The sequence below is a fragment of the Osmia lignaria genome, unplaced genomic scaffold (assembly GCF_051020975.1).
Source record: "Osmia lignaria lignaria isolate PbOS001 unplaced genomic scaffold, iyOsmLign1 scaffold0002, whole genome shotgun sequence".
NCBI lineage: Eukaryota > Metazoa > Arthropoda > Insecta > Hymenoptera > Megachilidae > Osmia > Osmia lignaria.
The window spans coordinates 7,009,427-7,081,515 of NW_027478159.1; positions in this window are offsets into that span (position 1 = coordinate 7,009,427).

The window sequence follows — 72,089 nt, forward strand, 5'->3', positions numbered from 1 at the left end:
AGCTTAGCTGTGCAGAAGAAGAACAACAAGAAGAAGAAATATCTCGAAATATGTCCGTCAGGCCCCTTCCCTTGAGATAAATCTGCAAATATCTCGGAAACGAAGCGAGCTATGGCAAAATGTTAAGAGACCTTTTTTGTAGAGAATTATGTTTCCTACTTTTTATGTTCTATGATATTTTTTGATCAGACCCGTAGTTCTCGAGATATATCAAGATATTTAAAAGTTCCGAAGCCGCACCAACATAATAGAGATACAGAAACACCGTGGCCCCTTTCTTTGAGATATCTCTGCACTATTGCGAGCTGCAAATGCCACTTCCAGCTTAGCTGTGCAGAAGAAGAACAACAAGAAGAAGAAATATCTCGAAATATGTCCGTCAGGCCCCTTCCCTTGACATAAATCTGCAAATATCTCGGAAACGAAGCGAGCTATGGCAAAATGTTAAGAGACCTTATTTGTAGAGAATTAAGTTTCCTACTTTTTATGTTCTATGATATTTTTTGATCAGATGCGTAGTTCTCGAGATATATCAAGATATTTAAAAGTTCCGAAACCGCACCAACATAATAGAGATACAGAAACACCGTGGCCCCTTTCTTTGAGATATCTCTGCACTATTGCGAGCTGCAAATGCCACTTCCAGCTTAGCTGTGCAGAAGAAGAACAACAAGAAGAAGAAATATCTCGAAATATGTCCGTCAGGCCCCTTCCCTTGACATAAATCTGCAAATATCTCGGAAACGAAGCGAGCTATGGCAAAATGTTAAGAGACCTTATTTGTAGAGAATTAAGTTTCCTACTTTTTACGTTCTATGATATTTTTTGATCAGATGCGTAGTTCTCGAGATATATCAAGATATTTAAAAGTTCCGAAGCCGCACCAACATAATAGAGATACAGAAACACCGTGGCCCCTTTCTTTGAGATAACTCTGCACTATTGCGAGCTGTAAATGCCACTTCCAGCTTAGCGGTGCAGAAGAAGAACAACAAGAAGAAGAAATATCTCGAAATATGTCCGTCAGGCCCCTTCCCTTGAGATATATCTGCAAATATCTCGGAAACGAAGCGAGCTATGGCAAAATGTTTAGAGACCTTTTTTATAGAGAATTATGTTTCCTACAATTTATGTTCTATGATATTTTTTGATCAGAAGCGTAGTTTTCGAGATATATCGAGATATTTAAAAGTTCCGAAGCCGCACCAACATAATAGAGATACAGAAACACCGTGGCCCCTTTCTTTGAGATAACTCTGCACTAGTGCGAGCCGCCAATGCCACTTCCAGCTTAGCTGTGCAGAAGAAGAACAACAAGAAGAAGAAATATCTCGAAATATGTCCGTCAGGCCCCTTCCCTTGACATAAATCTGCAAATATCTCGGAAACGAAGCTAGCTATGGCAAAATGTTAAGAGACCTTATTTGTAGAGAATTAAGTTTCCTACTTTTTACGTTCTATGATATTTTTTGATCAGCTGCGTAGTTCTCGAGATATATCAAGATATTTAAAAGTTCCGAAACCGCACCAACATAATAGAGATACAGAAACACCGTGGCCCCTTTCTTTGAGATATCTCTGCACTATTGCGAGCTGCAAATGCCACTTCCAGCTTAGCTGTGCAGAAGAAGAACAACAAGAAGAAGAAATATCTCGAAATATGTCCGTCAGGCCCCTTCCCTTGACATAAATCTGCAAATATCTCGGAAACGAAGCGAGCTATGGCAAAATGTTAAGAGACCTTATTTGTAGAGAATTAAGTTTCCTACTTTTTACGTTCTATGATATTTTTTGATCAGATGCGTAGTTCTCGAGATATATCAAGATATTTAAAAGTTCCGAAGCCGCACCAACATAATAGAGATACAGAAACACCGTGGCCCCTTTCTTTGAGATAACTCTGCACTATTGCGAGCTGTAAATGCCACTTCCAGCTTAGCGGTGCAGAAGAAGCACAACAAGAAGAAGAAATATCTCGAAATATGTCCGTCAGGCCCCTTCCCTTGAGATATATCTGCAAATATCTCGGAAACCAAGCGAGCTATGGCAAAATGTTTAGAGACCTTATTTGTAGAGAATTAAGTTTCCTACTTTTTACGTTCTATGATATTTTTTGATCAGATGCGTAGTTCTCGAGATATATCAAGATATTTAAAAGTTCCGAAGCCGCACCAACATAATAGAGATACAGAAACACCGTGGCCCCTTTCTTTGAGATAACTCTGCACTATTGCGAGCTGTAAATGCCACTTCCAGCTTAGCTGTGCAGAAGGAGAACAACAAGAAGAAGAAATATCTCGAAATATGTCCGTCAGGCCCCTTCCCTTGAGATAAATCTGCAAATATCTCGGAAACGAAGAGAGCTATGGCAAAATGTTCAGAGACCTTTTTTGTAGAGAATTAAGTTTCCTACTTTTCATGTTCTATGATATTTTTTGATCAGATGCGTAGTTCTGGAGATATAGCAAGATATTTAAAAGTTCCGAAGCCGCACCAACATAATAGAGATACAGAAACACCGTGGCCCCTTTCTTTGAGATAACTCTGCACTCGTGCGAGCCGCAAATGCCACTTCCAGCTTAGCTGTGCAGAAGAAGAACAACAAGAAGAAGAAATATCTCGAAATATGTCCGTCAGGCCCCTTCCCTTGAGATAAATCTGCAAATATCTCGGAAACGAAGCGAGCTATGGCAAAATGTTAAGAGACCTTTTTTGTAGAGAATTATGTTTCCTACTTTTTATGTTCTATGATATTTTTTGATCAGACCCGTAGTTCTCGAGATATATCAAGATATTTAAAAGTTCCGAAGCCGCACCAACATAATAGAGATACAGAAACACCGTGGCCCCTTTCTTTGAGATATCTCTGCACTATTGCGAGCTGCAAATGCCACTTCCAGCTTAGCTGTGCAGAAGAAGAACAACAAGAAGAAGAAATATCTCGAAATATGTCCGTCAGGCCCCTTCCCTTGACATAAATCTGCAAATATCTCGGAAACGAAGCGAGCTATGGCAAAATGTTAAGAGACCTTATTTGTAGAGAATTAAGTTTCCTACTTTTTACGTTCTATGATATTTTTTCATCAGATGCGTAGTTCTCGAGATATATCAAGATATTTAAAAGTTCCGAAACCGCTCCAACATAATAGAGATACAGAAACACCGTGGCCCCTTTCTTTGAGATATCTCTGCACTATTGCGAGCTGCAAATGCCACTTCCAGCTTAGCTGTGCAGAAGAAGAACAACAAGAAGAAGAAATATCTCGAAATATGTCCGTCAGGCCCCTTCCCTTGACATAAATCTGCAAATATCTCGGAAACGAAGCTCGCTATGGCAAAATGTTAAGAGACCTTATTTGTAGAGAATTAAGTTTCCTACTTTTTACGTTCTATGATATTTTTTGATCAGCTGCGTAGTTCTCGAGATATATCAAGATATTTAAAAGTTCCGAAACCGCACCAACATAATAGAGATACAGAAACACCGTGGCCCCTTTCTTTGAGATATCTCTGCACTATTGCGAGCTGCAAATGCCACTTCTAGCTTAGCTGTGCAGAAGAAGAACAACAAGAAGAAGAAATATCTCGAAATATGTCCGTCAGGCCCCTTCCCTTGACATAAATCTGCAAATATCTCGGAAACGAAGCGAGCTATGGCAAAATGTTAAGAGACCTTATTTGTAGAGAATTAAGTTTCCTACTTTTTAGGTTCTATGATATTTTTTGATCAGATGCGTAGTTCTCGAGATATATCAAGATATTTAAAAGTTCCGAAGCCGCACCAACATAATAGAGATACAGAAACACCGTGGCCCCTTTCTTTGAGATAACTCTGCACTATTGCGAGCTGTAAATGCCACTTCCAGCTTAGCGGTGCAGAAGAAGAACAACAAGAAGAAGAAATATCTCGAAATATGTCCGTCAGGCCCCTTCCCTTGAGATATATCTGCAAATATCTCGGAAACGAAGCGAGCTATGGCAAAATGTTAAGAGACCTTTTTTGTAGAGAATTAAGTTTCCTACTTTTTATGTTCTATGATATTTTTTGATCAGATGCGTAGTTCTCGAGATATATCAATATATTTAAAAGTTCCGAAGCCGCACCAACATAATAGGGATACAGAAACACCGTGGCCCCTTTCTTTGAGATAACTCTGCACTAGTGCGAGCCGCAAATGCCACTTCCAGCTTAGCTGTGCAGAAGAAGAACAACAAGAAGAAGAAATATCTCGAAATATGTCCGTCAGGCCCCTTCCCTTGAGATAAATCTGCAAATATCTCGGAAACGAAGCGAGCTATGGCAAAATGTTAAGAGACCTTTTTTGTAGAGAATTAAGTTTCCTACTTTTTATGTTCTATGATATTTTTTGATCAGATGCGTAGTTCTCGAGATATATCAAGATATTTAAAAGTTCCGAAGCCGCACCAACATAATAGAGATACAGAAACACCGTGGCCCCTTTCTTTGAGATAACTCTGCACTATTGCGAGCTGGAAATGCCACTTCCAGTTTAGCTGTGCAGAAGAAGAACAACAAGAAGAAGAAATATCTCGAAATATGTCCGTTAGGCCCCTTCCCTTGAGATAAATCTGCAAATATCTCGGAAACGAAGCGAGCTATGGCAAAATGTTAAGAGACCTTTTTTGTAGAGAATTAAGTTTCCTACTTTTTATGTTCTATGATATTTTTTGATCAGAAGCGTAGTTTTCGAGATATATCGAGATATTTAAAAGTTCCGAATCCGCACCAACATAATAGAGATACAGAAACACCGTGGCCCCTTTCTTTGAGATAACTCTGCACTAGTGCGAGCCGCAAATGCCACTTCCAGCTTAGCTGTGCAGAAGAACAACAAGAAGAAGAAATATCTCGAAATATGTCCGTCAGGCCCCTTCCCTTGAGATAAATCTGCAAATATCTCGGAAACGAAGCGAGCTATTGCAAAATGTTAAGAGACCTTTTTTGTAGAGAATTAAGTTTCCTACTTTTTATGTTCTATGATATTTTTTGATCGGATGCGTAGTTCTCGAGATATATCAAGATATTTAAAAGTTCCGAAGCCGCACCAACATAATAGAGATACAGAAACACCGTGGCCCCTTTCTTTGAGATAACTCTGCACTATTGCGAGCTGTAAATGCCACTTCCAGCTTAGCTGTGCAGAAGAAGAACAACAAGAAGAAGAAATATCTCGAAATATGTCCGTCAGGCCCCTTCCCTTGAGACATATCTGCAAATATCTCGGAAACGAAGCGAGCTATGGCAAAATGTTAAGAGACCTTTTTTGTCGAGAATTACGTTTCCTACAATTTATGTTCTATGATATTTTTTGATCAGAAGCGTAGTTTTCGAGATATATCGAGATATTTAAAAGTTCCGAAGCTGCACCAACATAATAGAGATACAGAAACACCGTGGCCCCTTTCTTTGAGATAACTCTGCACTCGTGCGAGCCGCAAATGCCACTTCCAGCTTAGCTGTGCAGAAGAAGAACAACAAGAAGAAGAAATATCTCGAAATATGTCCGTCAGGCCCCTTCCCTTGAGATAAATCTGCAAATATCTCGGAAACGAAGCGAGCTATGGCAAAATGTTAAGAGACCTTTTTTGTAGAGAATTATGTTTCCTACTTTTTATGTTCTATGATATTTTTTGATCAGACCCGTAGTTCTCGAGATATATCAAGATATTTAAAAGTTCCGAAGCCGCACCAACATAATAGAGATACAGAAACACCGTGGCCCCTTTCTTTGAGACATCTCTGCACTATTGCGAGCTGCAAATGCCACTTCCAGCTTAGCTGTGCAGAAGAAGAACAACAAGAAGAAGAAATATCTCGAAATATGTCCGTCAGGCCCCTTCCCTTGACATAAATCTGCAAATATCTCGGAAACGAAGCGAGCTATGGCAAAATGTTAAGAGACCTTATTTGTAGAGAATTAAGTTTCCTACTTTTTACGTTCTATGATATTTTTTGATCAGATGCGTAGTTCTCGAGATATATCAAGATATTTAAAAGTTCCGAAGCCGCACCAACGTAATAGAGATACAGAAACACCGTGGCCCCTTTCTTTGAGACAACTCTGCACTATTGCAAGCTGTAAATGCCACTTCCAGCTTAGCGGTGCAGAAGAAGAACAACAAGAAGAAGAAATATCTCGAAATATGTCCGTCAGGCCCCTTCCCTTGAGATAAATATGCAAATATCTCGGAAACGAAGCGAGCTATGGCAAAATGTTAAGAGACCTTTTTTGTAGAGAATTAAGTTTCCTACTTTTTATGTTCTATGATATTTTTTGATCAGATGCGTAGTTCTCGAGATATATCAAGATATTTAAAAGTTCCGAAGCCGCACCAACATAATAGAGATACAGAAACACCGTGGCCCCTTTCTTTGAGATAACTCTGCACTATTGCGAGCTGCAAATGCCACTTGCAGCTTAGCTGTGCAGAGGAAGAACAACAAGAAGAAGAAATATCTCGAAATATGTCCGTCAGGCCAGTTCCTTTGAGCTGAATCTGCAAATATCTCGGAAACGAAGCGAGCTATGGCAAAATGTTAAGAGACGTTTTTTGTAGAGAATTATGTTTCCTACAATTTATGTTCTATGACATTTTTTGATCAGAAGCGTAGTTTTCGAGATATATCGAGATATTTAAAAGTTCCGAAGCCGCACCAACATAATAAAGATACAGAAACACCGTGGCCCCTTTCTTTGAGATAACTGTGCACTAGTGCGAGCCGCAAATGCCACTTCCAGCTTAGCTGTGCAGAAGAAGAACAACAAGAAGAAGAAATATCTCGAAATATGTCCGTCAGGCCCCTTCCCTTGAGATAAATCTGCAAATATCTCGGAAACGAAGCGAGCTATGGCAAAATGTTAAGAGACCGTTTTTGTAGAGAATTAAGTTTCCTACTTTTTATGTTCTATGTTATTTTTTGATCAGACGCGTAGTTCTCGAGATATATCAAGATATTTAAAAGTTCCGAAGCCGCACCAACATAATAGAGATACAGAAACACCGTGGCCCCTTTCTTTGAGATAACTCTGCACTATTGCGAGCTGCAAATGCCACTTCCAGCTTAGCTGTGCAGAAGAAGAACAACAAGAAGAAGAAATATCTCGAAATATGTCCGTCAGGCCCCTTCCCTTGAGATAAATCTGCAAATATCTCGGAAACGAAGAGAGCTATGGCAAAATGTTAAGAGACCTTTTTTGTAGAGAATTAAGTTTCCTACTTTTCATGTTCTATGATATTTTTTGATCAGATGCGTAGTTCTCGAGATATATCAAGATATTTTAAAGTTCCGAAGCCGCACCAACATAATAGAGATACAGAAACACCGTGGCCCCTTTCTTTGAGATAACTCTGCACTATTGCGAGCTGTAAATGCCACTTACAGCTTAGCTGTGCAGAAGGAGAACAACAAGAAGAAGAAATATCTCGAAATATGTCCGTCAGGCCCCTTCCCTTGAGATAAATCTGCAAATATCTCGGAAACGAAGAGAGCTATGGCAAAATGTTCAGAGACCTTTTTTGTAGAGAATTAAGTTTCCTACTTTTCATGTTCTATGATATTTTTTGATCAGATGCGTAGTTCTCGAGATATATCAAGATATTTAAAAGTTCCGAAGCCGCACCAACATAATAGAGATACAGAAACACCGTGGCCCCTTTCTTTGAGATAACTCTGCACTCGTGCGAGCCGCAAATGCCACTTCCAGCTTAGCTGTGCAGAAGAAGAACAACAAGAAGAAGAAATATCTCGAAATATGTCCGTCAGGCCCCTTCCCTTGAGATAAATCTGCAAATATCTCGGAAACGAAGCGAGCTATGGCAAAATGTTAAGAGACCTTTTTTGTAGAGAATTATGTTTCCTACTTTTTATGTTCTATGATATTTTTTGATCAGACCCGTAGTTCTCGAGATATATCAAGATATTTAAAAGTTCCGAAGCCGCACCAACATAATAGAGATACAGAAACACCGTGGCCCCTTTCTTTGAGATATCTCTGCACTACTGCGAGCTGCAAATGCCACTTCCAGCTTAGCTGTGCAGAAGAAGAACAACAAGAAGAAGAAATATCTCGAAATATGTCCGTCAGGCCCCTTCCCTTGACATACATCTGCAAATATCTCGGAAACGAAGCGAGCTATGGCAAAATGTTAAGAGACCTTATTTGTAGAGAATTAAGTTTCCTACTTTTTACGTTCTATGATATTTTTTGATCAGATGCGTAGTTCTCGAGATATATCAAGATATTTAAAAGTTCCGAAACCGCACCAACATAATAGAGATACAGAAACACCGTGGCCCCTTTCTTTGAGATATCTCTGCACTATTGCGAGCTGCAAATGCCACTTCCAGCTTAGCTGTGCAGAAGAAGAACAACAAGAAGAAGAAATATCTCGAAATATGTCCGTCAGGCCCCTTCCCTTGACATAAATCTGCAAATATCTCGGAAACGAAGCGAGCTATGGCAAAATGTTAAGAGACCTTATTTGTAGAGAATTAAGTTTCCTACTTTTTACGTTCTATGATATTTTTTGATCAGATGCGTAGTTCTCGAGATATATCAAGATATTTAAAAGTTCCGAAGCCGCACCAACATAATAGAGATACAGAAACACCGTGGCCCCTTTCTTTGAGAAAACTCTGCACTATTGCGAGCTGTAAATGCCACTTCCAGCTTAGCGGTGCAGAAGAAGAACAACAAGAAGAAGAAATATCTCGAAATATGTCCGTCAGGCCCCTTCCCTTGAGATATATCTGCAAATATCTCGGAAACGAAGCGAGCTATGGCAAAATGTTTAGAGACCTTTTTTATAGAGAATTATGTTTCCTACAATTTATGTTCTATGATATTTTTTGATCAGAAGCGTAGTTTTCGAGATATATCGAGATATTTAAAAGTTCCGAAGCCGCACCAACATAATAGAGATACAGAAACACCGTGGCCCCTTTCTTTGAGATAACTCTGCACTCGTGCGAGCCGCAAATGCCACTTCCAGCTTAGCTGTGCAGAAGAAGAACAACAAGAAGAAGAAATATCTCGAAATATGTCCGTCAGGCCCCTTCCCTTGAGATAAATCTGCAAATATCTCGGAAACGAAGCGAGCTATGGCAAAATGTTAAGAGACCTTTTTTGTAGAGAATTATGTTTCCTACTTTTTATGTTCTATGATATTTTTTGATCAGACCCGTAGTTCTCGAGATATATCAAGATATTTAAAAGTTCCGAAGCCGCACCAACATAATAGAGATACAGAAACACCGTGGCCCCTTTCTTTGAGACATCTCTGCACTATTGCGAGCTGCAAATGCCACTTCCAGCTTAGCTGTGCAGAAGAAGAACAACAAGAAGAAGAAATATCTCGAAATATGTCCGTCAGGCCCCTTCCCTTGACATAAATCTGCAAATATCTCGGAAACGAAGCGAGCTATGGCAAAATGTTAAGAGACCTTATTTGTAGAGAATTAAGTTTCCTACCTTTTACGTTCTATGATATTTTTTGATCAGATGCGTAGTTCTCGAGATATATCAAGATATTTAAAAGTTCCGAAGCCGCACCAACATAATAGAGATACAGAAACACCGTGGCCCCTTTCTTTGAGATAACTCTGCACTATAGCAAGCTGTAAATGCCACTTCCAGCTTAGCGGTGCAGAAGAAGAACAACAAGAAGAAGAAATATCTCGAAATATGTCCGTCAGGCCCCTTCCCTTGAGATAAATATGCAAATATCTCGGAAACGAAGCGAGCTATGGCAAAATGTTAAGAGACCTTTTTTGTAGAGAATTAAGTTTCCTACTTTTTATGTTCTATGATATTTTTTGATCAGATGCGTAGTTCTCGAGATATATCAAGATATTTAAAAGTTCCGAAGCCGCACCAACATAATAGAGATACAGAAACACCGTGGCCCCTTTCTTTGAGATAACTCTGCACTATTGCGAGCTGCAAATGCCACTTCCAGCTTAGCTGTGCAGAGGAAGAACAACAAGAAGAAGAAATATCTCGAAATATGTCCGTCAGGCCAGTTCCTTTGAGCTGAATCTGCAAATATCTCGGAAACGAAGCGAGCTATGGCAAAATGTTAAGAGACGTTTTTTGTAGAGAATTATGTTTCCTACAATTTATGTTCTATGACATTTTTTGATCAGAAGCGTAGTTTTCGAGATATATCGAGATATTTAAAAGTTCCGAAGCCGCACCAACATAATAAAGATACAGAAACACCGTGGCCCCTTTCTTTGAGATAACTGTGCACTAGTGCGAGCCGCAAATGCCACTTCCAGCTTAGCTGTGCAGAAGAAGAACAACAAGAAGAAGAAATATCTCGAAATATGTCCGTCAGGCCCCTTCCCTTGAGATAAATCTGCAAATATCTCGGAAACGAAGCGAGCTATGGCAAAATGTTAAGAGACCGTTTTTGTAGAGAATTAAGTTTCCTACTTTTTATGTTGTATGTTATTTTTTGATCAGACGCGTAGTTCTCGAGATATATCAAGATATTTAAAAGTTCCGAAGCCGCACCAACATAATAGAGATACAGAAACACCGTGGCCCCTTTCTTTGAGATAACTCTGCACTATTGCGAGCTGCAAATGCCACTTCCAGCTTAGCTGTGCAGAAGAAGAACAACAAGAAGAAGAAATATCTCGAAATATGTCCGTCAGGCCCCTTCCGTTGAGATAAATCTGCAAATATCTCGGAAACGAAGAGAGCTATGGCAAAATGTTAAGAGACCTTTTTTGTAGAGAATTAAGTTTCCTACTTTTCATGTTCTATGATATTTTTTGATCAGATGCGTAGTTCTCGAGATATATCAAGATATTTTAAAGTTCCGAAGCCGCACCAACATAATAGAGATACAGAAACACCGTGGCCCCTTTCTTTGAGATAACTCTGCACTATTGCGAGCTGTAAATGCCACTTCCAGCTTAGCTGTGCAGAAGGAGAACAACAAGAAGAAGAAATATCTCGAAATATGTCCGTCAGGCCCCTTCCCTTGAGATAAATCTGCAAATATCTCGGAAACGAAGAGAGCTATGGCAAAATGTTCAGAGACCTTTTTTGTAGAGAATTAAGTTTCCTACTTTTCATGTTCTATGATATTTTTTGATCAGATGCGTAGTTCTCGAGATATATCAAGATATTTAAAAGTTCCGAAGCCGCACCAACATAATAGAGATACAGAAACACCGTGGCCCCTTTCTTTGAGATAACTCTGCACTCGTGCGAGCCGCAAATGCCACTTCCAGCTTAGCTGTGCAGAAGAAGAACAACAAGAAGAAGAAATATCTCGAAATATGTCCGTCAGGCCCCTTCCCTTGAGATAAATCTGCAAATATCTCGGAAACGAAGCGAGCTATGGCAAAATGTTAAGAGACCTTTTTTGTAGAGAATTATGTTTCCTACTTTTTATGTTCTATGATATTTTTTGATCAGACCCGTAGTTCTCGAGATATATCAAGATATTTAAAAGTTCCGAAGCCGCACCAACATAATAGAGATACAGAAACACCGTGGCCCCTTTCTTTGAGATATCTCTGCACTACTGCGAGCTGCAAATGCCACTTCCAGCTTAGCTGTGCAGAAGAAGAACAACAAGAAGAAGAAATATCTCGAAATATGTCCGTCAGGCCCCTTCCCTTGACATAAATCTGCAAATATCTCGGAAACGAAGCGAGCTATGGCAAAATGTTAAGAGACCTTATTTGTAGAGAATTAAGTTTCCTACTTTTTACGTTCTATGATATTTTTTGATCAGATGCGTAGTTCTCGAGATATATCAAGATATTTAAAAGTTCCGAAACCGCACCAACATAATAGAGATACAGAAACACCGTGGCCCCTTTCTTTGAGATATCTCTGCACTATTGCGAGCTGCAAATGCCACTTCCAGCTTAGCTGTGCAGAAGAAGAACAACAAGAAGAAGAAATATCTCGAAATATGTCCGTCAGGCCCCTTCCCTTGACATAAATCTGCAAATATCTCGGAAACGAAGCGAGCTATGGCAAAATGTTAAGAGACCTTATTTGTAGAGAATTAAGTTTCCTACTTTTTACGTTCTATGATATTTTTTGATCAGATGCGTAGTTCTCGAGATATATCAAGATATTTAAAAGTTCCGAAGCCGCACCAACATAATAGAGATACAGAAACACCGTGGCCCCTTTCTTTGAGATAACTCTGCACTATTGCGAGCTGTAAATGCCACTTCCAGCTTAGCTGTGCAGAAGAAGAACAACAAGAAGAAGAAATATCTCGAAATATGTCCGTCAGGCCCCTTCCCTTGAGATATATCTGCAAATATCTCGGAAACGAAGCGAGCTATGGCAAAATGTTTAGAGACCTTATTTGTAGAGAATTAAGTTTCCTACTTTTTACGTTCTATGATATTTTTTGATCAGATGCGTAGTTCTCGAGATATATCAAGATATTTAAAAGTTCCGAAGCCGCACCAACATAATAGAGATACAGAAACACCGTGGCCCCTTTCTTTGAGATAACTGTGCACTAGTGCGAGCCGCAAATGCCACTTCCAGCTTAGCTGTGCAGAAGAAGAACAACAAGAAGAAGAAATATCTCGAAATATGTCCATCAGGCCCCTTCCCTTGAGATAAATCTGCAAATATCTCGGAAACGAAGCGAGCTATGGCAAAATGTTAAGAGACCGTTTTTGTAGAGAATTAAGTTTCCTACTTTTTATGGTCTATGTTATTTTTTGATCAGACGCGTAGTTCTCGAGATATATCAAGATATTTAAAAGTTCCGAAGCCGCACCAACATAATAGAGATACAGAAACACCGTGGCCCCTTTCTTTGAGATAACTCTGCACTATTGCGAGCTGCAAATGCCACTTCCAGCTTAGCTGTGCAGAAGAAGAACAACAAGAAGAAGAAATATCTCGAAATATGTCCGTCAGGCCCCTTCCCTTGAGATAAATCTGCAAATATCTCGGAAACGAAGAGAGCTATGGCAAAATGTTAAGAGACCTTTTTTGTAGAGAATTAAGTTTCCTACTTTTCATGTTCTATGATATTTTTTGATCAGATGCGTAGTTCTCGAGATATATCAAGATATTTAAAAGTTCCGAAGCCGCACCAACATAATAGAGATACAGAAACACCGTGGCCCCTTTCTTTGAGATAACTCTGCACTATTGCGAGCTGTAAATGCCACTTCCAGCTTAGCTGTGCAGAAGGAGAACAACAAGAAGAAGAAATATCTCGAAATATGTCCGTCAGGCCCCTTCCCTTGAGATAAATCTGCAAATATCTCGGAAACGAAGAGAGCTATGGCAAAATGTTCAGAGACCTTTTTTGTAGAGAATTAAGTTTCCTACTTTTTACGTTCTATGATATTTTTTGATCAGATGCGTAGTTCTCGAGATATATCAAGATATTTAAAAGTTCCGAAACCGCACCAACATAATAGAGATACAGAAACACCGTGGCCCCTTTCTTTGAGATATCTCTGCACTATTGCGAGCTGCAAATGCCACTTCCAGCTTAGCTGTGCAGAAGAAGAACAACAAGAAGAAGAAATATCTCGAAATATGTCCGTCAGGCCAGTTCCTTTGAGCTGAATCTGCAAATATCTCGGAAACGAAGCGAGCTATGGCAAAATGTTAAGAGACGTTTTTTGTAGAGAATTATGTTTCCTACAATTTATGTTCTATGACATTTTTTGATCAGAAGCGTAGTTTTCGAGATATATCGAGATATTTAAAAGTTCCGAAGCCGCACCAACATAATAAAGATACAGAAACACCGTGGCCCCTTTCTTTGAGATAACTGTGCACTAGTGCGAGCCGCAAATGCCACTTCCAGCTTAGCTGTGCAGAAGAAGAACAACAAGAAGAAGAAATATCTCGAAATATGTCCGTCAGGCCCCTTCCCTTGAGATAAATCTGCAAATATCTCGGAAACGAAGCGAGCTATGGCAAAATGTTAAGAGACCGTTTTTGTAGAGAATTAAGTTTCCTACTTTTTATGTTCTATGTTATTTTTTGATCAGACGCGTAGTTCTCGAGATATATCAAGATATTTAAAAGTTCCGAAGCCGCACCAACATAATAGAGATACAGAAACACCGTGGCCCCTTTCTTTGAGATAACTCTGCACTATTGCGAGCTGCAAATGCCACTTCCAGCTTAGCTGTGCAGGAGAAGAACAACAAGAAGAAGAAATATCTCGAAATATGTCCGTCAGGCCCCTTCCCTTGAGATATATCTGCAAATATCTCGGAAACGAAGAGAGCTATGGCAAAATGTTAAGAGACCTTTTTTGTAGAGAATTAAGTTTCCTACTTTTCATGTTCTATGATATTTTTTGATCAGATGCGTAGTTCTCGAGATATATCAAGATATTTAAAAGTTCCGAAGCCGCACCAACATAATAGAGATACAGAAACACCGTGGCCCCTTTCTTTGAGATAACTCTGCACTATTGCGAGCTGTAAATGCCACTTCCAGCTTAGCTGTGCAGAAGGAGAACAACAAGAAGAAGAAATATCTCGAAATATGTCCGTCAGGCCCCTTCCCTTGACATAAATCTGCAAATATCTCGGAAACGAAGCGAGCTATGGCAAAATGTTAAGAGACCTTATTTGTAGAGAATTAAGTTTCCTACTTTTTACGTTCTATGATATTTTTTGATCAGATGCGTAGTTCTCGAGATACATCAAGATATTTAAAAGTTCCGAAGCCGCACCAACATAATAGAGATACAGAAACACCGTGGCCCCTTTCTTTGAGATAACTCTGCACTATTGCGAGCTGTAAATGCCACTTCCAGCTTAGCGGTGCAGAAGAAGAACAACAAGAAGAAGAAATATCTCGAAATATGTCCGTCAGGCCCCTTCCCTTGAGATATATCTGCAAATATCTCGGAAACGAAGCGAGGTATGGCAAAATGTTAAGAGACCTTTTTTGTAGAGAATTATGTTTCCTACAATTTATGTTCTATGGTATTTGTTGGTCAGAAGCGTAGTTTTCGAGATATATCGAGATATTTAAAAGTTCCAAAGCCGCACCAACATAATAGAGATACAGAAACACCGTGGCCCCTTTCTTTGAGATAACTCTGCACTAGTGCGAGCCGCAAATGCCACTTCCAGCCTAGCTGTGCAGAAGAAGAACAACAAGAAGAAGAAATATCTCGAAATATGTCCGTCAGGCCCCTTCCCTTGAGATATATCTGCAAATATCTCGGAAACGAAGCGAGCTATGGCAAAATGTTAAGAGACCTTTTTTGTAGAGAATTATGTTTCCTACAATTTATGTTCTATGATATTTGTTGGTCAGAAGCGTAGTTTTCGAGATATATCGAGATATTTAAAAGTTCCAAAGCCGCACCAACATAATAGAGATACAGAAACACCGTGGCCCCTTTCTTTGAGATAACTCTGCACTAGTGCGAGCCGCAAATGCCACTTCCAGCCTAGCTGTGCAGAAGAAGAACAACAAGAAGAAGAAATATCTCGAAATATGTCCGTCAGGCCCCTTCCCTTGAGATAAATCTGCAAATATCTCGGAAACGAAGCGTGCTATGGCAAAATGTTAAGAGACCTTTTTTGTAGAGAATTAAGTTTCCTACTTTTTATGTTCTATGATATTTTTTGATCAGATGCGTAGTTCTCGAGATATATCAAGATATTTAAAAGTTCCGAAGCCGCACCAACATAATAGAGATACAGAAACACCGTGGCCCCTTTCTTTGAGATAACTCTGCACTATTGCGAGCTGCAAATGCCACTTCCAGCTTAGCTGTGCAGAAGAAGAACAACAAGAAGAAGAAATATCTCGAAATATGTCCGTCAGGCCCCTTCCCTTGAGATAAATCTGCAAATATCTCGGAAACGAAGAGAGCTATGGCAAAATGTTAAGAGACCTTTTTTGTAGAGAATTCTGTTTCCTACAATTTATGTTCTATGATATTTTTTGATCAGGAGCGTAGTTTTCGAGATATATCGAGATATTTAAAAGTTCCGAAGCCGCACCAACATAATAGAGATACAGAAACACCGTGGCCCCTTTCTTTGAGATAACTCTGCACTAGTGCGAGCCGCAAATGCCACTTCCAGCTTAGCTGTGCAGAAGAAGAACAACAAGAAGAAGAAATATCTCGAAATATGTCCGTCAGGCCCCTTCCCTTGAGATATATCTGCAAATATCTCGGAAACGAAGCGAGCTATGGCAAAATGTTAAGAGACCTTTTTGTAGAGAATTAAGTTTCCTACTTTTTATGTCCTATGATATTTTTTGATCAGATGCGTAGTTCTCGAGATATATCAAGATATTTAAAAGTTCCGAAGCCGCACCAACATAATAGAGATACAGAAACACCGTGGCCCCTTTCTTTGAGATAACTCTGCACTATTGCGAGCTGCAAATGCCACTTCCAGCTTAGCTGTGCAGAGGAAGAACAACAAGAAGAAGAAATATCTCGAAATATGTCCGTCAGGCCAGTTCCTTTGAGCTGAATCTGCAAATGTCTCGGAAACGAAGCGAGCTATGACAAAATGTTAAGAGACGTTTTTTATAGAGAATTATGTTTCCTACAATTTATGTTCTATGATATTTTTTGATCAGAAGCGTAGTTTTCGAGATATATCGAGATATTTAAAAGTTCCGAAGCCGCACCAACATAATAGGGATACAGAAACACCGTGGCCCCTTTCTTTGAGATAACTCTGCACTAGTGCGAGCCGCAAATGCCACTTCCAGCTTAGCTGTGCAGAAGAAGAACAACAAGAAGAAGAAATATCTCGAAATATGTCCGTCAGGCCCCTTCCCTTGAGATAAATCTGCAAATATCTCGGAAACGAAGCGAGCTATGGCAAAATGTTAAGAGACCTTTTTTGTAGAGAATTATGTTTCCTACAATTTATGTTCTATGATATTTTTTGATCAGAAGCGTAGTTTTCGAGATACATCGAGATATTTAAAAGTTCCGAAGCCGCACCAACATAATAGAGATACAGAAACACCGTGGCCCCTTTCTTTGAGATAACTCTGCACTAGTGCGAGCCGCAAATGCCACTTCCAGCTTAGCTGTGCAGAAGAAGAACAACAAGAAGAAGAAATATCTCGAAATATGTCCGTCAGGCCCCTTCCCTTGAGATAAATCTGCAAATATCTCGGAAACGAAGCGAGCTATGGCAAAATGTTAAGAGACCTTTTTTGTAGGGAATTAAGTTTCCTACTTTTTATGTTCTATGATATTTTTTGATGAGATGCGTAGTTCTCGAGATATATCAAGATATTTAAAAGTTCCGAAGCCGCACCAACATAATAGAGATACAGAAACACCGTGGCCCCTTTCTTTGGGATAACTCTGCACTATTGCGAGCTGCAAATGCCACTTCCAGCGTAGCTGTGCAGAAGAAGAACAACAAGAAGAAGAAATATCTCGAAATATGTCCGTCAGGCCCCTTCCCTTGAGATAAATCTGCAAATATCTCGGAAACGAAGCGAGCTATGGCAAAATGTTAAGAGACCTTTTTTGTAGAGAATTAAGTTTCCTACTTTTTATGTTCTATGATATTTTTTGATCAGAAGCGTAGTTTTCGAGATATATCGAGATATTTAAAAGTTCCGAAGCCGCACCAACATAATAGGGATACAGAAACACCGTGGCCCCTTTCTTTGAGATAACTCTGCACTAGTGCGAGCCGCAAATGCCACTTCCAGCTTAGCTGTGCAGAAGAAGAACAACAAGAAGAAGAAATATCTCGAAATATGTCCGTTAGGCCCCTTCCCGTGAGATAAATCTGCAAATATCTCGGAAACGAAGCGAGCTATGGCAAAATGTTAAGAGAGCTCTTTTGTAGAGAATTAAGTTTCCTATTTTTTATGTTGTATGATATTTTTTGATCAGATGCGTAGTTCTCGAGATATATCAAGATATTTAAAAGTTCCGAAGCCGCACCAACATAATAGGGATACAGAAACACCGTGGCCCCTTTCTTTGAGATAACTCTGCACTAGTGCGAGCCGCAAATGCCACTTCCAGCTTAGCTGTGCAGAAGAAGAACAACAAGAAGAAGAAATATCTCGAAATATGTCCGTCAGGCCCCTTCCCTTGAGATATATCTGCAAATATCTCGGAAACGAAGAGAGCTATGGCAAAATGTTAAGAGACCTTTTTTGTAGAGAATTAAGTTTCCTACTTTTCATGTTCTATGATATTTTTTGATCAGATGCGTAGTTCTCGAGATATATCAAGATATTTAAAAGTTCCGAAGCCGCACCAACATAATAGAGATACAGAAACACCGTGGCCCCTTTCTTTGAGATAACTCTGCACTATTGCGAGCTGTAAATGCCACTTCCAGCTTAGCTGTGCAGAAGGAGAACAACAAGAAGAAGAAATATCTCGAAATATGTCCGTCAGGCCCCTTCCCTTGACATAAATCTGCAAATATCTCGGAAACGAAGCGAGCTATGGCAAAATGTTAAGAGACCTTATTTGTAGAGAATTAAGTTTCCTACTTTTTACGTTCTATGATATTTTTTGATCAGATGCGTAGTTCTCGAGATACATCAAGATATTTAAAAGTTCCGAAGCCGCACCAACATAATAGAGATACAGAAACACCGTGGCCCCTTTCTTTGAGATAACTCTGCACTATTGCGAGCTGTAAATGCCACTTCCAGCTTAGCGGTGCAGAAGAAGAACAACAAGAAGAAGAAATATCTCGAAATATGTCCGTCAGGCCCCTTCCCTTGAGATATATCTGCAAATATCTCGGAAACGAAGCGAGGTATGGCAAAATGTTAAGAGACCTTTTTTGTAGAGAATTATGTTTCCTACAATTTATGTTCTATGATATTTGTTGGTCAGAAGCGTAGTTTTCGAGATATATCGAGATATTTAAAAGTTCCAAAGCCGCACCAACATAATAGAGATACAGAAACACCGTGGCCCCTTTCTTTGAGATAACTCTGCACTAGTGCGAGCCGCAAATGCCACTTCCAGCCTAGCTGTGCAGAAGAAGAACAACAAGAAGAAGAAATATCTCGAAATATGTCCGTCAGGCCCCTTCCCTTGAGATATATCTGCAAATATCTCGGAAACGAAGCGAGCTATGGCAAAATGTTAAGAGACCTTTTTTGTAGAGAATTATGTTTCCTACAATTTATGTTCTATGATATTTGTTGGTCAGAAGCGTAGTTTTCGAGATATATCGAGATATTTAAAAGTTCCAAAGCCGCACCAACATAATAGAGATACAGAAACACCGTGGCCCCTTTCTTTGAGATAACTCTGCACTAGTGCGAGCCGCAAATGCCACTTCCAGCCTAGCTGTGCAGAAGAAGAACAACAAGAAGAAGAAATATCTCGAAATATGTCCGTCAGGCCCCTTCCCTTGAGATAAATCTGCAAATATCTCGGAAACGAAGCGTGCTATGGCAAAATGTTAAGAGACCTTTTTTGTAGAGAATTAAGTTTCCTACTTTTTATGTTCTATGATATTTTTTGATCAGATGCGTAGTTCTCGAGATATATCAAGATATTTAAAAGTTCCGAAGCCGCACCAACATAATAGAGATACAGAAACACCGTGGCCCCTTTCTTTGAGATAACTCTGCACTATTGCGAGCTGCAAATGCCACTTCCAGCTTAGCTGTGCAGAAGAAGAACAACAAGAAGAAGAAATATCTCGAAATATGTCCGTCAGGCCCCTTCCCTTGAGATAAATCTGCAAATATCTCGGAAACGAAGAGAGCTATGGCAAAATGTTAAGAGACCTTTTTTGTAGAGAATTCTGTTTCCTACAATTTATGTTCTATGATATTTTTTGATCAGGAGCGTAGTTTTCGAGATATATCGAGATATTTAAAAGTTCCGAAGCCGCACCAACATAATAGAGATACAGAAACACCGTGGCCCCTTTCTTTGAGATAACTCTGCACTAGTGCGAGCCGCAAATGCCACTTCCAGCTTAGCTGTGCAGAAGAAGAACAACAAGAAGAAGAAATATCTCGAAATATGTCCGTCAGGCCCCTTCCCTTGAGATATATCTGCAAATATCTCGGAAACGAAGCGAGCTATGGCAAAATGTTAAGAGACCTTTTTGTAGAGAATTAAGTTTCCTACTTTTTATGTCCTATGATATTTTTTGATCAGATGCGTAGTTCTCGAGATATATCAAGATATTTAAAAGTTCCGAAGCCGCACCAACATAATAGAGATACAGAAACACCGTGGCCCCTTTCTTTGAGATAACTCTGCACTATTGCGAGCTGCAAATGCCACTTCCAGCTTAGCTGTGCAGAGGAAGAACAACAAGAAGAAGAAATATCTCGAAATATGTCCGTCAGGCCAGTTCCTTTGAGCTGAATCTGCAAATGTCTCGGAAACGAAGCGAGCTATGACAAAATGTTAAGAGACGTTTTTTATAGAGAATTATGTTTCCTACAATTTATGTTCTATGATATTTTTTGATCAGAAGCGTAGTTTTCGAGATATATCGAGATATTTAAAAGTTCCGAAGCCGCACCAACATAATAGGGATACAGAAACACCGTGGCCCCTTTCTTTGAGATAACTCTGCACTAGTGCGAGCCGCAAATGCCACTTCCAGCTTAGCTGTGCAGAAGAAGAACAACAAGAAGAAGAAATATCTCGAAATATGTCCGTCAGGCCCCTTCCCTTGAGATAAATCTGCAAATATCTCGGAAACGAAGCGAGCTATGGCAAAATGTTAAGAGACCTTTTTTGTAGAGAATTATGTTTCCTACAATTTATGTTCTATGATATTTTTTGATCAGAAGCGTAGTTTTCGAGATACATCGAGATATTTAAAAGTTCCGAAGCCGCACCAACATAATAGAGATACAGAAACACCGTGGCCCCTTTCTTTGAGATAACTCTGCACTAGTGCGAGCCGCAAATGCCACTTCCAGCTTAGCTGTGCAGAAGAAGAACAACAAGAAGAAGAAATATCTCGAAATATGTCCGTCAGGCCCCTTCCCTTGAGATAAATCTGCAAATATCTCGGAAACGAAGCGAGCTATGGCAAAATGTTAAGAGACCTTTTTTGTAGGGAATTAAGTTTCCTACTTTTTATGTTCTATGATATTTTTTGATGAGATGCGTAGTTCTCGAGATATATCAAGATATTTAAAAGTTCCGAAGCCGCACCAACATAATAGAGATACAGAAACACCGTGGCCCCTTTCTTTGGGATAACTCTGCACTATTGCGAGCTGCAAATGCCACTTCCAGCGTAGCTGTGCAGAAGAAGAACAACAAGAAGAAGAAATATCTCGAAATATGTCCGTCAGGCCCCTTCCCTTGAGATAAATCTGCAAATATCTCGGAAACGAAGCGAGCTATGGCAAAATGTTAAGAGACCTTTTTTGTAGAGAATTAAGTTTCCTACTTTTTATGTTCTATGATATTTTTTGATCAGAAGCGTAGTTTTCGAGATATATCGAGATATTTAAAAGTTCCGAAGCCGCACCAACATAATAGGGATACAGAAACACCGTGGCCCCTTTCTTTGAGATAACTCTGCACTAGTGCGAGCCGCAAATGCCACTTCCAGCTTAGCTGTGCAGAAGAAGAACAACAAGAAGAAGAAATATCTCGAAATATGTCCGTTAGGCCCCTTCCCGTGAGATAAATCTGCAAATATCTCGGAAACGAAGCGAGCTATGGCAAAATGTTAAGAGAGCTCTTTTGTAGAGAATTAGGTTTCCTATTTTTTATGTTGTATGATATTTTTTGATCAGATGCGTAGTTCTCGAGATATATCAAGATATTTAAAAGTTCCGAAGCCGCACCAACATAATAGAGATACAGAAACACCGTGGCCCCTTTCTTTGAGATAACTCTGCACTATTGCGAGCTGCAAATGCCACTTCCAGCTTAGCTGTGCAGAAGAAGAACAACAAGAAGAAGAAATATCTCGAAATATGTCCGTCAGGCCAGTTCCTTTGAGCTGAATCTGCAAATATCTCGGAAACGAAGCGAGCTATGGCAAAATGTTAAGAGACGTTTTTTGTAGAGAATTATGTTTGCTACAATTTATGTTCTATGATATTTTTTGATCAGAAGCGTAGTTTTCGAGATATATCGAGATATTTAAAAGTTCCGAAGCCGCACCAACATAATAGAGATACAGAAACACCGTGGCCCCTTTCTTTGAGATAACTCTGCACTAGTGCGAGCCGCAAATGCCACTTCCAGCTTAGCTGTGCAGAAGAAGAACAACAAGAAGAAGAAATATCTCGAAATATGTCCGTCAGGCCCCTTCCCTTGAGATAAATCTGCAAATATCTCGGAAACGAAGCGAGCTATGGCAAAATGTTAAGAGACCTTTTTTGTAGGGAATTAAGTTTCCTACTTTTTATGTTCTATGATATTTTTTGATCAGATGCGTAGTTCTCGAGATATATCAAGATATTTAAAAGTTCCGAAGCCGCACCAACATAATAGAGATACAGAAACACCGTGGCCCCTTTCTTTGAGATAACTCTGCACTATTGCGAGCTGCAAATGCCACTTCCAGCTTAGCTGTGCAGAGGAAGAACAACAAGAAGAAGAAATATCTCGAAATATGTCCGTCAGGCCAGTTCCTTTGAGCTGAATCTGCAAATATCTCGGAAACGAAGCGAGCTATGGCAAAATGTTAAGAGACGTTTTTTATAGAGAATTATGTTTCCTACAATTTATGTTCTATGATATTTTTTGATCAGAAGCGTAGTTTTCGAGATATATCGAGATATTTAAAAGTTCCGAAGCCGCACCAACATAATAGGGATACAGAAACACCGTGGCCCCTTTCTTTGAGATAACTCTGCACTAGTGGGAGCCGCAAATGCCACTTCCAGCTTAGCTGTGCAGAAGAAGAACAACAAGAAGAAGAAATATCTCGAAATATGTCCGTCAGGCCCCTTCCCTTGAGATAAATCTGCAAATATCTCGGAAACGAAGCGAGCTATGGCAAAATGTTAAGAGACCTTTTTTGTAGAGAATTAAGTTTCCTACTTTTTATGTTCTATGATATTTTTTGATCAGATGCGTAGTTCTCGAGATATATCAAGATATTTAAAAGTTCCGAAGCCGCACCAACATAATAGAGATACAGAAACACCGTGGCCCCTTTCTTTGAGATAACTCTGCACTAGTGCGAGCCGCAAATGCCACTTCCAGCTTAGCTGTGCAGAAGAAGAACAACAAGAAGAAGAAATATCTCGAAATATGTCCGTCAGGCCCCTTCCCTTGAGATAAATCTGCAAATATCTCGGAAACGAAGCGAGCTATGGCAAAATGTTAAGAGACCTTTTTTGTAGAGAATTAAGTTTCCTACTTTTTATGTTCTATGATATTTTTTGATCAGATGCGTAGTTCTCGAGATATATCAAGATATTTAAAAGTTCCGAAGCCGCACCAACATAATAGAGATACAGAAACACCGTGGCCCCTTTCTTTGAGATAACTCTGCACTATTGCGAGCTGCAAATGCCACTTCCAGCTTAGCTGTGCAGAAGAAGAACAACAAGAAGAAGAAATATCTCGAAATATGTCCGTCAGGCCAGTTCCTTTGAGATGAATCTGCAAATATCTCGGAAACGAAGCGAGCTATGGCAAAATGTTAAGAGACGTTTTTTGTAGAGAATTATGTTTCCTACAATTTATGTTCTATGATATTTTTTGATCAGAAGCGTAGTTTTCGAGATATATCGAGATATTTAAAAGTTCCGAAGCCGCACCAACATAATAGAGATACAGAAACACCGTGGCCCCTTTCTTTGAGATAACTCTGCACTAGTGCGAGCCGCTAATGCCACTTCCAGCTTAGCTGTGCAGAAGAAGAACAACAAGAAGAAGAAATATCTCGAAATATGTCCGTCAGGCCCCTTCCCTTGAGATAAATCTGCAAATATCTCGGAAACGAAGCGAGCTATGGCAAAATGTTAAGAGACCTTTTTTGTAGAGAATTAAGTTTCCTACTTTTTATGTTCTATGATATTTTTCGATCAGAGGCGTAGTTCTCGAGATATATCAAGATATTTAAAAGTTCCGAAGCCGCACCAACATAATAGAGATACAGAAACACCGTGGCCCCTTTCTTTGAGATAACTCTGCACTATTGCGAGCTGCAAATGCCACTTCCAGCTTAGCTGTGCAGAAGAAGAACAACAAGAAGAAGAAATATCTCGGATTTGTCCGTCAGGCCCCTTCCCTTGAGATATATCTGCAAATATCTCGGAAACGAAGCGAGCTATGGCAAAATGTTAAGAGACCTTTTTTGTAGAGAATTATGTTTTCTACAATTTAGGTTCTATGATATTTTTTGATCAGAAGCGTAGTTTTCGAGATATATCGAGATATTTAAAAGTTCCGAAGCCCCACCAACATAATAGAGATACAGAAACACCGTGGCCCCTTTCTTTGAGATAACTCTGCACTAGTGCGAGCCGCAAATGCCACTTCCAGCTTAGCTGTGCAGAAGAAGAACAACAAGAAGAAGAAATATCTCGAAATATGTCCGTCAGGCCCCTTCCCTTGAGATAAATATGCAAATATCTCGGAAACGAAGCGAGGTATGGCAAAATGTTAAGACACCTTTTTTGTAGAGAATTAAGTTTCCTACTTTTTATGTTCTATGATATTTTTTGATCAGATGCGTAGTTCTCGAGATATATCAAGATATTTAAAAGTTCCGAAGCCGCACCAACATAATAGAGATACAGAAACACCGTGGCCCCTTTCTTTGAGATAACTCTGCACTAGTGCGAGCCGCAAATGCCACTTCCAGCTTAGCTGTGCAGAAGAAGAACAACAAGAAGAAGAAATATCTCGAAATATGTCCGTCAGGCCCCTTCCCTTGAGATAAATCTGCAAATATCTCGGAAACGAAGCGAGCTATGGCAAAATGTTAACAGACCTTTTTTGTAGAGAATTAAGTTTCCTACTTTTTATCTTCTATGATATTTTTTGATCAGATGCGTAGTTCTCGAGATATATCAAGATATTTAAAAGTTCCGAAGCCGCACGAACATAATAGAGATACAGAAACACCGTGGCCCCTCTCTTTGAGATAACTCTGCACTATTGCGAGCTGCAAATGCCACTTCCAGCTTAGCTGTGCAGAGGAAGAACAACAAGAAGAAGAAATATCTCGAAATACGTCCGTCAGGCCCCTTCCCTTGAGATAAATCTGCAAATATCTCGGAAACGAAGCGAGCTATGGCAAAATGTTTAGAGACCTTTCTTGTAGAGAATTAAGTTTCCTACTTTTTATGTAGTATGATATTTTTAGATCAGATGCGTAGTTCTCGAGATATATCAAGATATTTAAAAGTTCCGAAGTCGCCCCAACATAATAGAGATACAGAAACACCGTGGCCCCTTTCTTTGAGATAACTCTGCACTATTGCGCGCTGCAAATGCCACTTCCAGCTTAGCTGTGCAGAAGAAGAACAACAAGAAGAAGAAATATCTCGAAATATGTCCGTCAGGCCCCTTCCCTTGAGATAAATCTGCAAATATCTCGGAAACGAAGCGAGCTATGGCAAAATGTTAAGAGACCTTTTTTGTAGAGAATTAAGTTTCCTACTTTTTATGTTCTATGATATTTTTCGATCAGAGGCGTAGTTCTCGAGATATATCAAGATATTTAAAAGTTCCGAAGCCGCACCAACATAATAGAGATACAGAAACACCGTGGCCCCTTTCTTTGAGATAACTCTGCACTATTGCGAGCTGCAAATGCCACTTCCAGCTTAGCTGTGCAGAAGAAGAACAACAAGAAGAAGAAATATCTCGAAATATGTCCGTCAGGCCCCTTCCCTTGAGATAAATATGCAAATATCTCGGAAACGAAGCGAGGTATGGCAAAATGTTGAGACACCTTTTTTGTAGAGAATTAAGTTTCCTACTTTTTATGTTCTATGATATTTTTTGATCAGAAGCGTAGTTTTCGAGATATATCGAGATATTTAAAAGTTCCGAAGCCGCACCAACATAATAGGGATACAGAAACACCGTGGCCCCTTTCTTTGAGATAACTCTGCACTATTGCGAGCTGCAAATGCCACTTCCAGCTTAGCTGTGCAGAGGAAGAACAACAAGAAGAAGAAATATCTCGAAATATGTCCGTCAGGCCAGTTCCTTTGAGCTGAATCTGCAAATGTCTCGGAAACGAAGCGAGCTATGACAAAATGTTAAGAGACGTTTTTTATAGAGAATTATGTTTCCTACAATTTATGTTCTATGATATTTTTTGATCAGAAGCGTAGTTTTCGAGATATATCGAGATATTTAAAAGTTCCGAAGCCGCACCAACATAATAGGGATACAGAAACACCGTGGCCCCTTTCTTTGAGATAACTCTGCACTAGTGCGAGCCGCAAATGCCACTTCCAGCTTAGCTGTGCAGAAGAAGAACAACAAGAAGAAGAAATATCTCGAAATATGTCCGTCAGGCCCCTTCCCTTGAGATAAATCTGCAAATATCTCGGAAACGAAGCGAGCTATGGCAAAATGTTAAGAGACCTTTTTTGTAGAGAATTATGTTTCCTACAATTTATGTTCTATGATATTTTTTGATCAGAAGCGTAGTTTTCGAGATACATCGAGATATTTAAAAGTTCCGAAGCCGCACCAACATAATAGAGATACAGAAACACCGTGGCCCCTTTCTTTGAGATAACTCTGCACTAGTGCGAGCCGCAAATGCCACTTCCAGCTTAGCTGTGCAGAAGAAGAACAACAAGAAGAAGAAATATCTCGAAATATGTCCGTCAGGCCCCTTCCCTTGAGATAAATCTGCAAATATCTCGGAAACGAAGCGAGCTATGGCAAAATGTTAAGAGACCTTTTTTGTAGGGAATTAAGTTTTCTACTTTTTATGTTCTATGATATTTTTTGATCAGATGCGTAGTTCTCGAGATATATCAAGATATTTAAAAGTTCCGAAGCCGCACCAACATAATAGAGATACAGAAACACCGTGGCCCCTTTCTTTGGGATAACTCTGCACTATTGCGAGCTGCAAATGCCACTTCCAGCTTAGCTGTGCAGAGGAAGAACAACAAGAAGAAGAAATATCTCGAAATATGTCCGTCAGGCCAGTTCCTTTGAGCTGAATCTGCAAATATCTCGGAAACGAAGCGAGCTATGGCAAAATGTTAAGAGACGTTTTTTATAGAGAATTATGTTTCCTACAATTTATGTTCTATGATATTTTTTGATCAGAAGCGTAGTTTTCGAGATATATCGAGATATTTAAAAGTTCCGAAGCCGCACCAACATAATAGGGATACAGAAACACCGTGGCCCCTTTCTTTGAGATAACTCTGCACTAGTGCGAGCCGCAAATGCCACTTCCAGCTTAGCTGTGCAGAAGAAGAACAACAAGAAGAAGAAATATCTCGAAATATGTCCGTCAGGCCCCTTCCCTTGAGATAGATCTGCAAATATCTCGGAAACGAAGCGAGCTATGGCAAAATGTTAAGAGACCTTTTTTGTAGGGAATTAAGTTTCCTACTTTTTATGTTCTATGATATTTTTTGATCAGATGCGTAGTTCTCGAGATATATCAAGATATTTAAAAGTTCCGAAGCCGCACCAACATAATAGAGATACAGAAACACCGTGGCCCCTTTCTTTGAGATAACTCTGCACTATTGCGAGCTGCAAATGCCACTTCCAGCTTAGCTGTGCAGAGGAAGAACAACAAGAAGAAGAAATATCTCGAAATATGTCCGTCAGGCCAGTTCCTTTGAGCTGAATCTGCAAATATCTCGGAAACGAAGCGAGCTATGGCAAAATGTTAAGAGACGTTTTTTATAGAGAATTATGTTTCCTACAATTTATGTTCTATGATATTTTTTGATCAGAAGCGTAGTTTTCGAGATATATCGAGATATTTAAAAGTTCCGAAGCCGCACCAACATAATAGGGATACAGAAACACCGTGGCCCCTTTCTTTGAGATAACTCTGCACTAGTGCGAGCCGCAAATGCCACTTCCAGCTTAGCTGTGCAGAAGAAGAACAACAAGAAGAAGAAATATCTCGAAATATGTCCGTCAGGCCCCTTCCCTTGAGATAAATCTGCAAATATCTCGGAAACGAAGCGAGCTATGGCAAAATGTTAAGAGACCTTTTTTGTAGAGAATTAAGTTTCCTACTTTTTATGTTCTATGATATTTTTTGATCAGATGCGTAGTTCTCGAGATATATCAAGATATTTAAAAGTTCCGAAGCCGCACCAACATAATAGAGATACAGAAACACCGTGGCCCCTTTCTTTGAGATAACTCTGCACTATTGCGAGCTGCAAATGCCACTTCCAGCTTAGCTGTGCAGAAGAAGAACAACAAGAAGAAGAAATATCTCGGATTTGTCCGTCAGGCCCCTTCCCTTGAGATATATCTGCAAATATCTCGGAAACGAAGCGAGCTATGGCAAAATGTTAAGAGACCTTTTTTGTAGAGAATTATGTTTTCTACAATTTAGGTTCTATGATATTTTTTGATCAGAAGCGTAGTTTTCGAGATATATCGAGATATTTAAAAGTTCCGAAGCCGCACCAACATAATAGAGATACAGAAACGCCGTGGCCCCTTTCTTTGAGATAACTCTGCACTAGTGCGAGCCGCAAATGCCACTTCCAGCTTAGCTGTGCAGAAGAAGAACAACAAGAAGAAGAAATATCTCGAAATATGTCCGTCAGGCCCCTTCCCTTGAGATAAATATGCAAATATCTCGGAAACGAAGCGAGCTATGGCAAAATGTTTAGAGACCTTTCTTGTAGAGAATTAAGTTTCCTACTTTTTATGTAGTATGATATTTTTAGATCAGATGCGTAGTTCTCGAGATATATCAAGATATTTAAAAGTTCCGAAGTCGCACCAACATAATAGAGATACAGAAACACCGTGGCCCCTTTCTTTGAGATAACTCTGCACTATTGCGCGCTGCAAATGCCACTTCCAGCTTAGCTGTGCAGAAGAAGAACAACAAGAAGAAGAAATATCTCGAAATATGTCCGTCAGGCCCCTTCCCTTGAGATAAATCTGCAAATATCTCGGAAACGAAGCGAGCTATGGCAAAATGTTAAGAGACCTTTTTTGTAGAGAATTAAGTTTCCTACTTTTTATGTTCTATGATATTTTTCGATCAGAGGCGTAGTTCTCGAGATATATCAAGATATTTAAAAGTTCCGAAGCCGCACCAACATAATAGAGATACAGAAACACCGTGGCCCCTTTCTTTGAGATAACTCTGCACTATTGCGAGCTGCAAATGCCACTTCCAGCTTAGCTGTGCAGAAGAAGAACAACAAGAAGAAGAAATATCTCGGATTTGTCCGTCAGGCCCCTTCCCTTGAGATATATCTGCAAATATCTCGGAAACGAAGCGAGCTATGGCAAAATGTTAAGAGACCTTTTTTGTAGAGAATTATGTTTCCTACAATTTAGGTTCTATGATATTTTTTGATCAGAAGCGTAGTTTTCGAGATATATCGAGATATTTCAAAGTTCCGAAGCCGCACCAACATAATAGAGATACAGAAACACCGTGGCCCCTTTCTTTGAGATAACTCTGCACTAGTGCGAGCCGCAAATGCCACTTCCAGCTTAGCTGTGCAGAAGAAGAACAACAAGAAGAAGAAATATCTCGAAATATGTCCGTCAGGCCCCTTCCCTTGAGATAAATATGCAAATATCTCGGAAACGAAGCGAGGTATGGCAAAATGTTAAGACACCTTTTTTGTAGAGAATTAAGTTTCCTACTTTTTATGTTCTATGATATTTTGTGATCAGATGCGTAGTTCTCGAGATATATCAAGATATTTAAAAGTTCCGAAGCCGCACCAACATAATAGAGATACAGAAACACCGTGGCCCCTTTCTTTGAGATAACTCTGCACTAGTGCGAGCCGCAAATGCCACTTCCAGCTTAGCTGTGCAGAAGAAGAACAACAAGAAGAAGAAATATCTCGAAATATGTCCGTCAGGCCACTTCCCTTGAGATAAATCTGCAAATATCTCGGAAACGAAGCGAGCTATGGCAAAATGTTAAGAGACCTTTTTTGTAGAGAATTAAGTTTCCTACTTTTTATCTTCTATGATATTTTTTGATCAGATGCGTAGTTCTCGAGATATATCAAGATATTTAAAAGTTCCGAAGCCGCACGAACATAATAGAGATACAGAAACACCGTGGCCCCTCTCTTTGAGATAACTCTGCACTATTGCGAGCTGCAAATGCCACTTCCAGCTTAGCTGTGCAGAGGAAGAACAACAAGAAGAAGAAATATCTCGAAATACGTCCGTCAGGCCCCTTCCCTTGAGATAAATCTGCAAATATCTCGGAAACGAAGCGAGCTATGGCAAAATGTTTAGAGACCTTTCTTGTAGAGAATTAAGTTTCCTACTTTTTATGTAGTATGATATTTTTAGATCAGATGCGTAGTTCTCGAGATATATCAAGATATTTAAAAGTTCCGAAGTCGCACCAACATAATAGAGATACAGAAACACCGTGGCCCCTTTCTTTGAGATAACTCTGCACTATTGCGAGCTGCAAATGCCACTTCCAGCTTAGCTGTGCAGAAGAAGAACAACAAGAAGAAGAAATATCTCGGATTTGTCCGTCAGGCCCCTTCCCTTGAGATATATCTGCAAATATCTCGGAAACGAAGCGAGCTATGGCAAAATGTTAAGAGACCTTTTTTGTAGAGAATTATGTTTCCTACAATTTAGGTTCTATGATATTTTTTGATCAGAAGCGTAGTTTTCGAGATATATCGAGATATTTCAAAGTTCCGAAGCCGCACCAACATAATAGAGATACAGAAACACCGTGGCCCCTTTCTTTGAGATAACTCTGCACTAGTGCGAGCCGCAAATGCCACTTCCAGCTTAGCTGTGCAGAAGAAGAACAACAAGAAGAAGAAATATCTCGAAATATGTCCGTCAGGCCCCTTCCCTTGAGATAAATATGCAAATATCTCGGAAACGAAGCGAGGTATGGCAAAATGTTAAGACACCTTTTTTGTAGAGAATTAAGTTTCCTACTTTTTATGTTCTATGATATTTTGTGATCAGATGCGTAGTTCTCGAGATATATCAAGATATTTAAAAGTTCCGAAGCCGCACCAACATAATAGAGATACAGAAACACCGTGGCCCCTTTCTTTGAGATAACTCTGCACTAGTGCGAGCCGCAAATGCCACTTCCAGCTTAGCTGTGCAGAAGAAGAACAACAAGAAGAAGAAATATCTCGAAATATGTCCGTCAGGCCACTTCCCTTGAGATAAATCTGCAAATATCTCGGAAACGAAGCGAGCTATGGCAAAATGTTAAGAGACCTTTTTTGTAGAGAATTAAGTTTCCTACTTTTTATCTTCTATGATATTTTTTGATCAGATGCGTAGTTCTCGAGATATATCAAGATATTTAAAAGTTCCGAAGCCGCACGAACATAATAGAGATACAGAAACACCGTGGCCCCTCTCTTTGAGATAACTCTGCACTATTGCGAGCTGCAAATGCCACTTCCAGCTTAGCTGTGCAGAGGAAGAACAACAAGAAGAAGAAATATCTCGAAATACGTCCGTCAGGCCCCTTCCCTTGAGATAAATCTGCAAATATCTCGGAAACGAAGCGAGCTATGGCAAAATGTTTAGAGACCTTTCTTGTAGAGAATTAAGTTTCCTACTTTTTATGTAGTATGATATTTTTAGATCAGATGCGTAGTTCTCGAGATATATCAAGATATTTAAAAGTTCCGAAGTCGCACCAACATAATAGAGATACAGAAACACCGTGGCCCCTTTCTTTGAGATAACTCTGCACTATTGCGCGCTGCAAATGCCACTTCCAGCTTAGCTGTGCAGAAGAAGAACAACAAGAAGAAGAAATATCTCGAAATATGTCCGTCAGGCCCCTTCCCTTGAGATAAATCTGCAAATATCTCGGAAACGAAGCGAGCTATGGCAAAATGTTAAGAGACCTTTTTTGTAGAGAATTAAGTTTCCTACTTTTTATGTTCTATGATATTTCTCGATCAGAGGCGTAGTTCTCGAGATATATCAAGATATTTAAAAGTTCCGAAGCCGCACCAACATAATAGAGATACAGAAACACCGTGGCCCCTTTCTTTGAGATAACTCTGCACTATTGCGAGCTGCAAATGCCACTTCCAGCTTAGCTGTGCAGAAGAAGAACAACAAGAAGAAGAAATATCTCGGATTTGTCCGTCAGGCCCCTTCCCTTGAGATATATCTGCAAATATCTCGGAAACGAAGCGAGCTATGGCAAAATGTTAAGAGACCTTTTTTGTAGAGAATTATGTTTCCTACAATTTAGGTTCTATGATATTTTTTGATCAGAAGCGTAGTTTTCGAGATATATCGAGATATTTAAAAGTTCCGAAGCCGCACCAACATAATAGAGATACAGAAACACCGTGGCCCCTTTCTTTGAGATAACTCTGCACTAGTGCGAGCCGCAAATGCCACTTCCAGCTTAGCTGTGCAGAAGAAGAACAACAAGAAGAAGAAATATCTCGAAATATGTCCGTCAGGCCCCTTCCCTTGAGATAAATATGCAAATATCTCGGAAACGAAGCGAGGTATGGCAAAATGTTAAGACACCTTTTTTGTAGAGAATTAAGTTTCCTACTTTTTATGTTCTATGATATTTTTTGATCAGATGCGTAGTTCTCGAGATATATCAAGATATTTAAAAGTTCCGAAGCCGCACCAACATAATAGAGATACAGAAACACCGTGGCCCCTTTCTTTGAGATAACTCTGCACTAGTGCGAGCCGCAAATGCCACTTCCAGCTTAGCTGTGCAGAAGAAGAACAACAAGAAGAAGAAATATCTCGAAATATGTCCGTCAGGCCCCTTCCCTTGAGATAAATCTGCAAATATCTCGGAAACGAAGCGAGCTATGGCAAAATGTTAACAGACCTTTTTTGTAGAGAATTAAGTTTCCTACTTTTTATCTTCTATGATATTTTTTGATCAGATGCGTAGTTCTCGAGATATATCAAGATATTTAAAAGTCCGAAGCCGCACGAACATAATAGAGATACAGAAACACCGTGGCCCCTCTCTTTGAGATAACTCTGCACTATTGCGAGCTGCAAATGCCACTTCCAGCTTAGCTGTGCAGAGGAAGAACAACAAGAAGAAGAAATATCTCGAAATACGTCCGTCAGGCCCCTTCCCTTGAGATAAATCTGCAAATATCGCGGAAACGAAGCGAGCTATGGCAAAATGTTTAGAGACCTTTCTTGTAGAGAATTAAGTTTCCTACTTTTTATGTAGTATGATATTTTTAGATCAGATGCGTAGTTCTCGAGATATATCAAGATATTTAAAAGTTCCGAAGTCGCACCAACATAATAGAGATACAGAAACACCGTGGCCCCTTTCTTTGAGATAACTCTGCACTATTGCGCGCTGCAAATGCCACTTCCAGCTTAGCTGTGCAGAAGAAGAACAACAAGAAGAAGAAATATCTCGAAATATGTCCGTCAGGCCCCTTCCCTTGAGATAAATCTGCAAATATCTCGGAAACGAAGCGAGCTATGGCAAAATGTTAAGAGACCTTTTTTGTAGAGAATTAAGTTTCCTACTTTTTATGTTCTATGATATTTTTCGATCAGAGGCGTAGTTCTCGAGATATATCAAGATATTTAAAAGTTCCGAAGCCGCACCAACATAATAGAGATACAGAAACACCGTGGCCCCTTTCTTTGAGATAACTCTGCACTATTGCGAGCTGCAAATGCCACTTCCAGCTTAGCTGTGCAGAAGAAGAACAACAAGAAGAAGAAATATCTCGGATTTGTCCGTCAGGCCCCTTCCCTTGAGATATATCTGCAAATATCTCGGAAACGAAGCGAGCTATGGCAAAATGTTAAGAGACCTTTTTTGTAGAGAATTATGTTTCCTACAATTTAGGTTCTATGATATTTTTTGATCAGAAGCGTAGTTTTCGAGATATATCGAGATATTTAAAAGTTCCGAAGCCGCACCAACATAATAGAGATACAGAAACACCGTGGCCCCTTTCATTGAGATAACTCTGCACTATTGCGAGCTGCAAACGCCACTTCCAGCTTAGCTGTGCAGAGGAAGAACAACAAGAAGAAGAAATATCTCGAAATATGTCCGTCAGGCCAGTTCCTTTGAGCTGAATCTGCAAATATCTCGGAAACGAAGCGAGCTATGGCAAAATGTTAAGAGACGTTTTTTGTAGAGAATTATGTTTCCTACAATTTATGTTCTATGATATTTTTTGATCAGAAGCGTAGTTTTCGAGATATATCGAGATATTTAAAAGTTCCGAAGACGCACCAACATAATAGAGATACAGAAACACCGTGGCCCCTTTCTTTGAGATAACTGTGCACTAGTGCGAGCCGCAAATGCCACGTCCAGCTTAGCTGTGCAGAAGAAGAACAACAAGAAGAAGAAATATCTCGAAATATGTCCGTCAGGCCCCTTCCCTTGAGATATATGTGCAAATATCTCGGAAACGAAGCGAGCTATGGCAAAATGTTTAGAGACCTTTCTTGTAGAGAATTAAGTTTCCTACTTTTTATGTAGTATGATATTTTTAGATCAGATGCGTAGTTCTCGAGATATATCAAGATATTTAAAAGTTCCGAAGTCGCACCAACATAATAGAGATACAGAAACACCGTGGCCCCTTTCTTTGAGATAACTCTGCACTATTGCGCGCTGCAAATGCCACTTCCAGCTTAGCTGTGCAGAAGAAGAACAACAAGAAGAAGAAATAACTCGAAATATGTCCGTCAGGCCCCTTCCCTTGAGATAAATCTGCAAATATCTCGGAAACGAAGCGAGCTATGGCAAAATGTTAAGAGACCTTTTTTGTAGAGAATTAAGTTTCCTACTTTTTATGTTCTATGATATTTTTCGATCAGAGGCGTAGTTCTCGAGATATATCAAGATATTTAAAAGTTCCGAAGCCGCACCAACATAATAGAGATACAGAAACACCGTGGCCCCTTTCTTTGAGATAACTCTGCACTATTGCGAGCTGCAAATGCCACTTCCAGCTTAGCTGTGCAGAAGAAGAACAACAAGAAGAAGAAATATCTCGGATTTGTCCGTCAGGCCCCTTCCCTTGAGATATATCTGCAAATATCTCGGAAACGAAGCGAGCTATGGCAAAATGTTAAGAGACCTTTTTTGTAGAGAATTATGTTTCCTACAATTTAGGTTCTATGATATTTTTTGATCAGAAGCGTAGTTTTCGAGATATATCGAGATATTTAAAAGTTCCGAAGCCGCACCAACATAATAGAGATACAGAAACACCGTGGCCCCTTTCTTTGAGATAACTCTGCACTAGTGCGAGCCGTAAATGCCACTTCCAGCTTAGCTGTGCAGAAGAAGAACAACAAGAAGAAGAAATATCTCGAAATATGTCCGTCAGGCCCCTTCCCTTGAGATAAATATGCAAATATCTCGGAAACGAAGCGAGGTATGGCAAAATGTTAAGACACCTTTTTTGTAGAGAATTAAGTTTCCTACTTTTTATGTTCTATGATATTTTTTGATCAGATGCGTAGTTCTCGAGATATATCAAGATATTTAAAAGTTCCGAAGCCGCACCAACATAATAGAGATACAGAAACACCGTGGCCCCTTTCTTTGAGATAACTCTGCACTAGTGCGAGCCGCAAATGCCACTTCCAGCTTAGCTGTGCAGAAGAAGAACAACAAGAAGAAGAAATATCTCGAAATATGTCCGTCAGGCCCCTTCCCTTGAGATAAATATGCAAATATCTCGGAAACGAAGCGAGGTATGGCAAAATGTTAAGAGACCTTTTTTGTAGAGAATTAGGTTTCCTACTTTTTATGTTCTATGATATTTTTTGATCAGATGCGTAGTTCTCGAGATATATCAAGATATTTAAAAGTTCCGAAGCCGCACCAACATAATAGAGATACAGAAACACCGTGGCCCCTTTCATTGAGATAACTCTGCACTATTGCGAGCTGCAAACGCCACTTCCAGCTTAGCTGTGCAGAGGAAGAACAACAAGAAGAAGAAATATCTCGAAATATGTCCGTCAGGCCAGTTCCTTTGAGCTGAATCTGCAAATATCTCGGAAACGAAGCGAGCTATGGCAAAATGTTAAGAGACGTTTTTTGTAGAGAATTATGTTTCCTACAATTTATGTTCTATGATATTTTTTGATCAGAAGCGTAGTTTTCGAGATATATTGAGATATTTAAAAGTTCCGAAGACGCACCAACATAATAGAGATACAGAAACACCGTGGCCCCTTTCTTTGAGATAACTGTGCACTAGTGCGAGCCGCAAATGCCACTTCCAGCTTAGCTGTGCAGAAGAAGAACAACAAGAAGAAGAAATATCTCGAAATATGTCCGTCAGGCCCCTTCCCTTGAGATATATGTGCAAATATCTCGGAAACGAAGCGAGCTATGGCAAAATGTTAAGAGACCGTTTTTGTAGAGAATTAAGTTTCCTACTTTTTATGTTCTATGATATTTTTCGATCAGAGGCGTAGTTCTCGAGATATATCAAGATATTTAAAAGTTCCGAAGCCGCACCAACATAATAGAGATACAGAAACACCGTGGTCCCTTTCTTTGAGATAACTCTGCACTATTGCGACCTGCAAATGCCACTTCCAGCTCAGCTGTGCAGAAGAAGAACAACAAGAAGAAGAAATATCTCGAAATATGTCCGTCAGGCCACTTCCCTTGAGATAAATCTGCAAATATCTCGGAAACGAAGCGATCTATGGCAAAAGGTTAAGAGACCTTTTTTGTAGAGAATTATGTTTCCTACTTTTTATGTTCGATGATATTTTTTGATCAGATGCGTAGTTCTCGAGATATATCAAGATATTTAAAAGTTCCGAAGCTGCAGCAACATAATAGAGGTACAGAAACACCGTGGCCTCTTTCTTTGAGATAACTCTGCACTATTGCGAGCTGCAAATGCCACTTCGAGCTTAGCTGTGCAGAAGAAGAACAACAAGAAGAAGAAATATCTCGAAATATGTCCGTCAGACCCCTTCCCTTGAGATGAATCTGCAAATATCTCGGAAACGAAGCGAGCTATGGCAAAATGTTAAGAGACCTTTTTTGTAGAGAATAATGTTTCCTACAATTTATGTTCTATGATATTTTTTGATCAGAAGCGTAGTTCTCGAGATATATCAAGATATTTAAAAGTTCCGAAGCCGCACCAACATAATAGAGATACAGAAACACCGTGGCCCCTTTCTTTGAGATAACTCTGCACTAGTGCGAGCCGCAAATGCCACTTCCAGCTTAGCTGTGCAGAAGAAGAACAACAAGAAGAAGAAATATCTCGAAATATGTCCGTCAGGCCCCTTCCCTTGAGATACATATGCAAATATCTCGGAAACGAAGCGAGGTATGGCAAAATGTTAAGACACCTTTTTTGTAGAGAATTAAGTTTCCTACTTTTTATGTTCTATGATATTTTTTGATCAGATGCGTAGTTCTCGAGATATATCAAGATATTTAAAAGTTCCGAAGCCGCACCAACATAATAGAGATACAGAAACACCGTGGCCCCTTTCTTTGAGATAACTCTGCACTAGTGCGAGCCGCAAATGCCACTTCCAGCTTAGCTGTAGAGAAGAAGAACAACAAGAAGAAGAAATATCTCGAAATATGTCCGTCAGGCCCCTTCCCTTGAGATAAATATGCAAATATCTCGGAAACGAAGCGAGGTATGGCAAAATGTTAAGAGACCTTTTTTGTAGAGAATTAGGTTTCCTACTTTTTATGTTCTATGATATTTTTTGATCAGATGCGTAGTTCTCGAGATATATCAAGATATTTAAAAGTTCCGAAGCCGCACCAACATAATAGAGATACAGAAACACCGTGGCCCCTTTCTTTGAGATAACTCTGCACTATTGCGAGCTGCAAATGCCACTTCCAGCTTAGCTGTGCAGAGGAAGAACAACAAGAAGAAGAAATATCTCGAAATATGTCCGTCAGGCCAGTTCCTTTGAGCTGAATCTGCAAATATCTCGGAAACGAAGCGAGCTATGGCAAAATGTTAAGAGACCTTTTTTGTAGAGAATTAAGTTTCCTACTTTTTATGTTCTATGATATTTTTTGATCAGATGCGTAGTTCTCGAGATATATCGAGATATTTAAAAGTTCCGAAGCCGCACCAACATAATAGAGATACCGAAACACCGTGGCCCCTTTCTTTGAGATAACTCTGCACTGGTGCGAGCCGCAAATGCCACTTCCAGCTTAGCTGTGCAGAAGAAGAACAACAAGAAGAAGAAATATCTCGAAATATGTCCGTCAGGCCCCTTCCCTTGAGATAAATATGCAAATATCTCGGAAACGAAGCGAGCTATGGCAAAATGTTACGAGACCTGTTTTGTAGAGAATTAAGTTTCCTACTTTTTATGTTCTATGATATTTTTTGATCAGATGCGTTGTTCTCGAGATATTTCAAGATATTTAAAAGTTCCGAAGCCGCACCAACATAATAGAGATACAGAAACACCGTGGCCCCTTTCTTTGAGATAACTCTGCACTATTGCGAGCTGCAAATGCCACTTCCAGCTTAGCTGTGCAGAAGAAGAACAACAAGAAGAAGAAATATCTCGAAATATGTCCGTCAGGCCCCTTCCCTTGAGATAAATCTGCAAATATCTCGGAAACGAAGCGAGCTATTGCAAAATGTTAAGAGACCTTTTTTGTAGAGAATTAAGTTTCCTACTTTTTATGTTCTATGATATTTTTTGATCAGATGCGTAGTTCTCGAGATATATCCAGATATTTAAAAGCTCCGAAGCGGCACCAACATAATAGAGATACAGAAACACCGTGGCCCCTTTCTTTGAGGTAACTCTGCACTATTGCGAGCTGCAAATGCCACTTCCAGCTTAGCTGTGCAGAAGAAGAACAACAAGAAGAATAAATATCTCGAAATATGTCCATCAGGACCCTTCCCTTGAGATAAATCTGCAAATATCTCGGAAACGAAGCGAGCTATGGCAAAATGTTAAGAGACCTTTTTTGTAGAGAATTATGTTTCCTACAATTTATGTTCTACGATATTTTTTGATCAGAAGCGTAGTTTTCGAGATATATCGAGATATTTAAAAGTTCCGAAGCCGCACCAACATAATAGAGATACAGAAACAGCGTGGCCCCTTTCTTTGGGATAACTCTGCACTATTGCGAGCCGCAAATGCCACTTCCAGCTTAGCTGTGCAGAAGAAGAACAACAAGAAGAAGAAATATCTCGAAATATGTCCGTCAGGCCCCTTCCCTTGAGATAAATCTGCAAATATCTCGGAAACGAAGCGAGCTACGGCAAAATGTTCAGAGACCTTTTTTGTAGAAAATTAGGTTTCCTACTTTTTATGTTCTATGATATTTTTTGATCAGATGCGTAGTTCTCGAGATATATCAAGATATTTAAAAGTTCCGAAGCCGCACCAACATAATAGAGATACAGAAACACCGTGGCCCCTTTCTTTGCGATAACTCTGCACTATTGCGAGCTGCAAATGCCACTTCCAGCTTAGCTGTGCAGGAGAAGAACAACAAGAAGAAGAAATATCTCGAAATATGTCCGTCAGGCCCCTTCCCTTGAGATAAATCGGCAAGTATCTCGGAAACGAAGCGAGCTATGGCAAAATGTTAAGAGACGTTTTCTGTAGAGAATTAAGTTTTCTACTTTTTATGTTCCATGATATTTTTTGATCAGATGCGTAGTTCTCGAGATATATCAAGATATTTAAAAGTTCCGAAGCCGCACCAACATAATAGAGATACAGAAACACCGTGGCCCCTTTCTTTGAGATAACTCTCCACTATTGCGAGCTGCAAATGCCACTTCCAGCTTAGCTGTGCAGAAGAAGAACAACAAGAAGAAGAAATATCTCGAAATATGTCCGTCAGGCCCCTTCCCTTGAGATAAATCTGCAAATATCTCGGAAACGAAGCGAGCTATGGCAAAATGTTAAGAGACCTTTTCTGTAGAGAATTAAGTTTTCTACTTTTTATGTTCCATGATATTTTTTGATCAGATGCGTAGTTCTCGAGATATATCAAGATATTTAAAAGTCCTGAAGCTGCACCAACTTAATAGAGATACAGAAACACCGTGGCCCCTTTCTTTGAGATAACTCTGCACTAGTGCGAGCCGCAAATGCCACTTCCAGCTTAGCTGTGCAGAAGAAGAACAACAAGAAGAAGAAATATCTGGAAATATGTCCGTTAGGCCCCTTCCCTTGAGATAAATCTGCAAATATCTCGGAAACGAAGCGAGCTATGGCAAAATGTTAAGAGACCTTTTTTGTAGAGAATTATGTTTCCTACTTTTTATGTTCTATGATATTTTTTGATCAGACGCGTAGTTCTCGAGATATATCAAGATATTTAAAAGTTCCGAAGCCGCACCAACATAATAGAGATACAGAAACACCGTGGCCCCTTTCTTTGAGATACCTCTGCACTATTGCGAGCTGCAAATGCCACTTCCAGCTTAGCTGCGCAGAAGAAGAACAACAAGAAGAAGAAATATCTCGAAATATGTCCGTCAGGCCCCTTCCCTTGAGATATATCTGCAAATATCTCGGAAACGAAGCGAGCTATGGCAAAATGTTGAGAGACCTTTTTTGTAGAGAATTAAGTTTCCTACTTTTTATGTTCTATGATATTTTTTGATCGGATGCGTAGTTCTCGAGATATATCAAGATATTTAAAAGTTCCGAAGCCGCACCAACATAATAGAGATACAGAAACACCGTGGCCCCTTTCTTTGAGATAACTCTGCACTATTGCGCGCTGCAAATGCCACTTCCAGCTTAGCTGTGCAGAAGAAGAACAACAAGAAGAAGAAATATCTCGAAATATGTCCGTCAGGCCCCTTCCCTTGAGATAAATATGCAAATATCTCGGAAACGAAGCGAGATATGGCAAAATGTTACGAGACCTGTTTTGTAGAGAATTAAGTTTCCTACTTTTTATGTTCTATGATATTTTTTGATCAGATGCGTTGTTCTCGAGATATTTCAAGATATTTAAAAGTTCCGAAGCCGCACCAACATAATAGAGATACAGAAACACCGTGGCCCCTTTCTTTGAGATAACTCTGCACTATTGCGAGCTGCAAATGCCACTTCCAGCTTAGCTGTGCAGAAGAAGAACAACAAGAAGAAGAAATATCTCGAAATATGTCCGTCAGGCCCCTTCCCTTGAGATAAATCTGCAAATATCTCGGAAACGAAGCGAGCTATTGCAAAATGTTAAGAGACCTTTTTTGTAGAGAATTAAGTTTCCTACTTTTTATGTTCTATGATATTTTTTGATCAGATGCGTAGTTCTCGAGATATATCCAGATATTTGAAAGCTCCGAAGCGGCACCAACATAATAGAGATACAGAAACACCGTGGCCCCTTTCTTTGAGGTAACTCTGCACTATTGCGAGCTGCAAATGCCACTTCCAGCTTAGCTGTGCAGAAGAAGAACAACAAGAAGAATAAATATCTCGAAATATGTCCATCAGGACCCTTCCCTTGAGATAAATCTGCAAATATCTCGGAAACGAAGCGAGCTATGGCAAAATGTTAAGAGACCTTTTTTGTAGAGAATTATGTTTCCTACAATTTATGTTCTACGATATTTTTTGATCAGAAGCGTAGTTTTCGAGATATATCGAGATATTTAAAAGTTCCGAAGCCGCACCAACATAATAGAGATACAGAAACAGCGTGGCCCCTTTCTTTGGGATAACTCTGCACTATTGCGAGCCGCAAATGCCACTTCCAGCTTAGCTGTGCAGAAGAAGAACAACAAGAAGAAGAAATATCTCGAAATATGTCCGTCAGGCCCCTTCCCTTGAGATAAATCTGCAAATATCTCGGAAACGAAGCGAGCTACGGCAAAATGTTCAGAGACCTTTTTTGTAGAAAATTAGGTTTCCTACTTTTTATGTTCTATGATATTTTTTGATCAGATGCGTAGTTCTCGAGATATATCAAGATATTTAAAAGTTCCGAAGCCGCACCAACATAATAGAGATACAGAAACACCGTGGCCCCTTTCTTTGCGATAACTCTGCACTATTGCGAGCTGCAAATGCCACTTCCAGCTTAGCTGTGCAGGAGAAGAACAACAAGAAGAAGAAATATCTCGAAATATGTCCGTCAGGCCCCTTCCCTTGAGATAAATCGGCAAGTATCTCGGAAACGAAGCGAGCTATGGCAAAATGTTAAGAGACCTTTTCTGTAGAGAATTAAGTTTTCTACTTTTTATGTTCCATGATATTTTTTGATCAGATGCGTAGTTCTCGAGATATATCAAGATATTTAAAAGTTCCGAAGCCGCACCAACATAATAGAGATACAGAAACACCGTGGCCCCTTTCTTTGAGATAACTCTCCACTATTGCGAGCTGCAAATGCCACTTCCAGCTTAGCTGTGCAGAAGAAGAACAACAAGAAGAAGAAATATCTCGAAATATGTCCGTCAGGCCCCTTCCCTTGAGATAAATCTGCAAATATCTCGGAAACGAAGCGAGCTATGGCAAAATGTTAAGAGACCTTTTCTGTAGAGAATTAAGTTTTCTACTTTTTATGTTCCATGATATTTTTTGATCAGATGCGTAGTTCTCGAGATATATCAAGATATTTAAAAGTCCTGAAGCTGCACCAACTTAATAGAGATACAGAAACACCGTGGCCCCTTTCTCTGAGATAACTCTGCACTAGTGCGAGCCGCAAATGCCACTTCCAGCTTAGCTGTGCAGAAGAAGAACAACAAGAAGAAGAAATATCTGGAAATATGTCCGTTAGGCCCCTTCCCTTGAGATAAATCTGCAAATATCTCGGAAACGAAGCGAGCTATGGCAAAATGTTAAGAGACCTTTTTTGTAGAGAATTATGTTTCCTACTTTTTATGTTCTATGATATTTTTTGATCAGACGCGTAGTTCTCGAGATATATCAAGATATTTAAAAGTTCCGAAGCCGCACCAACATAATAGAGATACAGAAACACCGTGGCCCCTTTCTTTGAGATACCTCTGCACTATTGCGAGCTGCAAATGCCACTTCCAGCTTAGCTGCGCAGAAGAAGAACAACAAGAAGAAGAAATATCTCGAAATATGTCCGTCAGGCCCCTTCCCTTGAGATATATCTGCAAATATCTCGGAAACGAAGCGAGCTATGGCAAAATGTTGAGAGACCTTTTTTGTAGAGAATTAAGTTTCCTACTTTTTATGTTCTATGATATTTTTTGATCGGATGCGTAGTTCTCGAGATATATCAAGATATTTAAAAGTTCCGAAGCCGCACCAACATAATAGAGATACAGAAACACCGTGGCCCCTTTCTTTGAGATAACTCTGCACTATTGCGCGCTGCAAATGCCACTTCCAGCTTAGCTGTGCAGAAGAAGAACAACAAGAAGAAGAAATATCTCGAAATATGCCCGTCAGGCCCCTTCCATTGAGATAAATCTGCAAATATCTCGGAAACGAAGCGAGCTATGGCAAAATGTTAAGAGACCTTTTTTGTAGAGAATTAAGTTTCCTACTTTTTATGTTCTATGATATTTTTTGATCAGATGCGTAGTTCTCGAGATATATCAAGATATTTAAAAGTTCCGAAGCCGCACCAACATAATAGAGATACAGAAACAGCGTGGCCCCTTTCTTTGGGATAACTCTGCACTATTGCGAGCCGCAAATGCCACTTCCAGCTTAGCTGTGCAGAAGAAGAACAACAAGAAGAAGAAATATCTCGAAATATGTCCGTCAGGCCCCTTCCCTTGAGATAAATCGGCAAGTATCTCGGAAACGAAGCGAGCTATGGCAAAATGTTAAGAGACCTTTTCTGTAGAGAATTAAGTTTTCTACTTTTTATGTTCCATGATATTTTTTGATCAGATGCGTAGTTCTCGAGATATATCAAGATATTTAAAAGTTCCGAAGCCGCACCAACATAATAGAGATACAGAAACACCGTGGCCCCTTTCTTTGAGATAACTCTCCACTATTGCGAGCTGCAAATGCCACTTCCAGCTTAGCTGTGCAGAAGAAGAACAACAAGAAGAAGAAATATCTCGAAATATGTCCGTCAGGCCCCTTCCCTTGAGATAAATCTGCAAATATCTCGGAAACGAAGCGAGCTATGGCAAAATGTTAAGAGACCTTTTCTGTAGAGAATTAAGTTTTCTACTTTTTATGTTCCATGATATTTTTTGATCAGATGCGTAGTTCTCGAGATATATCAAGATATTTAAAAGTTCCGAAGCCGCACCAACATAATAGAGATACAGAAACACCGTGGCCCCTTTCTTTGAGATAACTCTGCACTACTGCGAGCTGCAAATGCCACTTCCAGCTTAGCTGTGCAGAAGAAGAACAACAAGAAGAAGAAATATCTCGAAATATGTCCGTCAGGCCCCTTCCCTTGAGATAAATCTGCAAACATCTCGGAAACCAAGCGAGCTATGGCAAAATGTTAAGAGACCTTATTTGTAGAGAATTAAGTTTCCTACTTTTTATGTTCTACGATATTTTTTGATCAGATGCGTAGTTCTCGAGATATATCAAGATATTTAAAAGTTCCGAAGCCGCACCAACATAATAGAGATACAGAAACACCGTGGCCCCTTTCTTTGAGATAACTCTGCACTATTGCGAACTGCAAATGCCACTTCCAGCTTAGCTGTGCAGAAGAAGAACAACAAGAAGAAGAAATATCTCGAAATATGTCCATCAGGACCCTTCCCTTGAGATAAATCTGCAAATATCTCGGAAACGAAGCGAGCTATGGCAAAATGTTAAGAGACCTTTTTTGTAGAGAATTATGTTTCCTACAATTTATGTTCTATGATATTTTTTGATCAGAAGCGTAGTTTTCGAGATATATCGAGATATTTAAAAGTTCCGAAGCCGCACCAACATAATAGAGATACAGAAACAGCGTGGCCCCTTTCTTTGGGATAACTCTACACTATTGCGAGCTGGAAATGCCACTTCCAGTTTAGCTGTGCAGAAGAAGAAGAACAAGAAGAAGAAATATCTCGAAATATGTCCGTCAGGACCCCTCCCTTGAGATAAATCTGCAAATATCTCGGAAATGAAGCGAGCTATTGCAAAACGTTAAGAGACCTTTTTTGTAGAGAATTAGGTTTCCTACTTTTTATGTTCTATGATATTTTTTGATCAGATGCGTAGTTCTCGAGATATATCAAGATATTTAAAAGCTCCGAAGCTGCACCAACATAATAGAGGTACAGAAACACCGTGGCCCCTTTCTTTGAGATACCTCTGCACTATTGCGAGCTGCAAATGCCACTTCCAGCTTAGCTGCGCAGAAGAAGAACAACAAGAAGAAGAAATATCTCGAAATATGTCCGTCAGGCCCCTTCCCTTGAGATATATCTGCAAATATCTCGGAAACGAAGCGAGCTATGGCAAAATGTTGAGAGACCTTTTTTGTAGAGAATTAAGTTTCCTACTTTTTATGTTCTATGATATTTTTTGATCGGATGCGTAGTTCTCGAGATATATCAAGATATTTAAAAGTTCCGAAGCCGCACCAACATAATAGAGATACAGAAACACCGTGGCCCCTTTCTTTGAGATAACTCTGCACTATTGCGCGCTGCAAATGCCACTTCCAGCTTAGCTGTGCAGAAGAAGAACAACAAGAAGAAGAAATATCTCGAAATATGCCCGTCAGGCCCCTTCCATTGAGATAAATCTGCAAATATCTCGGAAACGAAGCGAGCTATGGCAAAATGTTAAGAGACCTTTTTTGTAGAGAATTAAGTTTCCTACTTTTTATGTTCTATGATATTTTTTGATCAGATGCGTAGTTCTCGAGATATATCAAGATATTTAAAAGTTCCGAAGCCGCACCAACATAATAGAGATACAGAAACAGCGTGGCCCCTTTCTTTGGGATAACTCTGCACTATTGCGAGCCGCAAATGCCACTTCCAGCTTAGCTGTGCAGAAGAAGAACAACAAGAAGAAGAAATATCTCGAAATATGTCCGTCAGGCCCCTTCCCTTGAGATAAATCGGCAAGTATCTCGGAAACGAAGCGAGCTATGGCAAAATGTTAAGAGACCTTTTCTGTAGAGAATTAAGTTTTCTACTTTTTATGTTCCATGACATTTTTTGATCAGATGCGTAGTTCTCGAGATATATCAAGATATTTAAAAGTTCCGAAGCCGCACCAACATAATAGAGATACAGAAACACCGTGGCCCCTTTCTTTGAGATAACTCTCCACTATTGCGAGCTGCAAATGCCACTTCCAGCTTAGCTGTGCAGAAGAAGAACAACAAGAAGAAGAAATATCTCGAAATATGTCCGTCAGGCCCCTTCCCTTGAGATAAATCTGCAAATATCTCGGAAACGAAGCGAGCTATGGCAAAATGTTAAGAGACCTTTTCTGTAGAGAATTAAGTTTTCTACTTTTTATGTTCCATGATATTTTTTGATCAGATGCGTAGTTCTCGAGATATATCAAGATATTTAAAAGTTCCGAAGCCGCACCAACATAATAGAGATACAGAAACACCGTGGCCCCTTTCTTTGAGATAACTCTGCACTACTGCGAGCTGCAAATGCCACTTCCAGCTTAGCTGTGCAGAAGAAGAACAACAAGAAGAAGAAATATCTCGAAATATGTCCGTCAGGCCCCTTCCCTTGAGATAAATCTGCAAACATCTCGGAAACCAAGCGAGCTATGGCAAAATGTTAAGAGACCTTATTTGTAGAGAATTAAGTTTCCTACTTTTTATGTTCTACGATATTTTTTGATCAGATGCGTAGTTCTCGAGATATATCAAGATATTTAAAAGTTCCGAAGCCGCACCAACATAATAGAGATACAGAAACACCGTGGCCCCTTTCTTTGAGATAACTCTGCACTATTGCGAACTGCAAATGCCACTTCCAGCTTAGCTGTGCAGAAGAAGAACAACAAGAAGAAGAAATATCTCGAAATATGTCCATCAGGACCCTTCCCTTGAGATAAATCTGCAAATATCTCGGAAACGAAGCGAGCTATGGCAAAATGTTAAGAGACCTTTTTTGTAGAGAATTATGTTTCCTACAATTTATGTTCTATGATATTTTTTGATCAGAAGCGTAGTTTTCGAGATATATCGAGATATTTAAAAGTTCCGAAGCCGCACCAACATAATAGAGATACAGAAACAGCGTGGCCCCTTTCTTTGGGATAACTCTACACTATTGCGAGCTGGAAATGCCACTTCCAGTTTAGCTGTGCAGAAGAAGAAGAACAAGAAGAAGAAATATCTCGAAATATGTCCGTCAGGCCCCTTCCCTTGAGATAAATCTGCAAATATCTCGGAAACGAAGCGAGCTATGCCAAAATGTTAAGAGACCTTATTTGTAGAGAATTAAGTTTCCTACTTTTTATGTTCTATGATATTTTTTGATCAGATGCGTAGTTCTCGGGATATATCGAGATATTTAAAAGTTCCGAAGCCGCACCAACATAATAGAGATACAGAAACACCGTGGCCCCTTTCTTTGAGATAACTCTGCACAATTGCGAGCTGCAAATGCCACTTCCAGCTTAGCTGTGCAGAAGAAGAACAACAAGAAGAAGAAATATCTCGAAATATGTCCGTCAGGCCCCTTCCCTTGAGATAAATCGGCAAGTATCTCGGAAACGAAGCGAGCTATGGCAAAATGTTAAGAGACCTTTTCTGTAGAGAATTAAGTTTTCTACTTTTTATGTTCCATGATATTTTTTGATCAGATGCGTAGTTCTCGAGATATATCAAGATATTTAAAAGTTCCGAAGCCGCACCAACATAATAGAGATACAGAAACACCGTGGCCCCTTTCTTTGAGATAACTCTCCACTATTGCGAGCTGCAAATGCCACTTCCAGCTTAGCTGTGCAGAAGAAGAACAACAAGAAGAAGAAATATCTCGAAATATGTCCGTCAGGCCCCTTCCCTTGAGATAAATCTGCAAATATCTCGGAAACGAAGCGAGCTATGGCAAAATGTTAAGAGACCTTTTCTGTAGAGAATTAAGTGTTCTACTTTTTATGTTCCATGATATTTTTTGATCAGATGCGTAGTTCTCGAGATATATCAAGATGTTTAAAAGTCCTGAAGCTGCACCAACTTAATAGAGATACAGAAACACCGTGGCCACTTTCTTTGAGATAACTCTGCACTAGTGCGAGCCGCAAATGCCACTTCCAGCTTAGCTGTGCAGAAGAAGAACAACAAGAAGAAGAAATATCTGGAAATATGTCCGTTAGGCCCCTTCCCTTGAGATAAATCTGCAAATATCTCGGAAACGAAGCGAGCTATGGCAATATGTTAAGAGACCTTTTTTGTAGAGAATTATGTTTCCTACTTTTTATGTTCTATGATATTTTTTGATCAGACGCGTAGTTCTCGAGATATATCAAGATATTTAAAAGTTCCGAAGCCGCACCAACATAATAGAGATACAGAAACACCGTGGCCCCTTTCTTTGAGATATCTCTGCACTATTGCGAGCTGCAAATGCCACTTCCAGCTTAGCTGCGCAGAAGAAGAACAACAAGAAGAAGAAATATCTCGAAATATGTCCGTCAGGCCCCTTCCCTTGAGATAAATCTGCAAATATCTCGGAAACGAAGCGAGCTATGGCAAAATGTTAAGAGACCTTTTTTGTAGAGAATTATGTTTCCTACTTTTTATGTTCTATGATATTTTTTGATCCGACGCGTAGTTCTCGAGATATATCAAGATATTTAAAAGTTCCGAAGCCGCACCAACATAATAGAGATACAGAAACACCGTGGCCCCTTTCTTTGAGATAACTCTGCACTATTGCGAGCTGAAAATGCCACTTCCAGCTTAGCTGTGCAGAGGAAGAACAACAAGAAGAAGAAATATCTCGAAATATGTCCGTCAGGCCAGTTCCTTTGAGCTGAATCTGCAAATATCTCGGAAACGAAGCGAGCTATGGCAAAATGTTAAGAGACGTTTTTTGTAGAGAATTATGTTTCCTACAATTTATGTTCTATGATATTTTTTGATCAGAAGCGTAGTTTTCGAGATATATCGAGATATTTAAAAGTTCCGAAGCCGCACCAACATAATAGAGATACAGAAACACCGTGGCCCCTTTCTTTGAGATAACTCTGCACTAGTGCGAGCCGCAAATGCCACTTCCAGCTTAGCTGTGCAGAAGAAGAACAACAAGAAGAAGAAATATCTCGAAATATGTCCGTCAGGCCAGTTCCTTTGAGCTGAATCTGCAAATATCTCGGAAACGAAGCGAGCTATGGCAAAATGTTAAGAGACGTTTTTTGTAGAGAATTATGTTTCCTACAATTTATGTTCTATGATATTTTTTGATCAGAAGCGTAGCTTTCGAGATATATCGAGATATTTAAAAGTTCCGAAGCCGCACCAACATAATAGAGATACAGAAACACCGTGGCCCCTTTCTTTGAGATAACTCTGCACTAGTGCGAGCCGCAAATGCCACTTCCAGCTTAGCTGTGCAGAAGAAGAACAACAAGAAGAAGAAATATCTCGAAATATGTCCGTCAGGCCCCTTCCCTTGAAATATATCTGCAAATATCTCGGAAACGAAGCGAGCTATGGCAAAATGTTAAGAAACCGTTTTTGTAGAGAATTAAGTTTCCTACTTTTTATGTTCTATGATATTTTTTGATCGGACGCGTAGTTCTCGAGATATATCAAGATATTTAAAAGTTCCGAAGCCGCACCAACATAATAGAGATACAGAAACACCGTGGCCCCTTTCGTTGAGATAACTCTGCACTAGTGCGAGCCGCAAATGCCACTTCCAGCTTAACTGTGCAGAAGAAGAACAACAAGAAGAAGAAATATCTCGAAATATGTCCGTCAGGCCCCTTCCCTTGAGATAAATCTGCAAATATCTCGGAAACGAAGCGAGCTATGGCAAAATGTTAAGAGACCTTTTTTGTAGAGAATTAAGTTTCCTACTTTTTATGTTCTATGATATTTTTTGATCAGATGCGTAGTTCTCGAGATATATCAAGATATTTAAAAGTTCCGAAGCCGCACCAACATAATAGCGATACAGAAACACCGTGGCCCCTTTCTTTGAGATAACTCTGCACTATTGCGAGCAGCAAATGCCACTTCCAGCTTAGCTGTGCAGAGGAAGAACAACAAGAAGAAGAAATATCTCGAAATATGTCCGTCAGGCCAGTTCCTTTGAGTTGAATCTGCAAATATCTCGGAAACGAAGCGAGCTATGGCAAAATGTTAAGAGACGTTTTTTGTAGAGAATTATGTTTCCTACAATTTATGTTCTATGATATTTTTTGATCAGAAGCGTAGTTCTCGAGATATATCAAGATATTTAAAAGTTCCGAAACCGCACCAACATAATAGAGATACAGAAACACCGTGGCCCCTTTCTTTGAGATAACTCTGCACTAGTGCGAGCCGCAAATGCCACTTCCAGCTTAGCTGTGCAGAAAAAGAACAACAAGAAGAAGAAATATCTCGAAGTATGTCCGTTAGGCCCCTTCCCTTGAGATAAATCTGCAAATATCTCGGAAACGAAGCGAGCTATGGCAAAATGTTAAGAGACCTTTTTTGTAGAGAATTAAGTTTCCTACTTTTTATGTTCTATGATATTTTTTGATCAGATGCGTAGTTCTCGAGATATATCAAGATATTTAAAAGTTCCGAAGCCGCACCAACATAATAGAGATACAGAAACACCGTGGCCCCTTTCTTTGAGATAACTCTGCACTATTGCGAGCTGGAAATGCCACTTCCAGTTTAGCTGTGCAGAAGAAGAACAACAAGAAGAAGAAATATCTCGAAATATGTCCGTCAGGCCCCTTCCCTTGAGATAAATCTGCAAATATCTCGGAAACGAAGCGAGCTATGGCAAAATGTTGAGAGACCTTTTTTGTAGAGAATTAAGTTTCCTACTTTTTATGTTCTATGATATTTTTTGATCGGATGCGTAGTTCTCGAGATATATCAAGATATTTAAAAGTTCCGAAGCCGCACCAACATAATAGAGATACAGAAACACCGTGGCCCCTTTCTTTGAGATAACTCTGCACTACTGCGAGCTGCAAATGCCACTTCCAGCTTAGCTGTGCAGAAGAAGAACAACAAGAAGAAGAAATATCTCGAAATATGTCCGTCAGGCCCCTTCCCTTGAGATAAATCTGCAAACATCTCGGAAACCAAGCGAGCTATGGCAAAATGTTAAGAGACATTATTTGTAGAGAATTAAGTTTCCTACTTTTTATGTTCTACGATATTTTTTGATCAGATGCGTAGTTCTCGAGATATATCAAGATATTTAAAAGTTCCGAAGCCGCACCAACATAATAGAGATACAGAAACACCGTGGCCCCTTTCTTTGAGATAACTCTGCACTATTGCGAACTGCAAATGCCACTTCCAGCTTAGCTGTGCAGAAGAAGAACAACAAGAAGAAGAAATATCTCGAAATATGTCCATCAGGACCCTTCCCTTGAGATAAATCTGCAAATATCTCGGAAACCAAGCGAGCTATGGCAAAATGTTAAGAGACCTTTTTTGTAGAGAATTATGTTTCCTACAATTTATCTTCTATGATATTTTTTGATCAGAAGCGTAGTTTTCGAGATATATCGAGATATTTAAAAGTTCCGAAGCCGCACCAACATAATAGAGATACAGAAACAGCGTGGCCCCTTTCTTTGGGATAACTCTACACTATTGCGAGCTGGAAATGCCACTTCCAGTTTAGCTGTGCAGAAGAAGAAGAACAAGAAGAAGAAATATCTCGAAATATGTCCGTCAGGACCCCTCCCTTGAGATAAATCTGCAAATATCTCGGAAATGAAGCGAGCTATTGCAAAACGTTAAGAGACCTTTTTTGTAGAGAATTATGTTTCCTACTTTTTATGTTCTATGATATTTTTTGATCAGACGCGTAGTTCTCGAGATATATCAAGATATTTAAAAGTTCCGAAGCCGCACCAACATAATAGAGATACAGAAACACCGTGGCCCCTTTCTTTGAGATATCTCTGCACTATTGCGAGCTGCAAATGCCACTTCCAGCTTAGCTGCGCAGAAGAAGAACAACAAGAAGAAGAAATATCTCGAAATATGTCCGTCAGGCCCCTTCCCTTGAGATAAATCTGCAAATATCTCGGAAACGAAGCGAGCTATGGCAAAATGTTAAGAGACCTTTTTTGTAAAGAATTATGTTTCCTACTTTTTATGTTCTATGATATTTTTTGATCCGACGCGTAGTTCTCGAGATATACCAAGATATTTAAAAGTTCCGAAGCCGCACCAACATAATAGAGATACAGAAACACCGTGGCCCCTTTCTTTGAGATAACTCTGCACTATTGCGAGCTGCAAATGCCACTTCCAGCTTAGCTGTGCAGAAGAAGGACAACAAGAAGAAGAAATATCTCGAAATATGTCCGTCAGGCCCCTTCCCTTGAGATAAATCTGCAAATATCTCGGAAACGAAGAGAGCTATGGCAAAATGTTAAGCGACCTTTTTTGTAGAGAATTAAGTTTCCTACTTTTTATGTTCTATGATATTTTTTGATCAGATGCGTAGTTCTCGAGATATACCAAGATATTTAAAAGTTCCGAAGCCGCACCAACATAATAGAGATACAGAAACACCGTGGCCCCTTTCTTTGAGATAACTCTGCACTATTGCGAGCTGAAAATGCCACTTCCAGCTTAGCTGTGCAGAGGAAGAACAACAAGAAGAAGAAATATCTCGAAATATGTCCGTCAGGCCAGTTCCTTTGAGCTGAATCTGCAAATATCTCGGAAACGAAGCGAGCTATGGCAAAATGTTAAGAGACGTTTTTTGTAGAGAATTATGTTTCCTACAATTTATGTTCTATGATATTTTTTGATCAGAAGCGTAGTTTTCGAGATATATCGAGATATTTAAAAGTTCCGAAGCCGCACCAACATAATAGAGATACAGAAACACCGTGGCCCCTTTCTTTGAGATAACTCTGCACTAGTGCGAGCCGCAAATGCCACTTCCAGCTTAGCTGTGCAGAAGAAGAACAACAAGAAGAAGAAATATCTCGAAATATGTCCGTCAGGCCAGTTCCTTTGAGCTGAATCTGCAAATATCTCGGAAACGAAGCGAGCTATGGCAAAATGTTAAGAGACGTTTTTTGTAGAGAATTATGTTTCCTACAATTTATGTTCTATGATATTTTTTGATCAGAAGCGTAGTTCTCGAGATATATCAAGATATTTAAAAGTTCCGAAACCGCACCAACATAATAGAGATACAGAAACACCGTGGCCCCTTTCTTTGAGATAACTCTGCACTAGTGCGAGCCACAAATGCCACTTCCAGCTTAGCTGTGCAGAAAAAGGACAACAAGAAGAAGAAATATCTCGAAGTATGTCCGTTAGGCCCCTTCCCTTGAGATAAATCTGCAAATATCTCGGAAACGAAGCGAGCTATGGCAAAATGTTAAGAGACCTTTTTTGTAGAGAATTAAGTTTCCTACTTTTTATGTTCTATGATATTTTTTGATCAGATGCGTAGTTCTCGAGATATATCAAGATATTTAAAAGTTCCGAAGCCGCACCAACATAATAGAGATACAGAAACACCGTGGCCCCTTTCTTTGAGATAACTCTGCACTATTGCGAGCTGGAAATGCCACTTCCAGTTTAGCTGTGCAGAAGAAGAACAACAAGAAGAAGAAATATCTCGGAATATGTTCGTTAGGCCCCTTCCCTTGAGATAAATCTGCAAATATCTCGGAAACGAAGCGAGCTATGGCAAAATCTTAAGAGACCTTTTTTGTAGAGAATTATGTTTCCTACAATTTAGGTTCTATGATATTTTTTGATCAGAAGCGTAGTTTTCGAGATATATCGAGATATTTAAAAGTTCCGAAGCCGCACCAACATAATAGAGATACAGAAACACCGTGGCCCCTTTCATTGAGATAACTCTGCACTAGTGCGAGCCGCAAATGCCACTTCCAGCTTAGCTGTGCAGAAGAAGAACAACAAGAAGAAGAAATATCTCGAAATATGTCCGTCAGGCCCCTTCCCTTGAGATAAATCTGCAAATATCTCGGAAACGAAGAGAGCTATGGCAAAATCTTAAGAGACCTTTTTGGTAGAGAATTAAGTTTCCTACTTTTCATGTTCTATGATATTTTTTGATCAGATGCGTAGTTCTCGAGATATATCAAGATATTTAAAAGTTCCGAAGCCGCACCAACATAATAGAGATACAGAAACACCGTGGCCCCTTTCTTTGAGATAACTCTGCACTATTGCGAGCTGCAAATGCCACTTCCAGCTTAGCTGTGCAGAAGAAGAACAACAAGAAGAAGAAATATCTCGAAATATGTCCGTCAGGCCAGTTCCTTTGAGCTGAATCTGCAAATATCTCGGAAACGAAGCGAGCTATGGCAAAATGTTAAGAGACATTTTTTGTAGAGAATTATGTTTCCTACAATTTATGTTCTATGATATGTTTTGATCAGAAGCGTAGTTTTCGAGATATATCGAGATACTTAAAAGTTCCGAAGCCGCACCAACATAATAGAGATACAGAAACACCGTGGCCCCTTTCTTTGAGATAACTGTGCACTAGTGCGAGCCGCAAATGCCACTTCCAGCTTAGCTGTGCAGAAGAAGAACAACAAGTAGAAGAAATATCTCGAAATATGTCCGTCAGGCCCCTTCCCTTGAGATAAATCTGCAAATATCTCGGAAACGAAGCGAGCTATGGCAAAATGTTAAGAGACCTTTTTTGTAGAGAATTATGTTTCCTACAATTTAGGTTCTATGATATTTTTTGATCAGAAGCGTAGTTTTCGAGATATATCGAGATATTTAAAAGTTCCGAAGCCGCACCAACATAATAGAGATACAGAAACACCGTGGCCCCTTTCTTTAAGATAACTCTGCACTAGTGCGAGCCGCAAATGCCACTTCCAGCTTAGCTGTGCAGAAGAAGAACAACAAGAAGAAGAAATATCTCGAAATATGTCCGTCAGGCCCCTTCCCTTGAGATAAATATGCAAATATCTCGGAAACGAAGCGAGCTATGGCAAAATGTTGAGAGACCTTTTTTGTAGAGAATTAAGTTTCCTACTTTTTATGTTCTATGATATTTTTTGATCAGATGCGTAGTTCTCGAGATATATCAAGATATTTAAAAGTTCCGAAGCCGCACCAACATAATAGAGATACAGAAACACCGTGGCCCCTTTCTTTGAGATAACTCTGCACCATTGCGAGCTGCAAATGCCACTTCCAGCTTAGCTGTGCAGAGCAAGAACAACAAGAAGAAGAAATATCTCGAAATATGTCCGTCAGGCCAGTTCCTTTGAGCTGAATCTGCAAATATCTCGGAAACGAAGCGAGCTATGGCAAAATGTTAAGAGACGTTTTTTGTAGAGAATTATGTTTCCTACAATTTATGTTCTATGATATTTTTTGATCAGAAGCGTAGTTTTCGAGATATATCGAGATACTTAAAAGTTCCGAAGCCGCACCAACATAATAGAGATACAGAAACACCGTTGCCCCTTTCTTTGAGATAACTGTGCACTAGTGCGAGCCGCAAATGCCACTTCCAGCTTAGCTGTGCAGAAGAAGAACAACAAGAAGAAGAAATATCTCGAAATATGTCCGTCAGGCCCCTTCCCTTGAGATAAATCTGCAAATATCTCGGAAACGAAGCGAGCTATGGCAAAATATTAAGAGACCTTTTTTGTAGAGAATTATGTTTCTTACTTTTTATGTTCTATGATATTTTTTGATCAGACGCGTAGTTCTCGAGATATATCAAGATATTTAAAAGTTCCAAAGCCGCACCAACATAATAGAGATACAGAAACACCGTGGCCCCTTTCTTTGAGATATCTCCGCACTATTGCGAGCTGCAAATGCCACTTCCAGCTTAGCTGTGCAGACGAAGAACAACAAGAAGAAGAAATATCTCGAAATATGTCCGTCAGGCCACTTCCCTTGAGATAAATCTGCAAATATCTCGGAAACGAAGCGAGCTATGGCAAAATGTTAAGAGACCTTTTTTGTAGAGAATTAAGTTTCCTACTTTTTATGTTCGATGAAATTTTTTGATCAGATGCGTAGTTCTCGAGATATATCAAGATATTTAAAAGTTCCGATGCTGCACCAACATAATAGAGGTACAGAAACACCGTGGCCTCTTTCTTTGAGATAACTCTGCACTATTGCGAGCTGCAAATGCCACTTCGAGCTTAGCTGTGCAGAAGAAGAACAACAAGAAGAAGAAATATCTCGAAATATGTCCGTCAGACCCCTTCCCTTGAGATGAATCTGCAAATATCGCGGAAACGAAGCGAGCTATGGCAAAATGTTAAGAGACCTTTTTTGTAGAGAATAATGTTTCCCACAATTTACGTTCTATGATATTTTTTGATCAGAAGCGTAGTTTTCGAGATATATCGAGATATTTAAAAGTTCCGAAGACGCACCAACATAATAGAGATACAGAAACACCGTGGCCCCTTTCTTTGAGATAACTGTGCACTAGTGCGAGCCGCAAATGCCACTTCCAGCTTAGCTGTGCAGAAGAAGAACAACAAGAAGAAGAAATATCTCGAAATATGTCCGTCAGGCCAGTTCCTTTGAGCTGAATCTGCAAATATCTCGGAAACGAAGCGAGCTATGGCAAAATGTTAAGAGACGTTTTTTGTAGAGAATTATGTTTCCTACAATTTATGTTCTATGATATTTTTTGATCAGATGCGTAGTTTTCGAAATATATCAAGATATTTAAAAGTTCCGAAGCCGCACCAACATAATGGAGATACAGAAACACCGTCGCCCCTCTCTTTGAGATAACTCTGCACTATTGCGAGCTGCAAATGCCACTTCCAGCTTAGCTGTGCAGAGGAAGAACAACAAGAAGAAGAAATATCTCGAAATATGTCCGTCAGGCCAGTTTCTTTGAGCTGAATCTGCAAATATCTCGGAAACGAAGCGAGCTATGGCAAAATGTTAAGAGACGTTTTTTGTAGAGAATTATGTTTCCTACAATTTATGTTCTATGATATTTTTTGATCGGAAGCGTAGTTTTCGAGATATATCGAGATATTTAAAAGTTCCGAAGCCGCACCAACATAATAGGGATACAGAAACACCGTGGCCCCTTTCTTTGAGATAACTCTGCACTAGTGCGAGCCGCAAATGCCACTTCCAGCTTAGCTGTGCAGAAGAAGAACAACAAGAAGAAGAAATATCTCGAAATATGTCCGTCAGGCCCCTTCCCTTGAGATAAATCTGCAAATATCTCGGAAACGAAGCGAGCTATGGCAAAATGTTAAGAGACCTTTTCTGTAGAGAATTATGTTTCCTACAATTTATGTTCTATGATATTTTTTGATCAGAAGCGTAGTTTTCGAGATATATCGAGATATTTAAAAGTTCCGAAGCCGCACCAACATAATAGAGATACAGAAACACCGTGGCCCCTTTCTTTGAGATAACTCTGCACTAGTGCGAGCTGCAAATGCCACTTCCAGCTTAGCTGTGCAGAAGAAGAACAACAAGAAGAAGAAATATCTCGAAATATGTCCGTCAGGCCCCTTCCCTTGAGATAAATCTGCAAATATCTCGGAAACGAAGCGAGCTATGGCAAAATGTTAAGAGACCTTTTTTGTAGAGAATTAAGTTTCCTACTTTTTATGTTCTATGATATTTTTTGATCAGATGCGTAGTTCTCGAGATATATCAAGATATTTAAAAGTTCCGAAGCCGCACCAACATAATAGAGATACAGAAACACCGTGGCCCCTTTCTTTGAGATAACTCTGCACTATTGCGAGCTGCAAATGCCACTTCCAGCTTAGCTGTGCAGAGGAAGAACAACAAGAAGAAGGAGTATCTCGAAATATGTCCGTCAGGCCCGTTCCTTTGAGCTGAATCTGCAAATATCTCGGAATCGAAGCGAGCTATGGCAAAATGTTAAGAGACGTTTTTTGTAGAGAATTATGTTTGCTACAATTTATGTTCTATGATATTTTTTGATCAGAAGCGTAGTTTTCGAGATATATCGAGATATTTAAAAGTTCCGAAGCCGCACCAACATAATAGAGATACAGAAACACCGTGGCCCCTTTCTTTGAGATAACTCTGCACTAGTGCGAGCCGCAAATGCCACTTCCAGCTTAGCTGTGCAGAAGAAGAACAACAAGAAGAAGAAATATCTCGAAATATGTCCGACAGGCCCCTTCCCTTGAGATAAATCTGCAAATATCTCGGAAACGAAGCGAGCTATGGCAAAATGTTAAGAGACCTTTTTTGTAGAGAATTAAGTTTCCTACTTTTTATGTTCTATGATATTTTTTGATCAGATGCGTAGTTCTCGAGATATATCAAGATATTTAAAAGTTCCGAAGCCGCACCAACATAATAGAGATACAGAAACACCGTGGCCCCTTTCTTTGAGATAACTCTGCACTATTGCGAGCTGCAAATGCCACTTCCAGCTTAGCTGTGCAGAGGAAGAACAACAAGAAGAAGAAGTATCTCGAAATATGTCCGTCAGGCCCGTTCCTTTGAGCTGAATCTGCAAATATCTCGGAATCGAAGCGAGCTATGGCAAAATGTTAAGAGACGTTTTTTGTAGAGAATTATGTTTCCTACAATTTATGTTCTATGATATTTTTTGATCAGAAGCGTAGTTTTCGAGATATATCGAGATATTTAAAAGTTCCGAAGCCGCACCAACATAATAGAGATACAGAAACACCGTGGCCCCTTTCTTTGAGATAACTCTGCACTAGTGCGAGCCGCAAATGCCACTTCCAGCTCAGCTGTGCAGAAGAAGAACAACAAGAAGAAGAAATATCTCGAAATATGTCCGTCAGGCCCCTTCCCTTGAGATAAATCTGCAAATATCTCGGAAACGAAGCGAGCTATGGCAAAATGTTAAGAGACCTTTTTTGTAGAGAATTATGTTTTCTACAATTTATGTTCTATGATATTTTTTGATCAGAAGCGTAGTTTTCGAGATATATCGAGATATTTAAAAGTTCCGAAGCCGCACCAACATAATAGAGATACAGAAACACCGTGACCCCTTTCTTTGAGATAACTCTGCACTAGTGCGAGCTGCAAATGCCACTTCCAGCTTAGCTGTGCAGAAGAAGAACAACAAGAAGAAGAAATATCTCGAAATATGTCCGTCAGGCCCCTTCCCTTGAGATAAATCTGCAAATATCTCGGAAACGAAGCGAGCTATGGCAAAATGTTAAGAGACCTTTTTTGTAGAGAATTAAGTTTCCTACTTTTTATGTTCTATGATATTTTTTGATCAGATGCGTAGTTCTCGAGATATATCAAGATATTTAAAAGTTCCGAAGCCGCACCAACATAATAGAGATACAGAAACACCGTGGCCCCTTTCTTTGAGATAACTCTGCACTAGTGCGAGCCGCAAATGCCACTTCCAGCTTAGCTGTGCAGAAGAAGAACAACAAGAAGAAGAAATATCTCGAAATATGTCCGACAGGCCCCTTCCCTTGAGATAAATCTGCAAATATCTCGGAAACGAAGCGAGCTATGGCAATATGTTAAGAGACCTTTTCTGTAGAGAATTATGTTTCCTACTTTTTATGTTCTATGATATTTTTTGATCAGATGCGTAGTTCTCGAGATATATCAAGATATTTAAAAGTTCCGAAGCCGCACCAACATAATAGAGATACAGAAACACCGTGGCCCCTTTCTTTGAGATAACTCTGCACTATTGCGAGATGCAAATGCCACTTCCAGCTTAGCTGTGCAGAGGAAGAACAACAAGAAGAAGAAGTATCTCGAAATATGTCCGTCAGGCCCGTTCCTTTGAGCTGAATCTGCAAATATCTCGGAATCGAAGCGAGCTATGGCAAAATGTTAAGAGACGTTTTTTGTAGAGAATTATGTTTCCTACAATTTATGTTCTATGATATTTTTTGATCAGAAGCGTAGTTTTCGAGATATATCGAGATATTTAAAAGTTCCGAAGCCGCACCAACATAATAGAGATACAGAAACACCGTGGCCCCTTTCTTTGAGATAACTCTGCACTAGTGCGAGCCGCAAATGCCACTTCCAGCTTAGCTGTGCAGAAGAAGAACAACAAGAAGAAGAAATATCTCGAAATATGTCCGACAGGCCCCTTCCCTTGAGATAAATCTGCAAATATCTCGGAAACGAAGCGAGCTATGGCAATATGTTAAGAGACCTTTTCTGTAGAGAATTATGTTTCCTACAATTTATGTTCTATGATATTTTTTGATCAGAAGCGTAGTTTTCGAGATATATCGAGATATTTAAAAGTTCCGAAGCCGCACCAACATAATAGAGATACAGAAACACCGTGGCCCCTTTCTTTGAGATAACTCTGCACTAGTGCGAGCCGCAAATGCCACTTCCAGCTTAGCTGTGCAGAAGAAGAACAACAAGAATAAGAAATATCTCGAAATATGTCCGTCAGGCCCCTTCCCTTGAGATAAATATGCAAATATCTCGGAAACGAAGCGAGCTGTGGCAAAATGTTAAGAGACCGTTGTTGTAGAGAATTAAGTTTCCTACTTTTTATGTTCTATGATATTTTTTGATCAGACGCGTAGTTCTCGAGATATATCAAGATATTTAAAAGTTCCGAAGCCGCACAACATAATAGAGATACAGAAACACCGTGGCCCCTTTCTTTGAGATAACTCTGCACTATTGCGAGCTGCAAATGCCACTTCCAGCTTAGCTGTGCAGAGGAAGAACAACAAGAAGAAGAAGTATCTCGAAATATGTCCGTCAGGCCCGTTCCTTTGAGCTGAATCTGCAAATATCTCGGAATCGAAGCGAGCTATGGCAAAATGTTAAGAGACGTTTTTTGTAGAGAATTATGTTTCCTACAATTTATGTTCTATGATATTTTTTGATCAGAAGCGTAGTTTTCGAGATATATCGAGATATTTAAAAGTTCCGAAGCCGCACCAACATAATAGAGATACAGAAACACCGTGGCCCCTTTCTTTGAGATAACTCTACACTAGTGCGAGCCGCAAATGCCACTTCCAGCTTAGCTGTGCAGAAGAAGAACAACAAGAAGAAGAAATATCTCGAAATATGTCCGACAGGCCCCTTCCCTTGAGATAAATCTGCAAATATCTCGGAAACGAAGCGAGCTATGGCGAAATGTTAAGAGACCGTTGTTGTAGAGAATTAAGTTTCCTACTTTTTATGTTCTATGATATTTTTTGATCAGACGCGTAGTTCTCGAGATATATCAAGATATTTAAAAGTTCCGAAGCCGCACCAACATAATAGAGATACAGAAACACCGTGGCCCCTTTCTTTGAGATAACTCTGCACTAGTGCGAGCCGCAAATGCCACTTCCAGCTTAGCTGTGCAGAAGAAGAACAACAAGAAGAAGAAATATCTCGAAATATGTCCGTCAGGCCCCTTCCCTTGAGATAAATATGCAAATATCTCGGAAACGAAGCGAGCTGTGGCAAAATGTTAAGAGACCGTTGTTGTAGAGAATTAAGTTTCCTACTTTTTATGTTCTATGATATTTTTTGATCAGACGCGTAGTTCTCGAGATATATCAAGATATTTAAAAGTTCCGAAGCCGCACCAACATAATAGAGATACAGAAACACCGTGGCCCCTTTCTTTGAGATAACTCTGCACTATTGCGAGCTGCAAATGCCACTTCCAGCTTAGCTGTGCAGAAGAAGAACAACAAGAAGAAAAAATATCTCGAAATATGTCCGTCAGGCCCCTTCCCTTGAGATAAATATGCAAATATCTCGGAAACGAAGCGAGCTATGGCAAAATGTTAAGAGACCTTTTTTGTAGAGAATTAAGTTTCCTACTTTTTATGATCTATGATATTTTTTGATCAGATGCTTAGTTCTCGAGATATATCAAGATATTTAAAAGTTCCGAAGCCGCACCAACATAATAGAGATACAGAAACACCGTGGCCCCTTTCTGTGAGATAACTCTGCAATATTGCGAGCTGCAAATGCCACTTCCAGCTTAGCTGTGCAGAGGAAGAACAACAAGAAGAAGAAATATCTCGAAATATGTCCGTCAGGCCGGTTCCTTTGAGCTGAATCTGCAAATATCTCGGAAACGAAGCGAGCTATGGCAAAATGTTAAGAGACCTTTTTTGTAGAGAATTAAGTTTCCTACTTTTTATGTTCAATGATATTTGTTGATCAGATGCGTAGTTCTCGAGATATATCAAGATATTTAAAAGTTCCGAAGCTGCACCAACATAATAGAGGTACAGAAACACCGTGGCCTCTTTCTTTGAGATAACACTGCACTATTGCGAGCTGCAAATGCCACTTCGAGCTTAGCTGTGCAGAAGAAGAACAACAAGAAGAAGAAATATCTCGAAATATGTCCGTCAGACCCCTTCCCTTGAGATGAATCTGCAAATATCTCGGAAACGAAGCGAGCTATGGCAAAATGTTAAGAGACCTTTTTTGTAGAGAATTAAGTTTCCTACTTTTTATGTTCTATGATATTTTTTGATCAGAAGCGTAGTTTTCGAGATATATCGAGATATTTAAAAGTTCCGAAGCCGCACCAACATAATAGAGATACAGAAACACCGTGGCCCCTTTCTTTGAGATAACTCTGCACTAGTGCGAGCCGCAAATGCCACTTCCAGCTTAGCTGTGCAGAAGAACAACAAGAAGAAGAAATATCTCGAAATATGTCCGTCAGGCCCCTTCCCTTGAGATAAATCTGCAAATATCTCGGAAACGAAGCGAGCTATGGCAAAATGTTAAGAGACCTTTTTTGTAGAGAATTAAGTTTCCTACTTTTTATGTTCTATGATATTTTTTGATCAGAAGCGTAGTTTTCGAGATATATCGAGATATTTAAAAGTTCCGAAGCCGCACCAACATAATAGAGATACAGAAACACCGTGGCCCCTTTCTTTGAGATAACTCTGCACTAGTGCGAGCCGCAAATGCCACTTCCAGCTTAGCTGTGCAGAAGAAGAACAACAAGAAGAAGAAATATCTCGAAATATGTCCGTCAGGCCCCTTCCCTTGAGATAAATCTGCAAATATCTCGGAAACGAAGCGAGCTATGGCAAAATGTTAAGAGACCTTTTTTGTAGAGAATTATGTTTCCTACAATTTATGTTCTATGATATTTTTTGATCAGAAGCGTAGTTTTCGAGATATATCGAGATATTTAAAAGTTCCGAAGCCGCACCAACATAATAGAGATACAGAAACACTGTGGCCCCTTTCTTTGAGATAACTCTGCACTAGTGCGAGCCGCAAATGCCACTTCCAGCTTAGCTGTGCAGAAGAAGAACAACAAGAAGAAGAAATATCTCGAAATATGTCCGTCAGGCCCCTTCCCTTGAGATAAATATGCAAATATCTCGGAAAAGAAGCGAGCTATGGCAAAATGTTAAGAGACCTTTTTTGTAGAGAATTAAGTTTCCTACTTTTTATGTTCTATGATATTTTTTGATCAGATGCGTAGTTCTCGAGATATATCAAGATATTTAAAAGTTCCGAAGCCGCACCAACATAATAGAGATACAGAAACACCGTGGCCCCTTTCTTTGAGATAACTCTGCACTAGTGCGAGCCGCAAATGCCACTTCCAGCTTAGCTGTGCAGAAGAAGAACAACAAGAAGAAGAAATATCTCGAAATATGTCCGTCAGGCCCCTTCCCTTGAGATAAATATGCAAATATCTCGGAAACGAAGCGAGCTGTGGCAAAATGTTAAGAGACCTTTTTTGTAGAGAATTATGTTTTCTACAATTTATGTTCTATGATATTTTTTGATCAGAAGCGTAGTTTTCGAGATATATCGAGATATTTAAAAGTTCCGAAGCCGCACCAACATAATAGAGATACAGAAACACCGTGACCCCTTTCTTTGAGATAACTCTGCACTAGTGCGAGCTGCAAATGCCACTTCCAGCTTAGCTGTGCAGAAGAAGAACAACAAGAAGAAGAAATATCTCGAAATATGTCCGTCAGGCCCCTTCCCTTGAGATAAATCTGCAAATATCTCGGAAACGAAGCGAGCTATGGCAAAATGTTAAGAGACCTTTTTTGTAGAGAATTAAGTTTCCTACTTTTCATGTTCTATGATATTTTTTGATCAGATGCGTAGTTCTCGAGATATATCAAGATATTTAAAAGTTCCGAAGCCGCACCAACATAATAGAGATACAGAAACACCGTGGCCCCTTTCTTTGAGATAACTCTGCACTGTTGCGAGCTGTAAATGCCACTTCCAGCTTAGCTGTGCAGAAGAAGAACAACAAGAAGAAGAAATATCTCCAAATATGTCCGTCAGGCCCCTTCCCTTGAGATATATCTGCAAATATCTCGGAAACGAAGCGAGCTATGGCAAAATGTTAAGAGACCTTTTTTGTAGAGAATTATGCTTCCTACAATTTATGTTCTATGATATTTTTCGATCAGAAGCGTAGTTTTCGAGATATATCGAGATATTTAAAAGTTCCGAAGCCGCACCAACATAATAGAGATACAGAAACACCGTGGCCCCTTTCGTTGAGATAACTCTGCACTAGTGCGAGGGGCAAATGCCACTTCCAGCTTAGCTGTGCAGAAGAAGAACAACAAGAAGAAGAAATATCTCGAAATATGTCCGTCAGGCCCCTTCCCTTGAGATAAATCTGCAAATATCTCGGAAACGAAGCGAGCTATGGCAAAATGTTAAGAGACGTTTTTTGTAGAGAATTATGTTTCCTACAATTTATGTTCTATGATATTTTTTGATGAGAAGCGTAGTTTTCGAGATATATCGAGATATTTAAAAGTTCCGAAGCCGCACCAACATAATAGAGATACAGAAACACCGTGGCCCCTTTCTTTGAGATAACTCTGCACTATGGCGAGCTGCAAATGCCACTTCCAGCTTAGCTGTGCAGAAGAAGAACAACAAGAAGAAGAAATATCTCGAAATATGTCCGTCAGGCCAGTTCCTTTGAGCTGAATCTGCAAATATCTCGGAAACGAAGCGAGCTATGGCAAAATGTTAAGAGACGTTTTTTGTAGAGAATTATGTTTCCTACAATGTATGTTCTATGATATTTTTTGATCAGAAGCGTAGTTTTCGAGATATATCGAGATATTTAAAAGTTCCGAAGCCGCACCAACATAATAGGGATACAGAAACACCGTGGCCCCTTTCTTTGAGATAACTCTGCACTAGTGCGAGCCGCAAATGCCACTTCCAGCTTAGCTGTGCAGAAGAAGAACAACAAGAAGAAGAAATATCTCGAAATATGTCCGTCAGGCCCCTTCCCTTGAGATAAATCTGCAAATATCTCGGAAACGAAGCGAGCTATGGCAAAATGTTAAGAGACCTTTTTTGTAGAGAATTATGTTTTCTACAATTTATGTTCTATGATATTTTTTGATCAGAAGCGTAGTTTTCGAGATATATCGAGATATTTAAAAGTTCCGAAGCCGCACCAACATAATAGAGATACAGAAACACCGTGGCCCCTTTCTTTGAGATAACTCTGCACTAGTGCGAGCTGCAAATGCCACTTCCAGCTTAGCTGTGCAGAAGAAGAACAACAAGAGGAAGAAATATCTCGAAATATGTCCGTCAGGCCCCTTCCCTTGAGATAAATCTGCAAATATCTCGGAAACGAAGCGAGCTCTGGCAAAATGTTAAGAGACCTTTTTTGTAGAGAATTAAGTTTCCTACTTTTTATGTTCTATGATATTTTTTGATCAGATGCGTAGTTCTCGAGATATATCAAGATATTTAAAAGTTCCGAAGCCGCACCAACATAATAGAGATACAGAAACACCGTGGCCCCTTTCTTTGAGATAACTCTGCACTATTGCGGGCTGCAAATGCCACTTCCAGCTTAGCTGTGCAGAGGAAGAACAACAAGAAGAAGAAATATCTCGAAATATGTCCGTCAGGCCAGTTCCTTTGAGCTGAATCTGCAAATATCTCGGAAACAAAGCGAGCTATGGCAAAATGTTAAGAGACGTTTTTTGTAGAGAATTATGTTTCCTACAATTTATGTTCTATGATATTTTTTGATCAGAAGCGTAGTTTTCGAGATATATCGAGATATTTAAAAGTTCCGAAGCCGCACCAACATAATAGGGATACAGAAACACCGTGGCCCCTTTCTTTGAGATAACTCTGCACTAGTGCGAGCCGCAAATGCCACTTCCAGCTTAGCTGTGCAGAAGAAGAACAACAAGAAGAAGAAATATCTCGAAATATGTCCGTCAGGCCCCTTCCCTTGAGATAAATCTGCAAATATCTCGGAAACGAAGCGAGCTATGGCAAAATGTTAAGGGACCTTTTCTGTAGAGAATTATGTTTCCTACAATTTATGTTCTATGATATTTTTTGATCAGAAGCGTAGTTTTCGAGATATATCGAGATATTTAAAAGTTCCGAAGCCGCACCAACATAATAGAGATACAGAAACACCGTGGCCCCTTTCTTTCAGATAACTCTGCACTAGTGCGAGCTGCAAATGCCACTTCCAGCTTAGCTGTGCAGAAGAAGAACAACAAGAAGAAGAAATATCTCGAAATATGTCCGTCAGGCCCCTTCCCTTGAGATAAATCTGCAAATATCTCGGAAACGAAGCGAGCTATGGCAAAATGTTAAGAGACCTTTTCTGTAGAGAATTATGTTTCCTACGATTTATGTTCTATGATATTTTTTGATCAGAAGCGTAGTTTTCGAGATATATCGAGATATTTAAAAGTTCCGAAGCCGCACCAACATAATAGAGATACAGAAACACCGTGGCCCCTTTCTTTGAGATAACTCTGCACTAGTGCGAGCTGCAAATGCCACTTCCAGCTTAGCTGTGCAGAAGAAGAACAACAAGAAGAAGAAATATCTCGAAATATGTCCGTCAGGCCCCTTCCCTTGAGATAAATCTGCAAATATCTCGGAAACGAAGCGAGCTATGGCAAAATGTTAAGAGACCTTTTTTGTAGAGAATTAAGTTTCCTACTTTTTATGTTCTATGATATTTTTTGATCAGATGCGTAGTTCTCGAGATATATCAAGATATTTAAAAGTTCCGAAGCCGCACCAACATAATAGAGATACAGAAACACCGTGGCCCCTTTCTTTGAGATAACTCTGCACTATTGCGAGCTGCAAATGCCACTTCCAGCTTAGCTGTGCAGAGGAAGAACAACAAGAAGAAGAAGTATCTCGAAATATGTCCGTCAGGCCCGTTCCTTTGAGCTGAATCTGCAAATATCTCGGAATCGAAGCGAGCTATGGCGAAATGTTAAGAGACCTTTTTTGTAGAGAATTAAGTTTCCTACTTTTTATCTTCTATGATATTTTTTGATCAGATGCGTAGTTCTCGAAATATATCAAGATATTTAAAAGTTCCGAAGCCGCACCAACATAATAGAGATACAGAAACACCGTGGCCCCTCTCTTTGAGATAACTCTGCACTATTGCGAGCTGCAAATGCCACTCCCAGCTTAGCTGTGCAGAGGAAGAACAACAAGAAGAAGAAATATCTCGAAATATGTCCGTCAGGCCAGTTCCTTTGAGCTGAATCTGCAAATATCTCGGAAACGAAGCGAGCTATGGCAAAATGTTAAGAGACGTTTTCTGTAGAGAATTATGTTTCCTACAATTTATGTTCTATGATATTTTTTGATCAGAAGCGTAGTTTTCGAGATATATCGAGATATTTAAAAGTTCCGAAGCCGCACCAACATAATAGGGATACAGAAACACCGTGGCCCCTTTCTTTGAGATAACTCTGCACTAGTGCGAGCCGCAAATGCCACTTCCAGCTTAGCTGTGCAGAAGAAGAACAACAAGAAGAAGAAATATCTCGAAATATGTCCGTCAGGCCCCTTCCCTTGAGATAAATCTGCAAATATCTCGGAAACGAAGCGAGCTATGGCAAAATGTTAAGAGACCTTTTCTGTAGAGAATTATGTTTCCTACAATTTATGTTCTATGATATTTTTTGATCAGAAGCGTAGTTTTCGAGATATATCGAGATATTTAAAAGTTCCGAAGCCGCACCAACATAATAGAGATACAGAAACACCGTGGCCCCTTTCTTCGAGATAACTCTGCACTAGTGCGAGCTGCAAATGCCACTTCCAGCTTAGCTGTGCAGAAGAAGAACAACAAGAAGAAGAAATATCTCGAAATATGTCCGTCAGGCCCCTTCCCTTGAGATAAATCTGCAAATATCTCGGAAACGAAGCGAGCTATGGCAAAATGTTAAGAGAAGTTTTTTGTAGAGAATTATGTTTCCTACAATTTATGTTCTATGATATTTTTTGATCAGAAGCGTAGTTTTCGAGATATATCGAGATATTTAAAAGTTCCGAAGCCGCACCAACATAATAGAGATACAGAAACACCGTGGCCCCTTTCTTTGAGATAACTCTGCACTAGTGCGAGCCGCAAATGCCACTTCCAGCTTAGCTGTGCAGAAGAAGAACAACAAGAAGAAGAAATATCTCGAAATATGTCCGACAGGCCCCTTCCCTTGAGATAAATCTGCAAATATCTCGGAAACGAAGCGAGCTATGGCGAAATGTTAAGAGACCTTTTTTGTAGAGAATTAAGTTTCCTACTTTTTATCTTCTATGATATTTTTTGATCAGATGCGTAGTTCTCGAAATATATCAAGATATTTAAAAGTTCCGAAGCCGCACCAACATAATAGAGATACAGAAACACCGTGGCCCCTCTCTTTGAGATAACTCTGCACTATTGCGAGCTGCAAATGCCACTTCCAGCTTAGCTGTGCAGAAGAAGAACAACAAGAAGAAGAAATATCTCGAAATATGTCCGTCACGCCCCTTCCCTTGAGATAAATCTGCAAATATCTCGGAAACGAAGCGAGCTATGGCAAAATGTTTAGAGACCTTTTCTGTAGAGAATTATGTTTCCTACAATTTATGTTCTATGATATTTTTTGATCAGAAGCGTAGTTTTCGAGATATATCGAGATATTTAAAAGTTCCGAAGCCGCACCAACATAATAGAGATACAGAAACACCGTGGCCCCTTTCTTTGAGATAACTCTGCACTAGTGCGAGCTGCAAATGCCACTTCCAGCTTAGCTGTGCAGAAGAAGAACAACAAGAAGAAGAAATATCTCGAAATATGTCCGTCAGGCCCCTTCCCTTGAGATAAATCTGCAAATATCTCGGAAACGAAGCGAGCTATGGCAAAATGTTAAGAGACCTTTTTTGTAGAGAATTAAGTTTCCTACTTTTTATGTTCTATGATATTTTTTGATCAGATGCGTAGTTCTCGAGATATATCAAGATATTTAAAAGTTCCGAAGCCGCACCAACATAATAGAGATACAGAAACACCGTGGCCCCTTTCTTTGAGATAACTCTGCACTATTGCGAGCTGCAAATGCCACTTCCAGCTTAGCTGTGCAGAGGAAGAACAACAAGAAGAAGAAGTATCTCGAAATATGTCCGTCAGGCCCGCTCCTTTGAGCTGAATCTGCAAATATCTCGGAATCGAAGCGAGCTATGGCAAAATGTTAAGAGACGTTTTTTGTAGAGAATTATGTTTCCTACAATTTATGTTCTATGATATTTTTTCATCAGAAGCGTAGTTTTCGAGATATATCGAGATATTTAAAAGTTCCGAAGCCGCACCAACATAATAGAGATACAGAAACACCGTGGCCCCTTTCTTTGAGATAACTCTGCACTAGTGCGAGCCGCAAATGCCACTTCCAGCTTAGCTGTGCAGAAGAAGAACAACAAGAAGAAGAAATATCTCGAAATATGTCCGACAGGCCCCTTCCCTTGAGATAAATCTGCAAATATCTCGGAAACGAAGCGAGCTATGGCAAAATGTTAAGAGACCTTTTTTGTAGAGAATTAAGTTTCCTACTTTTTATGTTCTATGATATTTTTTGATCAGATGCGTAGTTCTCGAGATATATCAAGATATTTAAAAGTTCCGAAGCCGCACCAACATAATAGAGATACAGAAACACCGTGGCCCCTTTCTTTGAGATAACTCTGCACTATTGCGAGCTGCAAATGCCACTTCCAGCTTAGCTGTGCAGAGGAAGAACAACAAGAAGAAGAAGTATCTCGAAATATGTCCGTCAGGCCCGTTCCTTTGAGCTGAATCTGCAAATATCTCGGAATCGAAGCGAGCTATGGCAAAATGTTAAGAGACGTTTTTTGTAGAGAATTATGTTTCCTACAATTTATGTTCTATGATATTTTTTGATCAGAAGCGTAGTTTTCGAGATATATCGAGATATTTAAAAGTTCCGAAGCCGCACCAACATAATAGAGATACAGAAACACCGTGGCCCCTTTCTTTCAGATAACTCTGCACTAGTGCGAGCCGCAAATGCCACTTCCAGCTTAGCTGTGCAGAAGAAGAACAACAAGAAGAAGAAATATCTCGAAATATGTCCGACAGGCCCCTTCCCTTGAGATAAATCTGCAAATATCTCGGAAACGAAGCGAGCTATGGCGAAATGTTAAGAGACCTTTTTTGTAGAGAATTAAGTTTCCTACTTTTTATCTTCTATGATATTTTTTGATCAGATGCGTAGTTCTCGAAATATATCAAGATATTTAAAAGTTCCGAAGCCGCACCAACATAATAGAGATACAGAAACACCGTGGCCCCTCTCTTTGAGATAACTCTGCACTATTGCGAGCTGCAAATGCCACTTCCAGCTTAGCTGTGCAGAAGAAGAACAACAAGAAGAAGAAATATCTCGAAATATGTCCGTCACGCCCCTTCCCTTGAGATAAATCTGCAAATATCTCGGAAACGAAGCGAGCTCTGGCAAAATGTTAAGAGACCTTTTTTGTAGAGAATTAAGTTTCCTACTTTTTATGTTCTATGATATTTTTTGATCAGATGCGTAGTTCTCGAGATATATCAAGATATTTAAAAGTTCCGAAGCCGCACCAACATAATAGAGATACAGAAACACCGTGGCCCCTTTCTTTGAGATAACTCTGCACTATTGCGAGCTGCAAATGCCACTTCCAGCTTAGCTGTGCAGAGGAAGAACAACAAGAAGAAGAAATATCTCGAAATATGTCCGTCAGGCCAGTTCCTTTGAGCTGAATCTGCAAATATCTCGGAAACAAAGCGAGCTATGGCAAAATGTTAAGAGACGTTTTTTGTAGAGAATTATGTTTCCTACAATTTATGTTCTATGATATTTTTTGATCAGAAGCGTAGTTTTCGAGATATATCGAGATATTTAAAAGTTCCGAAGCCGCACCAACATAATAGGGATACAGAAACACCGTGGCCCCTTTCTTTGAGATAACTCTGCACTAGTGCGAGCCGCAAATGCCACTTCCAGCTTAGCTGTGCAGAAGAAGAACAACAAGAAGAAGAAATATCTCGAAATATGTCCGTCAGGCCCCTTCCCTTGAGATAAATCTGCAAATATCTCGGAAACGAAGCGAGCTATGGCAAAATGTTAAGAGACCTTTTCTGTAGAGAATTATGTTTCCTACGATTTATGTTCTATGATATTTTTTGATCAGAAGCGTAGTTTTCGAGATATATCGAGATATTTAAAAGTTCCGAAGCCGCACCAACATAATAGAGATACAGAAACACCGTGGCCCCTTTCTTTGAGATAACTCTGCACTAGTGCGAGCTGCAAATGCCACTTCCAGCTTAGCTGTGCAGAAGAAGAACAACAAGAAGAAGAAATATCTCGAAATATGTCCGTCAGGCCCCTTCCCTTGAGATAAATCTGCAAATATCTCGGAAACGAAGCGAGCTATGGCAAAATGTTAAGAGACCTTTTTTGTAGAGAATTAAGTTTCCTACTTTTTATGTTCTATGATATTTTTTGATCAGATGCGTAGTTCTCGAGATATATCAAGATATTTAAAAGTTCCGAAGCCGCACCAACATAATAGAGATACAGAAACACCGTGGCCCCTTTCTTTGAGATAACTCTGCACTATT